At 47.7% G+C, this 50,663-nt stretch overlaps 1 protein-coding gene and 1 long non-coding RNA gene across 3 annotated transcripts; one reads left to right on the top strand and one right to left on the bottom strand.

The window, feature by feature from the left end:
* RPS14 (ribosomal protein S14) lies at nt 16,151–20,102 on the bottom strand. 2 transcript variants are annotated; one of them, XM_005683173.3, is made up of 5 exons: nt 19,642–19,881; nt 18,876–19,026; nt 18,236–18,397; nt 17,185–17,261; nt 16,151–16,273 (listed from the first exon to the last, which is right to left on the bottom strand). In XM_005683173.3, the coding sequence occupies exons 2-5, from the start codon at nt 19,022–19,024 to the stop codon at nt 16,206–16,208; spliced, it is 456 nt and encodes a 151-aa protein (XP_005683230.1). In that variant the 5' UTR covers nt 19,025–19,026; nt 19,642–19,881; the 3' UTR covers nt 16,151–16,205. The 2 variants fall into 2 exon arrangements, with proteins under 2 accessions (XP_005683230.1, XP_005683229.1); XM_005683172.3 differs by having other exon boundaries at nt 16,152–16,273; nt 19,844–20,102.
* LOC108636348 lies at nt 19,954–50,421 on the top strand. Its single transcript, XR_001918290.1, has 4 exons — nt 19,954–20,039; nt 24,201–24,253; nt 48,703–48,869; nt 50,338–50,421. It is a non-coding gene; the product is annotated as an uncharacterized LOC108636348 (long non-coding RNA).

Genomic DNA, 50,663 nt, shown 5'->3' with positions numbered 1-50,663 from the left:
TGCTGATGGGTATGGGCTATCCTTTCAGGGTGATGAAAATATTCTGGAATTAGACAGTGGTGATGGTTGCACAACTTTGTGGATACATAGGAAGACCATTGATCTGTACCATTTTAAAAGCCTGAATATTATGGCATGGGAAATTGATAGTTCAATTTAAAAAAAGATTTCTTGGTAATGATGGTTAGAACACATTATATGTTTGCTTCCTCTTTCACTTGGCTTCTGTCACTAAAATGACAAAAAGTTTCTTTTTTTTTTTTAGTGTAGATCTGTATGGACAGAGAGAAAAGGAGAAAAGAGCAGAATTTTAGAAGCTGGAAAGCAAATGGATTAGGAGTAGTCATTAACAGACCCAAGAAGGTTAATTCGAAACCTGCAGCTAGAAAAGCTGAGAAGCCACCAGTTTATGTGGTAGAACAGGTTCAGAAATTGAGAACTAGACACACTGGGTAGGAGTACAGTTAGATATCCATGTCCTGTCCCTCCCCAACTACTCCTCCCTCCCTGAAAGAGGGCTGGAAGTTTATCCCCAGGCACAGGGCAGGGCATGGGCCCAGCTCTGAAGATGAGTCCCAGCCTTCTCTCCGACCCAGTTTCCAGAATGCCAGAAGCCAGACCTTCTTTTTCTGGGCAATAAATGAGAGAATCCTTCTCTGGAGAGCATGACCACAAGGAATGACCTAAAGATTCTGATACTAGGGTTCAACGATGAAACAACCCAGCCAAATAACCTTACAGGGAAGACCTCAGCCAATAAGCCATTCACATCAGTCACAGCTTCCACTTGATTTTTTTAGACAATCAAGGCTCTTGGGACATCTGAAGAAAACCTCTAACACACAAGAGAGTGAAAAAACAAATAACCCAATCTCAAAAAGGAACCATGGAGGAAACAAATAGATATTAACAGCTTTAGGGAGATAAAGGAGATACTGCACCCATGAACAAGACGAGGATGCTATAAAGATGAATGTACGGTTAGAACAATGACGACAACGGCAAAAATACCTTGAAGATTGAAAGTACAAGGGTAGGTATTAAACAGTCAGTAGGTAAAAGATAGTTTTTTAATCTCCCAGAAAGTAGACCACCAAGATAAAAAGGAATTGGGAGAAAAAATAAGAGAATTAAAGACCAATCCAGGATGCCCAATAGCCAAATATCAGTGTTCCAGAAATAGGGAACAGAGAAAACAAAGGTGAAAAAAAAGCCAGTGAAAAAATTCAGTACAATGTCCAGAACTCAAAGACATAAATTCCCACATTGAAAGGACCTAGTGAATACTAGAGACAAAGCATGAAGATAATTTCACACCAAGGCACATCAAGTGAGGTTATAGAAAAACAAAGACAAATTTCACAGAAAGAAACAAGACAGATACCAAGGACCAGGAATCAGAATGACTTTGGACTTCTTAAGAGCAACCCTGGAAACCAGAAGAAATGGAGCAACACCTTCAAAATTCTATGAGAAAATTATTTCCATCCTAGAATATTTACTGAGCCAAATTATTAAGTAGGTATGAAGGTATCACAAAGATATTTTCAGACATTCATTATCTCAAAAATTTTTCTTTCTCAGAAAGCTTCATGAACGTATGCTTTACCAAAATGAAGGTCTTCACTAAAAATAAAGGAAGACTTGAAATATAGGATCGATCCCTGAGTTGGGAAGATCCCCCGGAGAAGGAAATGGCAACCCACTCCAGTATTCTTGCCTGGAGAATCCCATGGACGGAGGAGCCTGGTGGGCTACAGTCCACGGGGTCGCAAAGAGTCGGACACGACTGAGCAACTTCACTTTCACTTTGGAATATAGGAAGCTGAAATTCAACTCACAAAAGGGAATGGGGATTCCCCAGAACAGTGGCACAGAGAAATCCCAAGAGAAAAGCAATAGATTTGTATTGGATCAAGTCCACAGGCTCTGAAAGACATTTCTTTAAGATGATAAAATTGATAGACAGCTGATAGATCTGAATATACTGAGAGATGATTTAGATCATTTTCTGGAGAGTATGAGGTTAAGTTATGATAAATTTCACAGAAAATTAAGCAAATGAAAAAAAAAACCAAGACAACTATTTTTTGTTGGTGTTGTTTAGTTGCTAAGTTGTATCAAGACAATTATTAATTTTGGGGAAAACAAAAGTTATATAGGAAATGAATAGTCATCACACCATACTACACAGCACAGCTATAAATGGCATTCACTGTCATAATATGGCAAACTTTGAACACTGATCTAACTAAACATACAGTAGAGGCGTTTGGGGAGGATGAGAGGATAGGAAAAGTGACTTAGAAGAGAAGGAAAGAGGACTAAATCTTGGTCTTGTGTCCACAGTGAAAAGCCAACCAGATCATGTTTAAAACTGAAACAATCTGAAAGTAACAGTACCAGAAGTTATTGAGAGACATAGAGGCTAAAAACGTTTTAAAGTGGTGGGAAAAGGAAGGTAAAGGACTTCTGTTTTTTGCAGCCAGCTTTTTAGAAGGATTTGATTATTTAAATATGTGAATTTATAACTTTGATACGAAGTAAAACTCCATTTAACATCAAAGTCAGCTGATTTTGAGCTGACTGTGATAACAAAATGGCAATCTTAAAAAAAGCCTTTTCCTTGTGAAGCAGCTTTCGGTCAAAGTTCAGGGTGACCCCAAAGGTCATCCTGTCCTCGCCCACAAGAGGCTGGAGATTCCAGCTAGAAGAGTGGACAGGATGATGGTTCCCTTCTCTTCCTCTAGTAGGGTAAGAGGTCTCAGGTGTCACACAGGCCCCACTGCCCAGTGGAGGAGTCCTGTCCTACCCATTCTCTCGATGGAGATGGAGACAGAATGACAGGAAGCAGGAAGGCTTGGTGTCTGCCACACCCTGAGAGGGACCCAGGGTTAAGGCAGGATTCGGCTCCCCCACTGTTCATATGGAGAAAGTCTGACTCAGAAAGGGGAAAGGAACAGGCCCAAGGTCATACAGAGCTGGATCTGGTCTAAGCAAAAGAGCTCTGAGGCTAACTTCTTCGAATAACATCCTAGTGCCAAAATGGTCGATCCCAGGGCTGAGGAAGGGAAACAGGTGAGTTGCAGACATCTTTTTTTTTTTTCCCCCCAGAAAGCAAAGAAGTGCTCAAGGACCACTGGTATTTGTCAGAAGGACCCCGAAGCCAACTTGAAGGAGCACCTGCCAGCCAAATATGAGACAATTCCAGCATCAAGGAATAATTTGCCCTGCTTCTTCAAAAGGAACTATATAGTTCAATCCCAGTTGATAAGGAGTTTTTCTTTCTTTTCTTTTCTTCTTTCCAGAAGAATGCAAGCTAACGTAAAAGAGAAGACAGAATTAGAGAACCACCTGTTCGTAATCCCCAGTGTAACAGTTAACCACCAATGGATGCCAAAATCACGAGACAAAGGGCTGGGGGACACAAAATGCCCACCTCCCATGGCGTCTTTCCAGAGTCCTTGCTGGCTGTTTATAGGAAAAGCCACCCTACAATGGTGCAGTCCTGCGGTTGCCACCGCATGATCGGACTTTTAGCATCACCGACCGCAGAGCACTGTGACATTTTGTGTTTCCTAAAGAGGTAAGATGCTCAGCATCAACTGGGAAGTATCTTTGCTAAAAAAATTCATTAAACTGAATCTGCCGTTAGACCTAAATTCTAATTTACCAGACACAGAAGAACAAATTAAATAAAACTATGAATAAACAGAAGAATTCAGACAGTCTCCAAAGAACAACAGTACCCAAGGAAGAGTCAGTGTCATGAAAAAAGATGCCTGTGTGGGTGTGGAGAGGGTTCTGTGTTTTAAAAGATTAAAGAAACATAATAACCAAATGCAATTTGTATATTCTGACAAGATTTTGGTTGGGAAAAAAGCTGTAAGAGATATTTTTGTGAAGCTGGGGAAATTTGAATATAGACTGAACTTTAGCTGATACTTGGGGATTATTATTGCTTTTCTTAGGTACAATAATGCAATTTTAGTCTGCTAGAAAAATATATTTTTAGAGGCTAAAGACTGAATGAAGTACTTGGAGGTGACATGAAATGTGGTTTGCAAGTTATTTTCAAAATAGCTCAGGAAAAAAGATAATAGATAAAATTAACAATAGGTGAATCTAAGTGCAATGTATAAACATCTCTATATGTTTGAAATTTTGAATAATAAATGGTTGGGAAAAAATTAAAAGCAACTGTGTACAAATCCAATCCCCTCCTGTATAAAAACCGTGCTAGCTGCTCAGAAGACACTATATTTCCACCACTGTTCCCTTGACACATTCTTACATTGACAGTGGGCTCTTCCACAGCATAAGCAAAAAATGTAAGTTGTAGTCCTCCTTGAAATTTCTCAGAAATTATCCAAAGTTTTGTATTGACTAGAAAAAAATTCTAAGTATTTCCTTGGTGGTTCAGTCGTTGGCACTCTGTGCTTCCAATGCATGGGGCCTGGATTCGATCCCTGTCAGGAAATTAAATCCCACAGGCCACAGCTAAAGATCCCATGGGCTGCAAGTAAGACTTGTCTTGGCCAAATAAATAAATATTTTTTTAAAATTCCAGTTCCACTACTACAGGATGTCAGGATGTGTCATTCTGAGCAAATGACTTGACTCCTCTGTGCCTCAGTTTCCTCATCTGTAAAATGGGCATACTAACAGAACTTAAACCATTGGCTTTTTGGGATGATTGAATGAATTGATATACATATGCCTGATGTAGAGATTAAGTGTGCAATAAGCATTAAGTAGTTCAGTGATGAATTTTTTTCTGCAAACTTAAAAAAAAAAATTTTATTTATTTTTGGTTGCAGTGGGTCTTCATTGCTGCGTGGACTTTTCTCTAATTGCAGCAAGCGAGAGTAACATTGTAGTCCATTGCAGTAACTTCTCTGGCTGCAGAGTGCTGGCATTAGGGCTTCAGCAGTTGCAGCACGTGGGCTCGCAGCTGTAGCTCCCGGGCTCTTGAGCACGGAATCAGTAGTTGCAGTACATGAGCTTAGCTGCTTCACAGCATGTGGGATATCCCCATGTCTCCTGCATTGGCAGGTGGATTGTTTACCCCTGAACCACCAGGGAAGCCCCTCTGCAAACTTGCTGAATCTGAATCTGGGACTGTGCCCAGAGATCTGGAGCTGTACAACAAAGCCAGAGGGGCCCTTATCCCCACCCCCGGATCATAGGAGACTCCTATGGTGTCCCTGTTGAGCTGGTCTAGGTTGAGATGCCTGTTCTCCCTTGGTCTGGGCACTCCATTCCCCAGAGGTGTGAGTTCCTGCCAGTTCACTTGGGTGAGCCAGGAGGTGGAATGCCCCAGGACCTCTAACAATCTTGTGTTCCTTCTTGGTCCCCAAGTCCTGGGAGAGGAAAGAGCCACCCTAGGTGGTAGGCAGGCAGTGTAGGCCCAGCCCTGTCCACCACCCTACATGGCCAGGCCATCCTTTCTGTGTTGGGGCCCCTTGGATCCTAGCACATCTTGGCCAGAAAAGGTCCTCTCTATGGGGAAGGATCAGGCCCACACTACAGTCCTGTACCTGTCACGCCTGGCCTGGGCAAGCCCCTTACTTCACTCCTCTCACTTGCTCATTTACACATTTGACAATTATTTATTGCCCACCTACTCCGTGCCAGGTCCTTGGGCTACGTCAATGAATGAAGCAGACAGTATCCTTGCCCTTACGGAGTTTGCTTTCCAGTTGGAAACAAACAAGTACACTTGTTTGTTAAAGAGTAATGGCAGAGATGGGGAAACAAAAGGTATTACTACACTGCAGGGTGGGGCAAGTGGTAGTACTTTATAGGGGGCTGGGCTCAGCCTCACTGACAGGGCGAGGTTTGGGCACAGGCTTGAAGATGAGGTGGTTAACCTAGGCCATGTCTGAGGGAGGAATTCCCTGGACAGAAGGAACGGCCAGAACAAGATCCCAGTGTGGGGTGCACCTGGCTGAGGAGCAGCAAGGAGGCCAGAGTGGCTGGAGTGGAGCCACTGAGGTGGGGCGTGACAGGACGCGCAGTGAACAAGGTCTTGAGCCAGACCTTGTGGCCATGGTCACAACCTTGGCTTTCACTCTGAGTAAAATCAAGAGCTTTGGGAAGGCTTTGGGACTTACCTGGTGGTCTAGTGGTTAAGACTGTGCTTCCACCGAAGGGAGCGTGGGTTTGATCCCTGGATGGGGAACTAAGATCCTACATGCCAAAAAAAAAAAAAAAAAAAAGGAAAGAAAGAAAAAAGCACCATGGGAAGGCTTTGAGCAAAAGGTGTCATTATTCAAACTGCAGTTTAAAAGGGTGGTTCAGGCTGTGCTGAAAGTCAGTACAGCAGGGGCAGATAATCCCCACTACCTCTTGGGATTGCTGTGAAGGTCCAAGAAGGAGAGTGAGGAAACATTTTGTAACAAACGGCCTTGAATCCGCCTGAAATGTGGGAGACCTGGGTTTGATCCCTGGGTTGGGAAGATGCCTGGAGAACAGAATTGCTACCCACTCCAGTATTCTGGCCTGGAGAATTCCACAGACTGTAGAGTCCATGGGGTCGCAAAGAACCGGACACGACTGAGCGACTTTCACTTCACTTCTGATCACTTCACAGTGTTTCTGGGAGAAAGAGACTAGTTGCTCTGCTCCTTCCCATCGTACTGAAGGGACAATTGAGTGAGGAGAGGATTTGATTTGCCCTAGGTCAGATGTCCTACAACCAATTTAGGATCTGGGACTCCCCGACTCTTCTCCCAGCTGCTGTCTGGCAAGTAAGTTAATAGTATGGCCCTTGGACATGTGATCTCAGCTAGTACAACTGAGCAAGACTGATCAAGCCCTCTCCTAGGATTCATTCATCCAGCAAATATGTATCAAGCACCAGTTCTGCACCAGTCACCAGGACACGGAGCAAACAGAGACACCTGGCGACGAATGATCCTGGGCTACAGTGGCTGAGGCTGGGATTAGGGGTCAGGTCACAGCTGAGGCTGGAGGCAGGGAGATCAGTCAGGAGGCTGCGGTGAAAAGTCAAGCTGGAGAGGCAGGCCTGTTGGGGGCCACGGCTGGGAGCACTGCAGGAAAAGTACCAAAGAATAAAAATGTCAGGGGGAAAATCCACAGGACTCAGACCAAACTGAATATGGATAGAGGGGTGAGACCAAGATGTTGCTGAGCTTTTTGGCTTCGGTGACGGAGATGATGTCTTTTCCAGAAACAAGAAGTCCTTGGCACATTTGAGGAACAGAAAGAAGTGCGGTGCGTCTGAGCCTAGTGAGTGAGGGGGAGGGTGGTTTCGGATGCTGTTGAAGGGACAGGCTGGGCTGCAGCTTAGGTATTATTCCAAGGAAATGGGAAGCTGGTGGGGAGTGTCAAGCAGGGATGGGCTGGGGCTGGTTTATGTTTTTTAATGACGTATGGCATACAGATTTCCCAGGGGCAGGAGTGGGAGTGTGGAGATCAGTTAGGGGTAAAATCGTTTAAGTGAGAGACAGTGTGGAGACAAGGAGAAGCAGATGGGTTCGATAGCTGTTTTGAAAAGTAGAAATGTCAGGACTTGCTGTGGGAGTGAAGTCAAAGATGGTGTCCGGGTTTAGAGCTATGCAATGGATGGTGGCATTCACTGGGATGTAGGAGATGGGAGAACACATTCTGGGATAGGAAGACCCGAGAGGTTTGTTGTGGCTATAGTCTGTGTGACACCCATGTGGAGACATCATCGATGACTGACGGTGCCAGACTGAAACTTGAAGAGTGAGTATACATGTTTGTAAATGATCGGCTTGCAGGCAGTTTTTACCGGGGGACGAAGGTTGAGCTCTAGAGACCCTTGATGTGTAGAGATCGGATGAGGAGCAGCTCTGAGCAGTGCAGAGGAGTGGTCAGCGAGCAGAAGGGAAACAGGGAGAGGGTGTGATCACAGATCCCAAGAGAGGAGTGAAGGAGTGTCAGCTGCGTCAAACACTGCTGAGGGAAAGGCCCACTGGCCTGGGCCACCCGGAAGGCATGGGAGATCTTGACAAAGGCAGGTCTGAGAATTGGGTTGGGAGGTGACTGGGAGGGAAGAAGTGAAACCAGCACGGGAGGCGGAGCAGAGAGGTGAGGGTAGCCTCTGGAAGAGGATGCAGGTCCTGGCGTCTGAACCTGCTGTCCAGAAGGGAGCGCCGCGGGAGGGTGGCGGAGGGACCGGTGATGCTGCAGAGCAGGGGTTCTGCTGGGCTCCCGCACGGCGGGCCACCGGCACTGCCACGGGGGCTCCCGCACGGCACTGTCACTCGGCTGACCAGCCTCCCCCCCGAGGCGGGAGTGGTCCTGGAGTGTTTCTCCTCCTAGGCACCAATTCCCTGCCGCCTCTCTTTTCCTGCTCTCCTCTCAGACCTGCCTCCTCAGCCTGGCAGCTCATTTTGCAAATGCTGCCACCATCAGTCCAGTCCACTGGGTTTGAGGGGAAAGTGAAGCTTTCTGAATTACACCAAGGCCTTGGCTCCTGACTGTCCTGCCTTGGCAGAGCTCGTCTCATCTCTGAGCATAAACTATTCTGTGTGTTTCCTCATTTTACTGTCACAATAGCCCTGTGAGTCTCAGGAAGATGAGATGAGATGTGCAAATACCAGCTAAGTGCAGCAAGTGGGAAACCCAGGATGTGAACCCAGGTTTAAGCTATCAACAGAGACCATTCTCTTAACTGCTCTGCCATGCTGCTTCCCACAGACCCCTTACTCGCTGTGACCAATCTTAGTGACGGTCATGCCTCCTGTAGCCCCTGTTACCAAGGTGATGGATTAGAAAGGCAGGATTCCTTCCCAATCTCTGTGGGCAATTGTACTACCTCCATTACTCTCCAGACAAGCTTCACTAGCAGTTCACTAGCTCTGTCCTGCTCAGGCGTGATCCTTGTCTTGAGCATTTCCTCACATCTCTGGTGGTCTGTTGAAATGCCTCCAGAGACAGTGGGCTCAGCGCCTCCATGAGCAGCCCATTCTAGGCAGTAGGATGGTGTGGCAGTGCAGAGTGTCGACACTGCTTGGCTGATCTCAACTCTGCTTCCTTCAAGCAGCATGTGCCTCAGTTCCTTCACGTGTAAAACGGTGAAACAGTACCTATCTCCTAGTATGATGAGGGTTAAATAAGATGCTACATTTAAGTTGTTTAGTAAGTGCTTAATAAATTTAGCTACTGACACTGTCATTATTGTTATTTTTTCTGAGGCAGAGTTACAACTTGCTCCCTATAACTTCCACACTTTGGGCCTAGCCCTGTCCCTTGAAATTCTACCCTCTCCCACACTCCCTGCAGGTTATTCCTGCATTTCTCAGTTTTCACTTTCTCCTGACACCAGATTTTTTTCGGGAGGGCAAGCTCAGTTATTCATTACACTGACATGCTCTTCCTAAGATCATGATTTCCTCTTGACAGAGTCACTGGCTGTTAGCTGGGCAAGCTCAACGCTGCCAAACACATAACTCAGGGTGGGAGAACGGCAGCTTCAAGGCCTCTCATCTACTGCCCTCACAGGCCTTCTCCCGGGCTTTTGCACTCCCTGGATTTGGTATCCCAGTCAGTGGGTCCCATTGACTGCATATCCTAAACATCTCCTATCAGGACAGGATTATGTCAAGATGAAGAGCCACACTCTGGCACTAGACAGAGCCAAGTTCAAATCCAGACTCTTCTGCTGACCTACTCTGTGATCTTGGCCAAAAAGCCTCCCTGAACCTCAGTTTCATTATCTACAAAATTAGACTGATAATAATCTTGCCTATTTCATAGGGTGTTATGAGGACTGAGCAATGTATATAGACGGTATAGTGCACACCTCAATAAATATTTGTCATTAATATCCTAGGACTATGCTGTCTACCAGGGCAGCCACTAGCCACACATGGCAGGTGAAGCCTTGAAACATGGCTAGTCTCAACTGAGACATTGCTACTGAGTATAAAGTACACACTGGGTTTCAAGGTGTAGCTCAGGAAGAAAACAAACTATCTTGGTAATGACTTTCCATATTGATTATACATTGATATAATCACTAAATATATTGGGTTAAGCAAAATATAATTAATGTCACTTTTTATATTTATTAATAAGCTACTAGGAAATTTGAAATTATGTGACTAAGTTTTGTGGCTTGCATATTTCTTCTGGACAGTGATAGTATAGTGGGGGTTTGCAGCGGTGGAGGGGGTTTGTCGGTGATGGAATTCTGGTTTGGGGGTATTTCTCAGTGTGGGAGAAGAGAAACAGTATATTTGGTTTGGGGGCATTTGACTTCCAGTGGCCACACCTGCCTCTTATAGATGGCATTTGAGCTGCAGGGCTTCCTTAGATATTACAGAGGTCTAAGGTTCTATCTGGGCAGATGGGGAAACCACAGGCCATGAGAAGTGGGAGCTATCTGGGGTCACGGAAGCTCAGGGCAGCAGAACGCAGACCCCCATCCCGTATGCATGCCACTGCCACCTGGTGGCCACCAGTGCACAGCGCCTGAGGACGCGGCAGCCGCCGGCTCCTTCAGGAGCGGCCCGCTGCCTTCCACTCCCAATCTTATGCAAGGACAGGCAGGGCCCTCCTCTTCCTCGCCCTCAACCAGACTGCACTGAGCTGGAGCCCACCAAGGGTGTGCCAGCACAGTAATTGAGGAGGGCACACTCGGTGGTTTCAGACAAGCATAGGTTCGAATCTCTGCTCTGAACTTTTCTAGCTACGTGCCCCTGGACAACTCAATTTCTCTGACACTCAGGCTCTCTGCAGCTAAAATGTGGATAACAGTACTTGACTTAAATTCATTTGAATGCGACATCTGCAAAATGAGTCCACAAACATGTAGAAAACACCACAACTTAACGTACTGCTCCTGGTGCTGGGACACAGCAGTGACCTAAACAGACACGTCCACTGGTTCTCCAAGTGTGCTCTCCAGACCACTGACGTCAGCACTGCTTGGGGACTTGTTAGAAATACATGTCCTCAGGCCTCCATCCCAGATCTACTGAGTGTGATGCACACTCAAGGTTGAGAACCACAGGACTCAAGAGGCACAGACTCCACACTACGGTTAAGTGCTATGAATGTGGCAGGTAAACAGCTTGAGAGTGATGGCTAGAGGTGGGATGGGGGAAGAAACATTAATTGATCTGTGATGATCAAGGAAGGACTGTTTGATAAGGTGACAAGTTCCAGCAAAGATCTGAAAGCAAGTATCTAGACATTATTTAAGACATTTTCTTATAAGACCTGGGGCTGTAATACACAGCCTGGTGACTATAGTTAGGAAAAGTGATTTCTATTCTGATCAACCATGCATCCAGCTAAACACTGGGGCTGCTACTGTTCATAACAGAAGATGAAGGAGCACTAGGACACAACTGTCTCTGCCACATTGATTCTGGTTCGCTAGCCTTTGGGGGCCTGGCTCATGCTTGTATGCCTCCAATGATTAGGAAGCAGTTTTATTTCCTCTTAGCAGCTCTCTTTTAGAAAATGCTCCTTTAACTGATGCTTAAATCTCTCTACAACTCCTACCTACCCACTGGCCAAGTTCCACCACCTTAGGACTACATGCAACAAGACAGAACTTAACTTATTTGAAGTCCCTTATACATCTTCTCTTTGGACCACTTAAGGTCAGCAATGCTCCCCCTGAGGCCATGTTTTGCAAAACGTTTCCCAGGTCTTTCATTAAGAGACTGAGAATTGCCTTGGTAGTATTCTCCTGGGCAAAAGGGAGCCATGACACCATTACCCAGGTCAATGGAGTTAACTGGAAGAAAAACCACTGTCAAGACCTCAGTTGTAGGTGGCTTCCCTGGTGGCTCAGAGAGTAAAGAATATGCCTGCCATGTTGGAGACCTGGGTTCGATCCCTGGGTCGGGAAGATCCCCTGGAGAAAGGAATGGCAACCTGCTCCAGTATCTTGCCTGGAGAATCCCATGGACAGAGGAGGCTGGCGGGTGGCGCCACAAGAGTCAGACACGACAGTGACCAACACTTTCACTTTCTCCAAAGAGGACTTGCTCTTCTACAAAGAGCCCAAAGACACTCCCACCTGTGACCACATCAGCTCTGCTCTGAAATCTGAGGGTTACTGGGTTAATATGAAAGTCAAGTTCAGTTCCCTCACCTCGGGGCTGTGGTTGGGGCTGAGAGCAGAGCCCTTGGGGGATTAAGCTCACTTAACCTCCTGGCACTAACTCCAATATTTGCCCCAAGTGTTACCCCAGCTTTCTTTCCTATAGCTCTCAGCTCCCTAAAGCATTTTACCTTGATGTCCTTTTCTTTCCCATTTCTTCAATGCTCCTGGGAATTTCCTTCACTTTCTTAGAACCCAAGAATGCATGTTTGTTTCAACGTATCTAGAATCTATTAGAAAAGTCCTTCAACTGACTAAACTACAGAAGGTGAAGCCAATTCTTTCAATGATTCATCGAACAAGTCTTTATAGAGCCCCTATTTTTGCAGACTGGGAGCTGGGCTGGCAGACACTGTGTAAGACACTCTCTGCCCTCTCAGAGCTAGATTAGCAGGGCAATATGCTATTAGAATAGAGGGAGACTACTGGTACCACGAGGGGAGGAAGAGTGATGGGGGAACTGAGTGGAGAAGCACCTTGAGGGACATCCCAGAAGATAACTTTGAGAGTGATGAAAAACTGATTCTAACAAGTGAGTGGTAGGTAGTGAGGCCAAGTTGGGGAGAGAAGATACTGAAGGAGTCAGACTAAAGGCATGCAGAATCGGCAAAGAGAAAGGAACTAGGTTTGGTTTGGGCAGAGAGGGTGAAGGGTATGGCAGAGTTAGATAAAATACTGGAGATTCATGGAGACTGGATTCTAGACTGAAGATAAGAGTGAGGCATGGATAAAATAGCAGGCGTATGTGTGACAGGATCCAATTAATTTGAGATCACACAGCTGTAGTGTGGTCTGGGCATAGGCATGGGCCAGAGGGAAGACAGGGCTTCCTTGGTGGCTCAGTGGTAAGGAATCCATCTGCCCATGCAGGAGATGTGGGTTTGATCCCTGGGTTGAGAAGAGTCCCTAGAGAAGAAAATGGCAGCCCACTCCAGTATTCCTGCCTGGGAAATTCCATGGACAGAGGAGCCTGGCAGGCCCCGGTCTATGGGGTCACAAAGAACTGGACATGACTTCAGTTCAGTTCAGTCGCTCAGTCGTGTCCAACTCTTTGTGACCCCATGAACCACAGCACACCAGCCCTCCCTGTCCATCACCAACTCCCAGAGTCCACCCAAACTTATGTCCATTAAGTCAGTAATGCCATCCAACCATCTCATCCTCTGTCATTCCCTTCTCCTCCTGCCCTCAATCTTTCTCAGCATCAGGGTCTTTTCAAATGAGTCAGCTCTTCGCATCAGGTGGCCAAAGTATTGGAGCTTCAGCTTTAACATCAATCCTTCCAGTGAACACTCAGGACTCATCTCCTTTAGGATGGACTGGTTGGATCTCCTTGCAGTCCAAGGGATTCTCAAGAGTCTTCTCCAACACCACAGTTCAAAAGCATCAATTCTTTGGCACTCAGCTTTCTTTATAGTGCAACTCTCACATCCAGACATGACTACTGGAAAAACCATAGCCTTGACTAGACGGACTTTTGTTGACAAAGTAGTCTCTGCTTCACTTACGACTAAACAAAGAACAGAGGGAAGACAAGAAGATCTGTTAGGAGAAAGACTGTTACAGGAGCTCAGGTAAGGGAAAGGAGTGAGAAGTAGGGACCATCTCTATGGCCCTGACTGAGGCTGCACTTAAGTCAGTGGTTAGGCTTCCACCATCTGCAGTCTCAGGTGGGCAACAGGCCAAGCCCAACAGGCCACTTACATTCCAACCTGGACTGCACCAACTAGCTCTTTGCAACTTGCAAACAAAATCTAGGAATGAACTGCTTTCAAAAATTCCTGATTACATCCCTGGTTACCAGGAAACAGCAGGACAAGTTGCAAAGTCCCATCACAGGAAATAAAAAGAACGCTTCAGTGAGCGCCAGCATCTTCCCACCAGGATTCCAGCCAGCTGTCATTCATGATGCCTGGCAGAACTGAACAGGCATTAAGAATAGGAGCAGTTTCTTCAGTGCCAGATTGAATGCTTTAATCTTTCTTGTGATGAACTATGAGGCTGCCATTATCACAGGAATTTTCACTAAAGGGCTGAGCGGTTATGTAACTTGCCCAAGGTTGAGTCCAAATCTGGGGAACTGGGATTTCCACCCTGGAATACCTGCCTCTTGCTGGTCTGTGTACCATGCCCTGCCTTTGAAACCAGAATGACAGTAGAAAAGCAGCCTCACTTCCCCCAACCCCTGCAATGTTTATTTAGGGATACTTTTAGATTTACCAAAAAGTTGCAAGATACATTTCTGTATATGACTCATTTGGTTTCCTCTAATGCTAGTATCTTACATTTTTAACAATTCACTTGTCAAAACTAAGGAGCACAGGTACATTACTACTAACTGGACTCCAGATTCACATTTTTTTTTTTGGCTGCACTGGCCTTCACTGTGGTGTGCAGGCTCTTCATTGCAGGGTGTTTGGCTTTCCTGTTGCAGAGCATGGGCTCTGGAGCACATGGGGTTTGTTGCCCTGTAGCATGCAGGATCTTAGTTCCCTGAACCAGGATCAAATCTGCCTCCTCTGTTAAGAAGGCAGATTCTTAACCACTGGACCACAAGGGAAGTCCCTAGGTTAATATTTTATTAGTTTTTACACTAATGCCCTTTCAGGTCCAGCATCCAATGCCTTGTTATTCCACCTCCTTCAGCTCCTCCTTGTTTAACTTTTTACAATTTAAACGTTGATATGTTGTAGAATGCCCTCTAACTAGATTATGGGTTTCCAGAAATTGAAAATTCAGTTGAAGTATTCATCATCTTGTCAAGTCAGAGTACTAGTCAGATAAACATGATTTATCCAAGTGTTCAGCAACCTTAACAGTTCAGCCAGTTCAAACTTAATAGTTCATCTCCCCAAAGCTAACATCTTCCATGTTCTATTCTTTGGAAATTGAGTCACTAAGCCTAGCCCACAGGTAAGTTCACTTACTGGAAGCGGGATCAACTATTTTTAGTTTTTGTAAGATTTATGCCTTCATCTTAAGATCGCCTGTATCAGCATGGACTCATTTTATACTTTGTGTTGTAATTACTCATTTTAAAGATGATAAACATCGACTCATTTATGGCTAATCAATCACACACAGAAGTTGGTAGGAGCCATGGCAAGACTCACCTCTTCAAGGCTCTTCCAAGTGGGATGGGAGTCGTTAAGTAGATGCCTACCTGGGAAACGGATGCTAAACAGCAATAAAACGGAATGAAGTACTGAAACATGTCTGCTGGGATGAACCCTGAAAGCATCATGTCATTGTCTTGCCTCGGAGTAGAAGTCACCATCACAGGGCCCTGGGCTAATCCTCTGCAGAACACTCAGGACCGTCTGGTGCCAATGGGTACTTGGAGTTGGATGCAGGCTTCCGGAAAGCACAAACTTTTTTATCACTGATGAAAATAGGGCTTGGTGTGTATTGGTGGGTGACTGAATCTTTATGTACTTTATGTACTGATGTAGAACAACCTCCTAGATCTGCCAAGTGAGAAAAGAAAGATACAAGACAGTGTACTCCCTTTTTTGCACAGAAGGTGTGGGGGGCGAGTACCCACCCACACGTGTTTATATATGGCTGTCTGGAAGGCTCTTCTGTTCAGGCTACACTGGGCTCAACAGTTTCCACTCCATTCCCGCTCTTTAAGAACTGGTCCATTTTTGCAATCAACATCTCCACTTTCAAAACAAGGTCTCCAAGACCTTGGTCTCTTTAGATGACTGAGGCAACTAATGCCACAACCAGTAGTGTTGAGAAGACCCAACCGTAGCACCATAACTTCACCTCTCCTTCAGCTCCTCCTCAGGAAACCAGTTCAGAGAACACAGGCTCTCCCTGTCCCAGGGCAGGGGCTGGATCAACACCTAGTGTTCCTCTCTGACAGGTTATACCTATTCTCTGAAGTAATCTATCTATTAATGGCTGCTGGTTTATCAATGCATCCGTGACCTGAAGACAGCCCCATACCCTGGTTAAATACAGACAGAAAGAAGGAATCAATTACCCTCAACCAGTGGCCCCTACATAAAGGAGAGACGACTGGAGTCAAAAACAGCTTACATCAAAGCAATTTATTAACAGAAAGCAATAATTTGAGGAGTCCTGTTCACAGGCGGCGACCACGGCGACCCCCCTTCCTGCGGGTGCTGTCGGAGGGGATGGGGGTGACATCCTCTGTGGGGAGGAAGAGAACACATCATTGTCTGGAGCTGGGTGGGAAGGGGAGCAGGCCGCCCAAGGCCCGTGGTCAAGCAGATCAGCAGTGGATCCTACTGCTTCACAAGGAAGTCCTCAGTATGTAGCAGATGGGTGTGGAGATGCCTCCTCAAAACTCCTCACGTAGTTTGAACTCAACTTCCGTGAAGGGGAAACTGAGGCTCAGACAGAGCAGGCAACTTGAATAGGATGTCAGAGGCAGGTGGCAAATCCAGGTCTCTGATACCTAGCCCACTGACTCTAGTGGAAAAGTCCTCTCAAACTGAAGAATAGCTCCATTTTAATTAGGTAAAAGAAGAGTGAAAATGTTTTGGAAAAAACCTCTAGAGAGATGGACCATCAGGTGGAGGGATCAGTACACACTGCCACAGAAATAGCAGGGAAGGGCTAACATTTTCTTCCTAAGAGCTATAAATGGTCAGATCACAGACACAAGGGTATAAACACTATGCAAGTATAGAGATCTGCTGTGATTCTCAACCATGGGAGCCACTGCCTCCCCCACATATTTTTGTCACAATGACTGGCCAGCTCTACCAATACGCAGTAGTCAGCCCCCCCAAATATTGAACACAACTCCCTTGAAAACACTAGAAAGGACAATTCATCTCCCATTAGTTCCACCAGCCACCATCAGGCACAGAAGTACAGAAATGACACGGTGCTGTTCCAACGCAGGACATTCAGGTCAAGGTGGCGTGAGTGCTCAGGTAGAGAGTTTATATCACTGGGTACCTCTTGCACATCCCATTAACAAATCTAACTGCTAAGAGTTAGCAGACCAGGGCCTATATCCACTGCACAGACCGCATGCTTTCTGGGGTCACACTTGAAAGGAAACTAAGCATCAGCCAAGGAGGGGTACTCACCAATCCGCCCAATCTTCATCCCTGAGCGGGCGAGGGCTCTGAGCGCTGACTGGGCCCCTGGTCCAGGAGTCTTGGTCCTAGAAAATGAATACCGAAATTAAGAAAAGCCTTTGGCCAAGTCATTATTTGCTGCATACCTCCCCCGCACCATGGGCCACAGTTTGTGCTCCCTTTCGCCACATGCTGCGATTCTAAGTCTTTTTGGTGATCTGTCCTTTCCCACCCTCCCAAGATCAATGGATCACTTAACAACTTCCTATTTGGTCTCTTCCCAACATAGCGGCCATCTTTAACAGACAAACCAACCTCAACCTCAAACCATTACTATTAAAAAGTTTTCATGCCCAGAGATTTGCCAAGCTCACTTCCATTCCAAGACCATTGTCCCTGGCTGTAATACTCTCGTCTGTCCTTCCTTCACTGGACCAGTTCCTAATATCACAACATTAGGTCTTCATTTAAACTTTATTATCAACCCAGCCCTGACACATTTTTGCTTCCCAACATTTACTGCAAAAAGGAACCATACGCTCCCCTTCTCTATTTTATTTAAAGCCTGACTCTGCCAGCCTGAGAGCCACAGAGGATGGAAACAATACCTGTTTTCCCCCATCACTCTTTTCTAGTACTTAGAACATAGCACTTCACATGCTGTGTATGCTCAGTTAACACAGTCAGTTGGGGCCGGGGTGCGTGCAGAAACCAAATACAGGCACACCTCACATAATTGTGCCTCACAAATCATGCCTTAAAAAAAAAGTCCCTGTTACATTTTCTTTAAAGCAATCAAATATTTTTAAATTAAGGTATGCTGCATTTTTAAAAAAAGACAGGATGCTACTGCACACACAATAGGCTACAGTATAGTGTAAACGTAACTGTAATACACACTGAGAAAACAGCGCTGCTCATTTTTACTGAGATATTGGTTTTACTGCAGTGGTGTCTGGAACCAAACCCACAGTATCTCTGAGGTATGCCCATATTAATCACATAGGTACCTATGATGCCTTGCCCAAGCTCAGGGACCTCCTTCTCCCCCGAGTCTTACCTATTCCCTCCTGTGGCCCGGAGTTTGATGTGGAGGGCAGTGATCCCCAGCTCCTTGCATCTCTGGGCTACATCCTGGGCAGCCAACATGGCAGCGTATGGAGAGGACTCGTCTCGGTCAGCCTTCACCTTCATCCCACCAGTGACACGGCAGATGGTTTCCCTGGGAACAAAAGCACAGGATCCTCTCTTTCTTACCCATCGAGGATTCAGAGTGCATTATCACACCCTAAAGATAGAGAGCAGTACTGCCCAGGAAGGGCAGAGGATGAAGGTCAATCTGAACATCATCCTGATCCCACAAGACTGCCCTAGGCTCGGCAGTGAAGGTGTTCATAGATCCCAGATTAACACTGCATCAACATTTTACTCTTAGCTTTAATCTTATTACTCGAGTAATAGGAGTAATTCCTCCTCATTTGACATAAGAAGTCCCCAGGCTGTAAAGGCACAAAGTGTACCTCCTTTTCTCTTAGAACTCCAGCATCTAGATTACAGTATCTGTGCACTAATCAACCAAGCACTTATCCTTAATGAAAATATTTCCAGGGATCCCCTTAAAGTGCTACTCAGTTCCCCAGTCATTTCTAATCCCAGCCCTTGCTAACTGGGTCCTGTGCCTCCCCACGGGGGTAACTCACTTGCCAGAAAGATCGGTGACGTGCACAAAAGTGTCGTTGAAGGATGCAAAGATGTGGCACACACCAAATACATTCTCTCCTTCAGCCACCTGAGGGCCGAGGCTGATGACCTGTTCTTCCTTCTTTTCCTTCCCCTTGCGAGGTGCCATCTCTTAAGGAGAAAAAAAAAACAAATTCCAACGTTAAGGACAAAACCCCAAATGTTTACAACTCTGGGAGTACTTCCTTCCCGAGAAAGGTGAGCAGGACACTGAAGAGCTCTGGCTCTCCCGCTCCAGGCCGGCGGGAGCAGAAATCAGGGTTCCCAGGGGACTCCCAACCCACCCTGCCAAGACCAGAGTGCCCCTCATCTCTGGCTTCAGGGGCAGCAGGCGCGTGATAGGTGTTCAGCAAACAACGATGTGCAATCCCTACCCTCAATTTCTGGCTCTGAGAGACCTGCACAGAAATTGCAATGTGCCCGACTTAGCAGTCACTCGGACTCAGGAAGCACCTAAGGAAAGGCCGTTTCCTCTGCATTCCCTTCTTGAATCCTCACTACATCCCCACGGGATTCACGAGACGATTATTCCTACTTTCCAGATTCGACAACTCCAGAGATCAGAGGCCCGGGATGAGACTGCCCAGGAAAAAACCGGTTAAGGTGGGAACTCCATTAGACCAACTTATTTATTACCCAATCCTTCCCAACCACGGTGTGCTGCCGGTTAAGGTAGTGGTGGTCTTGGCGCCGGGCCTACGCCTTCAAGGCTAGATCCGAACTCACCCACACTTAACAGCTTTTTCCTAAACCAAGGCGGCCGCCTCCCGAGACAGGGCGCGAAACAGAGTCTGGGTCAGCCCGCCGTGCTCCTCTCGCCCGGCACGAGGTTTGTTTCCCGCAGAAAGACCTCAGCCCCAAGCCCTTGGCCCCGATGAGTCCCCGTGCTGCAGGATGCCAGCCGATTTTCCTTGTCCAGGGTTCCTACCTGCGCGTCTTCCCCAGACTCCGCCACCGGAAAGAGAGGGTGGAAGAGGGCGGGGCGACGGGTCACGCTCTTGTCCCGGAAGTGCACGTCTGGGGTCACGGGGCGAGGACAGCTCCCGGAAGACGCCGATTTTAGCGTTTCCAAGGAGATTAAAATGCCTGGAGAACACGGCTTACTGAAGGGAGCGCCTAAGGAGGTAAGGGCCTGGGTATCTTGACGAGCGGTCTGCTTCTAAGACTGAAAGAAGTAGCCACACCCCGTGGGTGTGGAAGGCCTGCGTTCTAAGATGGCGGTGACCGCGGCTAGACGAACTTCCACCACCCTGAGCCCGGAGCCTGCCTAGCCTGAGGGCGGCAGCTCCCCTCGCGGTGCGGAGGTAAATGACAACAGTATTTGTTTTTCGTCTCTGACTCTGCAATCCCTTCGACTGTAGCCCTCCAGGTTTCTCTGTCCATTCCCTCCTCCAGGCACGGATACTGGAGTGAGTTGCCTGCCATTCTCTTCTCTAGGGGATCTTCCAGGGTTCGAACCCCTGTCTCCTGCATTGCAGGCAGATTCTTTACAGTCTGAGCCACCAGGGAAGGCCTTTTAACTACTGAGTACTTGGCAAAATAAGAATAAATTATTCAATATTTGTTATTTTATACCAGCCTATATTCATATGCATTGCTTCATTTGATCGTCACCACGTTAACAGATAGATACTATTAAATAGATACTGTTTGACTTTTCTTTTAAAGAAAGAGATTTTCAAAAACATTTTATTGGAGTATAGATTTTGGGGTTTGGGGGGATATAGTTTATTTACAGTGTTGTGTTAGTTTCAGGTGTCCAGCAAAGTCATTCAGTTATACATATATTCATTCTTTTCCAAATTCTTTTCCTCATATCGGTTATCAGAATACTTAGTAGAGTTCCCTTTTCTATTCAGTAGGTCATTGTTTGTTTTTTACTTATATATAGTAGGGCCTGCAAGCTCTGTCAGTTCAGTGGTGCCCAACTCTTTTTCAGCCCCACTGCTCGTAGCTCACCAGGTTTCTCTGTCCATGTGATTTTCCCCTCAAGATTACTTGAGTGGGTTGCTATGCCGTCCTCCTATGTATTATTGTGTGTACCTTAATCGCAAACCTCACTTATCTACCCCCCACCCCCAACCACGTTTTCCCTTTGGTGACCATAAGTTTGTTTTTTAAAAATAATCTTACTTATTTATTACTTAATTTTTGGCCACACTGGGTCTTCCTTGTTGTATGAGGGCTATCTCTAGTTTCTGAAAGTGAGGGCCGCAGTTCCCTGCAGAGTGTGGGCTTCTCATTGCAGTGGTTGCTCTTCTTGAGGAGCACAGGCCCTAGAACTGGGGCTCAGTAGCTGTGGTGCACTGGCTTAGTTGCCTCTAGGAATGTGGAATCTTCCCGGATCAGGGATGGAACCTGCATCCCCTGCTTTAGCAAGCAGGTGGATTCCTATACCAGGAAGTCCCTATAAGTTTGTTTTTGATATCTGTAAGTCTGTTTCTGTTTTGTAAATAAGTTCATTTGTATCATTTCTTTAAAAAAATTAGGAACTTTCCCCAGTGGTTCAGTGGTTAAGAATCTGCCTTTCAATGCAAGGGATTCAAGTTCCATCCCTTGTGGGGGAACTAAGATTCCACATGCTGCAGGGAAATGAAGTCCGAATGCCACAACTCCAGAGCTTCCCACAACTGGAGAGCCCATGTGGCCCATGACCCAGCCTGCATACTGCTACTAAGACCTGACACAGCCAAATAAATAAATGTTTTTAAATAAAAGGAGTCTTAGCACCTTAAAAAAATTAGATTCCACATATGAATAATATCATATGATATTTGTCTTTGATTTACTTCAGTTCAGTCACTCAGTCATGTCCAACTCTTTACGACCCCATGAACCGCAACACGCCAGGCCTCCCTGTCCATCACCATCTCCTGGAGTCCACCCAAACCCATGTCTATTGAGTTGGTGATGCCATCCAACCATCTCATCCTTTGTCATCCTCTTCTCCTCCTGCCCTCAATCTTTCCCAGCATCAGGGTCTTTTCCAATGAGTCAGCTCTTTGCATCAGGTGGCCAAAGTATTGAAATTTCAGCTTCAGCATCAGTCCTTCCAATGAACACCCAGGACTGATCTCCTTTAGGATGGACTGGTTGGATCTCCTTGCAGTCCAAGGGACTCTCAAGAGTCTTCTCCAACACCACAATTCAAAAGCATCAATTCTTTGGTGCTCAGCCTTCTTTATGATCCAACTCTCATATCCATACATGACCACTGGAAAAACCATAGCCTTGACTAAATGGACCTTTGTTGGCAAAGTAATGTCTCTGCTTTTGAATATGCTGTCTAAGTTGGTCATAACTTTCCTTCCAAGGAGTAAGCGTCTTTTAATTTCATGGCTGTAGTCACCATCTGCAGTGATTTTGGAACCCAGAAAATTAAAGTCAGCTACTGTTTCCACTGTTTCCCCATCTATTTCCCATGAAGTGATGGGACCAGATGCCATGATCTTAGTTTTCTGAATGTTGAGCTTTAGGCCAACTTTTTCACTCTCCACTTTCACTTTCATCAAGAGGCCCTTTAGTTCTTCTTCACTTTGTTCCATAAGGGTAATGTCATCTGCATATCTGAAATTATTGATATTTCTCCCAGAAATCTTGGTTCCAGCTTGTGCTTCCTCCAGCCCAGCTTTTCTCGTGATATACTTTGCATATAAGTTAAATAAGCAGGGTGACAATATACAGCCTTGACGTACTCCTTTTCCTATTTGGAACCAGTCTGTTGTTCCATGTCCAGTTCTAACTGTTGCCTCCAGACCTGCATACAGGTTTCTCAAGAGACAGATGAGGTGGTCTGGTATTCCCATCTCTTTCAGAATTTTCCACAGTTTATTGTGATCCACACAGTCAGAGGCTTTGGCATAGTCAATAAAGCAGAAATAGATGTTTTTCTGGAACTCTCTTGCTTTTTCCATGATGCAGCGGATGTTGGCAATTTGACCTCTGGTTCCTCTGCCTTTTCTAAAACCAGCTTGAAGTCTGGAAGTTCATGGTTCACTTAGTATGATGATTTTCAGGTCATCCACGCAATCCATGCAGATGGCATTATTTCATTCTTTTTCATGGTTGGGTAATACTCCATTGTATGTATTTACCACTTTTTCTTAAGATTATCATTTTAAAATAATTTTTACGTATGTATTTGTGGCTGTGCTGGGTCTTTGTGGCGGTGCAGGCTTTTCTCTAGTTGTGTTGAGCGGGGGCTACTCTCTAGCTTCGGTGCTCGGGTTTCTCACTGTGGTGGCTTCTCTTGCTGTGGCGCGCAGGCTCTAGGGCGCATGAGCCTCAGTAGACGCAGCTCCTGGGCTCTGGAGCACAGGCGAAATAGTCGAGGCACATGGGCTTAGTTGCTTCACGGCACATGGGCTCTTCCCGAATCAGGGATCCTATCAGTGTCTCCTGCATTGGCAGGCGGATTCTTTACCGCTGAGCCTCCAGGGAAGCCCTACCACTTCTTTATTCATTCCCCTGTCAATGGATGTTTAAGAGGCTTCCGCATCTTGGCTGTTGTAAACAGTGCTGCAGTGAACATTGAGCTGCGTGCATCCTTTTGAATTCTAGCTTTCTCCAGATACATGCACAGGAGTGGAACTGCTGGGTCATATGATAGCTCTGGTTTTAGTTTTTTCATGAACCTCCATACTGTTCTCATAGTGGCTATACCAATATTACCACCAACAGTGTAGGATGGTTCCCTTTTCTCCACACCCTCTCCAGCATTTATTGTTTGCAGACTTTTTGATGATGGCCATTCTGACCAGTGTGAAGTCATACGTCATTATCACTGATTTGCATTTCTCTGATAACTGATTTGCATTTCTCTGATAGTTAGTGATGTTGAGCATCTTTTTATGTGCTTTTTGGCCTTCTATATGGCTTCTTTGGGGAAATGTCTATTTAGATCTTCTGCCCATTTTTTGATTGGGTTGTGTGTTTTTTGACACAATTCCTTGTTGGTTACTTCATTTGCAAGTGTTTTCTCCCATTGTGTCAGCTGTCTTTTCATTTTTTGAATGGTTTCTTTTGCTATGCAGAAGACTGAATTTAAGGAGTTGCCATTTTTTAATTTTTGTTTTTATTTTCATTATTCTAGGAGACAGATCCAAAAAGTATTGCTGTGATTTATGTCAGTGTTCTGCCGGTGTTTTCCTCTAAGAGCTTATAGTGTCCAGCCTTACATTTAAAGAAAGCAATTTTAACTGAAATTACACAGTTGTGGGCAATTTGGAATTCTGACTTCAAAGTCTGTGTTTAATAACTACTTCCATATATCCCTCTAATAACAGGATTGAAGGACCTTGAAGGATTGGAATGTATAGACATGAAGAAGGGACAAAAAGTAGGTCGTGTGTGTGTATGTGTGTGTGTGTATGCAGAGGTGTGTGTATATTAATATATCAATACATACATGTACATATAAAGCCTACATAGTGAAATATATATATATGATTTTTCTAACAGAATGAGCAATTATGTAACACAGCATGTAGCTCTTTGTGTACTGTAATTGATGCCATTGAACAACTTGGGCTTGATTTCAGGAGGAGCTTTTTTAAAATTCATCTATTTGTTTTTGGCTGCACTGGGTTTCCGTCGCTGCACGTGGGCTCTCTCTAGTTGCAGTGAGCGGGGGCTGCTCTGTAGTTTTGGTGTGCGGGCTTCTCATTGCGGTGGCTTCTCTTCCTGAGGAGCGCAGGCCCTAGGGTGCTCGGCCTTCAGGAGTGGCGGTATACCAGCTGAGTTGCTCTGCTGCATGTGGGGTCTTCCTGCACCAGGGATCAAACCCGTATCCCCCGTATTGGCAGTTGTACTCTCAGCCACTGGAGGAAAACCCAGGGAAGAACGTCTTTTTAAAAATGTAATGCCCTCTTTCCCCTTTATGAAAAGTAATTAATTAAAGAAAACCCATAGAATAGAAATATTCAGAGTGGAGAACAAGAAGAAAAAAGAAACGCGTCTTACCCACCACTATTAATACCTTGGTGTGTGTTCTTTCCAAACACCATCTCTGCACACAGGTTGGCCAAAACATTAGTTCAGGTTTTTCAGCAAGATGTGGAAAAACCTGAACAAATGTTTTGGCCAATCCAAAGCATACAGAAGAGGCACATTTTTTTATTTTTTAATTGGGGTATAATTGATTAACACAATGTTGTGTTAGCTTCAGGTGTACAGCAAACTGAATCTGTTATACAAATACAGATATCCACTCTTTTTTAGATTCTTTTCCCATATAGCCCATTGCAGAGTATTGAGTAGACTCCACTGTGCCAGACAGTAGGTCCTTATTAGTTATCTATTTTATATATAGTAGTGTGTATGAAGGCACTTCTTTTTTAAAAGAAAATAACTTTACAACATTTTCCCCTGATGGTATTAAAAAAGTATGCTCATTATAAACAATCCTCACACTACAGAAAATAAATAGCAAAAAGTAAAAATCATCTCTAAATTCTTTCTTCTTGAGATACCACTATTATCAGATTGGAGCATCATTCCAGAAATAATTTTGTTTACTTGTATGTATACCTATAATATTCAGTCTATGTAAATGAAATTGTGTTCTGTATGCCACGTGGTGACTTTTTTTTCTCACTCAACATTGTGGACATCCTCCCAAAACAACTAATAGAGATCTACAACATTTTTTCACAGGTATTTAATATTTCATTTATTATTTTGAATATTAAGTGCATTTACACAAATTTAAAAATTAAACATACCAGAGCTCTTCCCCTGGCATTGCCCTCTCCACTCTGTCCTAGGGCCCGGGGTGCTAAGTTGTCCTGAAAACCTCAGACTATGTCCCTGCCCTCTGGTTCTGGTTAGAACTCAGAAGAGACTGGAATGGAGATGCAGAGGGCAGACTTATGTCCCTGGTCTCTGTCAGCAAGCTGTCTGGGTCCCGTGACTTGGGCTTCTGTGGGATGCCCCTTCTCTGTCTTCAGGTCTAGAAATACTCCCTCCATTCTCGGGAGGTGACATTATCTGCTGTTAATGTCCCAGGGGCCTGTGGTTTCCCTGCATTCACGCTGCTACAACTTTATACCTAATTTGAATATTAAACTCTTCTCCCTTTGCTTAAAAAAAAAACCCCCACTTCTCTCCTGTCCTCAGAAACCCAGTTCTCTTCTTTGCAAGCAACCAGGAATTGCTGTAGGTCTTCTCTGTAGCTCAGTTGGTAAAGAACCGGCCTGCAATGCAGGAGACCCTGGTTTGATTCCTGGGTCAGGAAGATCCCCTGGAGAAGGGATAGGTTTCCCACTCCAGTATTCTTGGGCTTCCCTCGTGGCTCAGCTGGTAAACAATCCACCTGCAATGAGGGCGACCTTAGGAAGATCTCCTGGAGAAGGGAAAGGCTATCCACTCCAGTATTCTGGCCTGGAGAATTCCATGGACTGTATAGTTAATGAGGTCGCAAAGAGTCAGATACGACTGAGCGACTTTCACTTTCAGGAATCCCTGTATCGCATTATTTTTTTTTACTACTATATGGTATTCCTCTCTATAGCTGTCTCACTGTTTATCTAACCAGTTCTGTATTGTAGGACATTTATTTCCAGAATTTTGAAATATAAACAGAAGTGTCACAAACACAGTTGTGATATTCTTTTGTTGGGGTAAATTGCCAGCAGTCAAAGGCAATATATACTTTAAGTTTTGATATTTGTGGCTAAACTGCCCTCCAGAAAGTTGTTATCAATTTTCAGTTCTGTTAAACTGAGACTCTAAATCTACCTCCTTTCTGTATTGTATTTCTTCTGTAATTAATAAAGTCAGACACGTCTTTATGGATTGTTTTTCACATTTGCATCTCTTTTGTGATTTGTCTGTTTATATTCTTGGAAAGAAAGAACCATTTTGTTCTGTGGTATTGAGTTCCCCAGTGGAGAAGGTATGTTAGCAGAGACTGGAGCATTATGGAGTAAGTTTCTGCTTTGGATAGAGTTGTCTTAAGGATGTCCCTGGTGGTCCAGTGGCTAAGAATTTGCCTTACAATGCAGGGGACATGGGTTCAATCACTGGTCAGGCAACTAAGATCCCATACGCCAGGGATCAACTAAACCTGTGCAGCACAGCTACTGAGCTTTTGTGCCACAACTAGAAAGCTTGTGCCCTGCGACGCAAGATCCTGCACGCTGCAACTAAGACACGATGCAGCCAAATAGACAAATAGAAGAGTTGTACTGAACACACAGATCTCTAAACCTCAGTGAGGGAAGGCTTGATGGAGGGAGCACAGCTTCATCTTGTGGCTGGAGGCAGCCCACAGTCACCTCGGGACAAATCTTTCCATAGGAAAGTGCCAGAAGTCTTCAAAGTCACTGTTTTCAGATTCCACTGTTATTTTTTCTTTTTTTTTTTTTGAAGTCACTCAGTCATGTCCAACTGTTTGCAACCCTGTGGACTGTATAGCCCACAAGGCTCCTCAGTCCATGGGATTCTCCAGGAAAGACTACTGGAGTGGGTTGCCATTTCCTTCTCCAGGGGATCTTCCCGACCCAGGGATCGAACCCAGGTCTCCCACATTGCAGTCAGACGCTTTAACCTCTGAGCCACGAAGGAAGCCCTCCACTGTCATTGTCTAATCAACATGTTTATTATTTCAACAGAGAGTTATTGGTTGTGGGTCCTTGGGCAAAAACTGGAACCTCTCTGGGCTTCAGCTTTGTCATCTGTGGAGTGGGATAATTTTAAAGAAATGTATACTGAGAGTTATATTTTTACAGGGGGCTTAGTGCCAGGCTCTGGGACAAAGCAACAGTGGCTCGAGGGTAAGACTTGAGGGCAGTGCAGGAATTCCCTAAGCGAAGGCAGGAAGAATGGCCTGAGCATGGGCCCCAGGGTATGAAAAGGTCCCGGGCCAGGAAGGCGTTTGGAGGGCTAAAGGAATTAAAACCAGCTGGGCTGTTGTGTGTGAGGGCGGAGGGACGGGATGTCAGGCTGGAGGAATGGCCGGAGCCACCGTCTGCGGGCTCTCACCTCCCTTCTGCTGTGTCTGTTTTCCCCATCCCAGCCCACCCCACGTGCCATCAATACTGTGAGCACAGGGGCTATGTCTGCCAGCACCTCCCTTGATGATTCATGCCTTCGATGAATGCTTATTGATCACCTAGTATGTGTCTGGTCCTGCTCTAGATAATGATCCATTCTATCTTGGAGTTCCCCTTCTGGCAGGAAAGGCAGACACACTATTTAAGGTAATTTTCTGTTGTGTTAGAAGATAACCAGCACTATGAAAAAAGAAGTCCAGCAAGGGAAAGTGTGGCGAGGTGTCTGAGGAAAGGGGACGGGACAGGTAGGAAAGGGGATGGGGCATTTGCAGAATTAAATAGAGAGGCACTGACTTCCCAGGTGGTCCAGTGGCTAAATACTCCAGGCTCCCAACGCAGGGGCCCTGGGTTCAATCCCTGGTCAGGGAACTAGATCCCACATGCTGTGACTAAGACCTGGCACAGCTGAATAAGTAAATTAATTTTTAAAATATTTTTTTAAAAATGAGAGAGCAGAGTAGCCTCGTTGAGAGATTTGAGCAGAGGCATGAAGGAGGACAGGGGGCAAGCCTTCCCTTTATCGTCAGTGAACTAAGGGAAGACCATTACTGGCAGAGGGAAGAGCGTGTACAAAGGCCCAGAGGTAGAAGCCTCAGTGACATATGGAAGGACGAGCAGGGCCAGCGTGGCTGGATTTGGAGTGAGTGAGTGAGGGGATGTGGAGATGTAACAATGTAATGATGAGAAAAAAAATGGTGGAGGGACATCCCAGGTGGTCCAGTAGGTAAGAATCTGCCTGCCAATGCAGGGGACATTGGTCCCCTGGTCTGGGAAGATTTCACATGCCATGGGGTGACAAAACCCACGCGCCACAACTAGTAAGTCCGCACGCCGCAACTACGGAAGCCCTCGCACCTGGAACCCGTGCTCTTGCAACAAGAGAAGTCACTCAGTGAGCAGCCTCCACACCTCAACAAAGAGTAACCCCTCACTCACCACAACTAGAGAAAGCCCTTGCACAGCTACGAAGACCCAGCACAGCCAAAAAAAAAAAAAAAAAATTTAGAAAAAGAAAAGAGAGTGTGTGCCAAGGGCAGATTGTATAGGCCTTTAGGTCATTGTAAGGATTTTGGCTTTTGCTCTGAGTAAAAGCATTGGAGGGTTTTGGGCAGAGAAGTGACGGAGTGTGACTCAGGTTTAATAGGATCAGCACGGATGCTCTGTGGAGGCTAGTCTCCCAGTGGGGGTGGTGTGAGGGACTACAGTGGGAGCAGGGGTCGCGGTGAAGAGATGAAAGATGATTGGTCAGTCGGACCAAGGTGGCATTAGTTGAGATAGAAGGAAGTACTCAAAATTTGGTTATATTTTGAAAGGAAATCCAACAGGATTCCCTGGTAGATGAAACCCGCATCTACCAGCATTTAAGGCTGGAGGAACTGGAAACTCCAGCATTTAAGGCTGGAGGAACTGGAAGGACAGTCGCCATCGGCTGGGATAGAGAGGCTGCATGCACACAAGCTCCGTGGCTCAGTTGTGTCCGACTCTCTGTGACCCCGTAGAATGTAGCCCGCCAGACTCCTCCGTCCATGGGATTTTCCAGGCAAGAACACTGGATCCTTCTCCAGCGGATCTTCCTGACCCAGGGATGAAATCCACACCTCTTGCATCTCCTGCGTTGGCAGGTGGATTCTTTACCACTGCGCCACCTGGGAAGTCCCGGGGAGGCTGAGGGGGGAGTAAATTCTGGGAGGAAGATTAGGTGTTCAGTCTTAGGCCTGAGTTTGAGATGTTTGCTACATATCTTAAGTGGAGATGTCAGGAAAGTTTTGGGGGTAGATGAGTCTGGAATTGAGGCAAAGCTTTCAGCTGGAGGTGTACATTTGGGAGTCTCCTGCATCCTGATGAAATTTGAAATTTTGAGATTGCTTATGACCTCTCAGGAGCTGAGTGTAGATAGAGAAGAGATCCAGGAACTGAGCTTCAAAGCGTGGGGATGAGGGAAAGAGACAGCCAAGGAAGAAGCAGCAGGGAGCAGTGAGATGGGAGGAAAACCCAGCCAGGGGATGCCCAGGAAGCCAGGAGCAGGAAGGGAGGCCAGGAGGAGGGAGCGGGGGCTGTGTCCACGTGAAGAGAGGTCGAGGGAGACGTGGACCGAGAGTGACCACTGGTGTAGCAGCTCGGAGGCCACTGGGGACCTTGGCGAGAGGTCAGGGTGTGTGTGGCAGGGGCACGGGAGGGGAGTGCAAAAGCTTGAATGGAGTCGACTGAAGAAAGAAAGAGACGGAGGTACAGACGGTGCTTAAGCTTTACTGCGAAGGTGTGCCGAAGGGCAGGATGAACAGGCAGGATCAAGAGGTTCTTTTTCTTCTTCCTACTTTAATAAAACAGGAAAATATCAGTAACAGATATTTGGATGCCAGTGGGAATGGTCTAGTAGAAAGTGGAAAAAGCTGATGGAGCTGTGTCCCTGAGTAGGAAGAGGTGACCGACTCTAGTGCACAGATGGAGGTAGCAGCTTTAGAGAGGAGTGTGGATAGGCGATCTGTGCAAATGGGGAGAAGGGCGGGGCTGGAGGGTGAGCGCGTGGGAGTGGAGCTTGAGAACGTTCTAGTCAGGGAAGTGGGGTGAGAACAGCTGTGAGGCTGGGGGTGGGCGAATATTGAAGTTTGGAGGTGAGAGAAGGTTTGAAACTTCACCAAGAGCTAGAGGGAAGAGAGGGTGATTCCGGGCTGTGCTAAGGGTCCACTCAACGTTTTCTCAGCCATGTTCAGCTGCATGGATGTAGGCATAGGGTCAGCAGAGTGTTGGATTTCACTGGGGTTGCAGTTTTGCCAAGAAAAGACAACTTGAGAGAGGAAGGGGGGATTGGAAGGTGAATGTATCAGAACGTGATTGCCACTGAGCAGGTGCTAAAACTGGGGTGACTGGAGTAGAGAGTGCTTCGGGGTGAGGGACAGCAGAACGATGGTGGGGATGATAGGTCTGAGGGCCCACCGGGGCGAGGGAGGGCTGAAGGCCAGGCACCAGCTGGTACTTTGCGATGAAGGTCAAGGATGGGGGTGCGGGGGGCATGAGATTGAGATAACGGCTTGGGGTGGAGTTTCAGACCTTGGTAGTGAGTGGTTGACACTGGGGTGGAGGGGACAAGATCCTCAGGGACAGGTCGAGGGACTGGAGGCCGGGGTGATGGGAGCAGTATCCCTGTGAATATCGGAATAACCAGGAACTACAACAGGAACAAACCAGTTGAGAGTGATACCGCGGCCAGGGGCAAGCCCTCAGAGATGGGAGGCTGTGGCCCAGAGGGTGGAAGACGTCTGCGCCAAAGTGGAGGCCTGGGTGCTGCAGTGCGGAGACAAGATTCAAAACGGGCGTCCTTGAGGCAGGAGGGACAGAGAAAGCTTGAAAAGGACAATGAAGAGCAGGGAGAACAGCCTGTGGTTTCTCCCTCCCCTCTTCCCTTTTTTCTCCTATCCCCGGGCTGTGGAAGAAAAGGCCACTGGGAGGCCTGCAGGGGAACACAGCGTCCTCAGAGGAGAGCAGATTCTGCTGCAGGAGTTCTGTTGACTGGAGGTGGGGCGGGGGGGAGGTGCCGCTGAGGGGCTGCCCAGGGCCCATAGGGACTAGAGTGCTGGGCCAAGGGAGGCCCTGGGTGCCAGGTGGAGGAGAGAGGCAGTGTGAGATCAGCGACCCAGCACTGCAGTTGTTCCATGAATAACGGTGCCACCAAGCCCTTCCATCAAAAATGCACTACAGTCAGACCCCGGTGACTTGCATGTATATTCTCATTGAATCCCCTCAATAGCTCTGTGAAGCAGCAATGTTTATTCCCTCATTTTACAGCTAAGGAAATGAGTTAGCAGCCAACAGCCATCAACAGTGGTGCAGGGATTGGAGCCTAGACAGTCTGACCCCAGAGCCCCAATACTTTTAATCTCAGATCCAGGCTTTTTTTTTTTTTTAACGTATTTGTTGAGTGGATGAAAGAGGAACTGAGAATTAACCTTGAGAAATCCAAACCCATTCCTGCACCCTGAAGCACAACCTGGAAGGCCCCCATGCTTCCCTTCCTTAGCAACAGAGCATATTTTAATTTGCCCGTGGGCTTCATTCTCTGCAGGGAAGTTCTGCTGGAGGGAGCAAGGGGGATAGTGGAGAGAGGAAGCTGTGGCCCAGAGAGGGAGCGTTGGCTCACCAGAGAAACGCTGCCAGACGTCAGAGAGGAACTGCAGCTCAGTGGGAGCTGAGGCTCCAAGATGGGGCCCAGCCGGAAGTAGCACCCTGAATCCTTCCTGGAAACCCTCGGTTTCCATCTTCCATCGGTTGTGACCCACCTGCTTTGGATTTTTATAGAACTCACCCACAGGCTGAGCTTATGGGCCTGAACTCTCTCAGTACTTAGCATACAGAGTGGAGAGTTACAGGGTCTGCTATCATTGTCTTTTGTCTAGGACTTCCCAGGTGGTTCATTGGTTACGACTCTGTGATTCCACTGCAGGGGGCACGGGTTCGATCCCTAGTAGGAGAATTAAGATTCCCGCAGCACAGAAAAGAAATTGTACAAAACAAAATGCTAAAAAAAAAACACAAAAAGGTCTGTCTAAGGAGGGATATGGATGTGAGAGCTGGACCATAAAGAAGGCTGAGCTCCGAAGAACTGATGCTTTTGAACTGTGGTGTTGGAAAAGACTCTTGAGAGTCCTTTAGACAGCAAGGAGATCAAACCAGTTCATCCTAAAGGAAATCAATCCTGAATATTCATTGGCAGGACTGATGCTGAAGCTGAAACTCCAATACTGTGGCCACCTCATATGAAGAACTAACTCACTTGAAAAGACCATGATGCTGGGAAAAATTGAGGGCTGGAGGAGAAGGGGGCAACAGAGGATGAGATGGCTGGATGGCATCACTGACTCGATGGACATGAGTTTGACTGAGCTCCGGGAGTTGGTGATGGACGGGGGGCCTGGCGTGCTGCAGTCCATGGGGTTGAAGGGTCGGTCACGACTGAGCAACTGAACAGTAACAACAAAGGGTGAATACGGGCAAGAAACAACGGTGTGTGGGTCAGGCTTAGCAACAGGCGGTGAGGGGGCCTGTGGGGTCCCTGGGGGCAGCTCCGGCTTGGTCACGGGCCTCCAGGCAGGTACCTAGAGTAGGGGTGCAGAGTAGGAGCAAGGGTCAGCCAAGACAGGGAGAAGAGGGTGGGGAGAGCTCCCAGGCTGAAGTAACAGCCTGTGGGAAGCTTGAAGTGTGGGGAGGCGGGCCCTCAGGGTTTCAGGGTTAGGCCTCTGTGCTGCTGGGGAGAGGCTAAGGGCCTTGATGGGCAATGAGCAGATCCTCCACTCCTAGGCCTAGCCATTTCTTCTGGGTGAGGATGGTCCCAAAGAAAGGCAATGCCAAAGAATGCTCAGACTACCGCACAATTGTACTCATCTCACACACTAGTAAAGTAATGCTCAAAATTCTCCAAGCCAGGCTTCAGCAATACGTGAACTGTGAACTTCCAGATGTTCAAGCTGGTTTTAGAAAAGGCAGAGGAACCAGAGGTCAAATTGCCAACATCCGCTGGATCATGGAAAAAGCAAGAGTTCCAGAAAAACATCTATTTCTGCTTTATTGACTATGCCAAAGCCTTTGACTGTGTGGATCACAATAAACTGTGGAAAATTCTGAGAGAGATGGGAATACCAGACCACCTGATCTGCCTCTTGAGAAATCTGTATGCAGGTCAGGAAGCAACAGTTAGAACTGGACATGGAACAACAGACTGGTTCCAAATAGGAAAAGGAGTACGTCAAGGCTGTGTATTGTCACCCTGCTTATTTAACTTACATGCAGAGTACATTATGAGAAACGTTGGGCTGGAAGAAGCACTAGCTGGAATCAAGATTGCCAGGAGAAATATCAATAACCTCAGATATGCAGATGACACCACCCTTATGGCAGAAAGTGAAGAGGAGCTAAAAAGCCTCTTGATGAAAGTGAAAGAGGAGAGTGAAAAAGTTGGCTTAAAGCTCAACATTCAGAAAACAAAAATCATGGCATCTGGTCCCATCACTTCATGGGAAATAGATGGGGAAACAGTGGAAACAGTGTCAGACTTTATTTTTGGGGGCTCTAAAATCACTGCAGATGGTGATTGCAGCCGTGAAATTAAAAGACACTTACTCCTTGGAAGGAAAGTTATGACCAACCTAGATAGCATATTCGAAAGCAGAGACATTGCTTTGTCAACAAAGGTCCGTCTAGTCAAGGCTATGGTTTTTCCAGTAGTCATGTATGGATGTGAGGGTTGGACTGTGAAGAAGGCTGAGTGCCAAAGAATTGATGCTTTTGAATTGTGGTGTTGGAGAAGACTCTTGAGAGTCTCTTGGACTGCAAGGAGATCCAACCAGTCAATTCTAAAGGAGATCAGTCCTGGGTGTTCTTTGGAAGGAATGATGCTAAAGCTGAAACTCCAGTACTTTGGCCACCTCATGCGAAGAGTTGACTCACTGGAAAAGACTCTGATAGTGGGAGGGATTCGGGGCAGGAGGAGAAGGGGACGACAGAGGATGAGATGGCTGGATGGCATCACCGACTCGATGGACATGAGTTTGAGTGAACTCTGGGAGTTGGTGATGGACAGGGAGGCCTGGCGTGCTTTGATTCATGGGGTCACAAAGAGTTGGACACGACTGAGCGACTGAACTGAGCTGAACTGAGGATGGTCAGGGTAGGGTCCCAGGGAGCTGCCCCGCCCACCCCGCGGACTGCAGAAGGCTGGAATGCTGTCTTTCTCCTAGTTGTCCACTAGATGGCGCCCGATCACCAGGCCTCTGGGGGGACAGACAGGCTTTGGCTGGGGCTGGTACACTGGAGTGAGGATGGGGGCAGCAATAAGCTTTGTAATTTCCGAGCACCGAGGTTGCTTGGGGAGTGTAAACGTAAGTCAGCGTGTGTGTCGTCTACTTGGGACATGGCTGTGATTTGGCTTTGGTGTACATTCTCCCTTAGGGCCTCGTCACACCCCAGGAGCTCAGACTATTAGTTTTCCAAAGTGGAACGCTGAGACAGGAGAAGGTTGGTGCCGTGCCCAAGGTGACTTGGCTGGTTCAAAGTGAAGTAAATAGTGATCACCACCAGGCGTCTTAGGACAGATCCCAGCCACGTGGCAGGACCCACTCGTGAAGGACTTGCTGAAGTCCTCTGAATGGAAGAACAGAGCCCAGTGGGTTGGCAGTACTGGGATATGAATCCTGGGCATTTATCCATTTAGCATGTTTGTTGAGCACCTACTACTATGTGCCAGGCACCGTGCTAGGCATTGGTGAACGATAAAGCAACTGGTAACAGACATGCCCATGGACTGTACCCTACCAGGCTCCTCTGTCCATGGGATTTTCCAGGCAATAGTACTGGAATGGATTGCCATTTCCTCCTCCAGGGGATCTTCCCAAACCAGGGATTGAACCCTGGTCTTCCTCATTGTAGGCAGACATTTTACCGTCTGAGCCACCAAGGAAGTCCCTGAAGGCTGTCAGGGAGACAGCCAGAGTTAGCCAGCTGACAAGCAGACCCAAGAAGATTAGGGGGTTGGTGAGGGAGCCTCAGTCTTAGAATGGCAGCGACAGGACTCCGTGAGAAGGTGCAGCCGTGAGGCGGGCAGGAGAAACAGCGCTGAAGTAGAGGCTACAGCTCATGCAGAAACTGCCAAGGCGGGAAAGTGTTGAGGGGCTGCATAGGGATGGGGGGCTGGGGGGAGAGGGGAGGGAGGGGAGGTCATCCCTGGGGCGGAGTTGGTGGGGGAGAGGGTGTCTGACGGACGCTGGTGAGGGGTGTGTATTGCCATCTACATACCGTAAGAAGGGGGAGGAGCTGTAGGCAGGGCTCGCACAGTGTGATTTGCATTTCAAAGTCCACTCTGGCTTTGTGAAGATGACCACACAGGTGAGAGACGATGGTGGCTCACAGCATGCTGGCAGCTGCGAAGGTGGAGGACAGTGTCTAGGTTTGAGAGGTACTTTGGAAGTAGAATCAGCAGGATTTTCAGATGGATTGCATATAGGGGTGAGGATGATTCCAGGTTCCAAGCATGAGCAACGGTGGACAGTGGGGCCATTTCCCAAGGTGGGAGAGCCTGGGGAGGGTGTGAGCTGGGTGGAAGATGGGAAACAAGGTCAGGCTCTGTTATTTTGAAGCCACCCCTGTGAAATCCTAGTAGAAAGATGGGGCAGGAGTTGGGGCTCCTTGGAAAGGTAGAGACCGCTGAAATAATCTCCAGAGCCTCTGTTGTTCATTGTTCAGTCGCTAAACAGCGTCCAGCTCTTTGTGATCGCATGGACTGCAGCACACCAGGCTTCCCCATCCTTCAGTATCTCCAGGAGTTTGCTCAAAGCCATGTTCCTTGGATTAGTGATGCCATTCAACCATCTCATCCTGTCACCCCCTTCTCCTCCTCCTGCCTTCAATCTTTCCCGGCATCAGGGTCTTTTCCAGTGAATCAGTCAGGAGTCTGTAGATTGTACTTATTAGTCTTTAAATATTTAGTATTTATTTAGCTGCACCAAGACTTAGTTGCAGCGCTTGGGACCTTCTCTCTTTGTTGTAGCACGCACACTCTTAGTTGCAGCATGTGGGATCTAGCTCCCTGACCAGGAGCTGACCCTGGATCCCCTGCTTTGGGAGCATGGAGTCTTACACACTGGGGCACCAGGGAAGTCCCTAGGTTGAACTTAATGTCAAGGGCCTGGATGCGCTCACTCAGCCCAAAGGCCAGGCAGCTCAATAATGGGAGACTGTGAGGAGGGCCCCATGGCTGCAGGTGTGACGGGGAGCCTGCTGGAGGTGTCGATGACTGGTGGAGAGGGGCGGCCTCTGTGAGGGCGGTGCAAGGAAACAGCCCCTGAGGATGTGAAAGACCAGGACTCAGGTGGCCCTGGGGTCGCGTGGAGGAGCCGGACTTGCTGACTCTGCCTCTTTGTCTGCTGAGACCTTCCTTCGCAGGAGTGCTTCCCCCACCACCATCTGGCAGATGGCCCCAGGGACACAGACCCTGGTCCGGAGCTAGGGGGGAGGGCGGCCTCTGGCATGGGGCTGTAATTTCAGTTGGGGGCTGGGCTCCTGGGTTTCGGTGCCACCTGGTGTGAGGTTCCTCTTTCTGGCACCTCCCCCACGGCTGTCTCTGCTGACCGCCCCACCCCCCTGCTGCAGTTAGTGAGCCTCCCGCAAAGGAGGGGAGGCGGGCCAGGCCCAGGGAGTGCTCCCACCTGGAAGGGGCTGCCAAGTTTAATTAGTGCTTGTGAAGCCCTGGGACCTGCCTCTGAGAGCACCACCCCCCTCTCCCCGGACTTTCATCTTTGAAAATTCCCCACCAGCCTGGATGAAAAGGCCAGGGAGGGGCCAGGTATTAATAGTAATTATTAGTTTCACAAATAAAGAGGAGAAACAGGATTATCCCCAAGCCCAACCAACTCGTTCGCCCCTCTTTGTGTGCCTCCTTTCTCCTTCCTCTGGCTCCATTTCCTTTCTCTTTCCACTTTTCCTCCTCTTCCCCTCTCCTCCCTGCCTCCGGGGCTTGCCTCTTCTGTCTATCCCCATCTCAAGGCCTCAGGATCCGCCTGCCACCCCTCGGTCTCTCAGCTCTCTGTGTTGGGATATCCGGAGCACCAGGACATTGAGGGAGCACCCCTGTGCTTCTCTGGGGCGCAGAGGCAGAGTGAGCAGGCAGAGGGGGTGGAAGGGTGTCTGTGTCCATTCATTTATTCACTCACTGTTTTCCAAACAGCTATTGAACATCTGCCATGGCCCAAGCACTGGACTGGGCCCTTAGGACTCAGTGTTGGACAGGACAGACACAGCCCTGCCCTGGGGATCTCCCGGGGAGGCTAGGTAGTAAACAGTAAGCTGACAGGTTACACTTGAGGGCACAAATAGATGTCTGCTCAGTTCAGTTCAGTTCAGTTCAGTCGCTCAGTTGTGTCCAACTCTTTGCGACCCCATGAATCACAGCACGCCAGGCCTCCCTGTCCATCACCAACTCCCGGAGTTCACTCAGATTCACGTCCATCGAGTCAGTGATGCCATCCAGCCATCTCATCCTCAGTCGTCCCCTTCTCCTCCTGCCCCCAATCCCTCCCAGCATCAGAGTCTTTTCCAATGAGTCAATTCTTCACATGAGGTGGCCAAAATACTGGAGTTTCAGCTTTAGCATCATTCCTTCCAAAGAAATCTCAGGGCTGATCTCCTTCAGAATGGACTGGTTGGATCTCCTTGCAGTCCAAGGGACTCTCAAGAGTCTTCTGCAACACCACAATTCAAAAGCATCAATTCTTCGGCGCTCAGCCTTCTTCACAGTCCAACTCTCACATCCATACTTGACTACTGGAAAAACCATAGCCTTGACTAGACGGACCTTTGTTGGCAAAGTAATATCTCTGCTTTTGAATATACTATCTAGGTTGATCATAACTTTTCTCCCAAGGAGTAAACAGCAGCTGTGATGCAGAGCTAAGGGTGGGGCCCCCGTGAGGCTTGGGGATGAGGGAGGCATCCCCCCGAGGAGGTGACGTTCCAGCTGAGAGCTGAACAATGAGAAGGACCTCAGGAGAGAATTGTTGAGAAGTGTTCAGGGCAGGGAGAACAGCCTTTGCAAAAGCCTGAGGTCAGGACTGTGGACCTTGTGAGAATGTGAGAGGAGGATGAGGTGGCAAGAGGTGGGGTCCAGAGAGCGAGGCCAAGGTGCGCTGGGGCCGGTGGGCCAGCAGCCGGGCCCCGGTGCACTCACCGGGGCCCTGTACCTCACTGAATGTCCTGCTGCCCCTGTGTTGGAATTCTTATTTATTTATTTGGCTTCATCAGGTCTTAACTGTAGCATGTGGAATCTTTCATGCTGGCTCATGAGCTCCGGAGTGCTCAGAGGCTCAGCAGTTGTGGCACAGGGACCTAGTTGCCCTGCAGCGTGTGGGACCTTAGGCCCCCGACAAGGGATCGAACCTGTGTCCCTTGCATTGGAAGACAGATTCTTAACCACTGGACCACCAGGGAAGTCCCATTGGAGTTCTTCATTTTTAAGCAAGGGGTTCTTCTGCGTTTGCATTTTGTACTGGGTCTCATCAGTTATGTAGCTGTTCCCTGCTTGGGGATGGAGAAGGAGATGGCACCCCACTCCAGTACTCTTGCTGGGAAAATCCCATGGATGGAGGAGCCTGGTAGGCTGCAGTCCATGGGGTCGCGAAGAGTTGGACATGACTGAACAACTTCACTTTCACTTTTCACTTTCATGCATTGGAGAAGGAAATGGCAACCCACTCCAGTGTTCTTGCCTGGAGAATCCCAGGGACGGGGGAGCCTGGTGGGCTGCCGTCCATGGGGTTGCACAGAGTCAGACATGACTGAAGTGACTTAGCAGCAGCAGCAGCAGCTGCTTGGGGAGGTCAGCAAAAGAAGTGACTTAAAAAAGAAAGTAAATATATATAGAAATATGAAGGCTGGTGGGTTGGTGTTTGGTGAATGAAGGAAGGAATGGAGGAATTTGGGTGCACACATGTGTGAGCTCACCTATGAGGCTGTCACTGGGCCACGTAGGCCTGGCCAGGAATGCTACTCACACACAGACGTGGCCCTGATGTGCTCCTGAGTCCTGCAGCGCCTGCTACATTTCTCAGGGCCGTCGCCAGAGAGGCTCCAGGGGATATGTGCGCCAAGCCCAAAGCAGCACCGTAAACAGGGGTGGTGTGGCCAGGCTTCTTTCAGGCCCCGTTTGGGGAAATAAGGTGACTCCTCTACCCCAGCTGGAGGCAGCCCTGTCTTCCCTGTGAGACCCGAGACTTTGGAGCCAGAAATATTTGAGCTCAAACTACCTTCACATCCTCACAAGTGGATATGTGGATGCAGATAACTGGACTTCGGGCAGGTGATTTGCTTCTTCAGTCCTCAGTTTCCTCATCTGTAAAATGGGGATCACTACTTAGAATTTCTGAGATGATTCAATGTGGGAATGAAAGGGAAGATTTTGGCAGAGTCAGAGCTTGGTAAATATTTGTAATAATAATAATAATAGTTTTTATACCCATACAGTCTCTGGAGACTTGGGTAAAGATTTGCTTCTGCCCCCAAATGTCTCATAATCATGAACAAGTCTCTGAATCCTCCTGGTCCTCAGCTTCCTCTTGTGTTAAAATTGGGGTGATAACAAGCTAACTCGTCTCTAAGCAGGGTGATCAGGACAATCCCACACATTCACTGTGGAGCTTGTTTGAGAACTGATGTGCCCATATGACTTGTTGGCATGTTCCTGACCCCCACCTCCCCCATCTCGGGGCAGATTTTCTCCAAATATGCCCGTTCCTCGGAGAGAAAAGTGTCCCCCCGCCTCCCCACACCTCACCCAGTTCTTGGCAGTGCATGGAACCCAGTCCCTGGATTCCCAGCCCCGAGGGTGGTTGTCCTCAAGCTAGAAAGTCTGCCCGGGAGTGACCCTTAAGGTCAGGGTCTGAAGTTGGGCAAGGAAGAGGAAGGTCCACAGCTGGGGCAGCGTTGGCGCGGGGGAGGGGGGCGGGGGGTGAACTAAAGGCAAACAAAGGAGCTGGAGCCCCAGTCCCGGCGGTCTGGCTTCCTGCCTCCCTCTGGGCAGGAAGCAGCCAGAAAGCTGTGAGAATCAGTCTCTGACTAAGGGCCCAGGCGACAGTCTTGGAGTGGGTAGAGCCCCGACTTCATCTCCCACGTTCACCACCAAAAGCTGATTTTGGGAGCCTCCAGAACCCATGGGAAGCCCTGAGCAGCACCCAACACCAGCCTGGGAAGGGGAGCCCCTCCTGATAGGTGCCCTGGCCAGAGGAGACAGGAAGGGAGAGCTACAGGGTCCTCGGCCACCCGCGAGTGGAGACCCGGTGGGCGGGGAGGCTGGGTCTGTGTCCAGAGGCTGCGGTGAGCCAGCAGTGTGACCACCGGTCACTGAGCCTCTCTGTGCCTCAGGCCCCTCGTTGGGAACGAGGGGGTAATAGTCACGCCTTCTCAGAGTGTTACTGGGAGAACTAAGTGCCCTAAGATTCTTAACAAAGCCTGACACATAGTGAGTGCTTTGGAGAGGCTAGTTATTATTATGGGCTTTAAAAAAATGAGGCCATGCCGTGAGCCACAGCAGAGTCTGTCAGATCTCTGGATGGACGAGTTTGGCGCCCTCCCCGTTTTGATGTTTATTTTTTGGATGTGCGAGGTCTTCCTTGTTGTGCACGGCTTTCTCTAGTTCTCTAGCTGTGAGTGGGGCTACTCTTTGTTCTGTAGGTGGGCGGGCTCCTTGTCGCAGTGGCTTCTCTTGGAGCACAGGCTGTGGGTGCCCAGACTCCAGAGCGCATGGTCTTCACGGCCGCTAGAGTTGTGGCGCGTGGACTTAGTTTCCTCGAGGCATGTGGAATCTCCCCCGACCAGGGATCAAACCCATGTCCCCTGCATTGGCAGGTGGATTCTTAACCACTGAACCAAGCAGGAAGTCCAGCCTTCCTCCATATTTTGCTCTATGCTTGGCTGGCAACAGTCATTCATTCGTTTATTCAAGAAGTATTTATGGAGCATTTTTGTGGCAGCAAAGTGGTGGGGGATCCCAAAATGGATCGGTTCTTGGACGGGGCATTTGGGCTAGAACGAACTGTGGGCTTTGTTTCTGTATACTCAGATACCCACTGCCCTGGAGCTGTGTGTCAGCCAGTTCACAGAGCAGGGAGCCCAGGGGAAGTCACGGACACATGATCACACAGCTACTGACTAGCAGTAATGGAACCGAACCCTGGCCCACATCAGTCCAAAGCCAATGCCTTTCCAAATCAAGGTTCCAGGGCTGCCTCCCTGCGGCACCCTTTGACCGCCGCATCTGCACCCCCACTTTGGCAAAGCCAGAGGCGACCCCGACTCCCTGGAGGCCAAAGGTTGGGCTGTTTTCTGCAGCCCTCTCCAGCAGGATTTTTGTCATTTCCTCCCTGGTTCTCCTGACCATGCAGAACAACCTTGGGGCTTTCCCCAGAGGGGAAACCCAGCCTGGAAGCAGCCCAGCCTGGAAAATGTGGCTGTGGGTAACTCCTGATCTCCTTAGTTGCAGAGCATCTGAGTGCCCGGGAGTGGAGCAGGACCAGGAGTGGGGTCGCGGTGGGAGGGAGGGGTACTCCCTGAATGGGTGCTGAGCCAGTGATTCCCCTCTGGCTCTGTAGCCTGAGATAGGTCACAGCCCCTCTCTGGGCCTCAGTTTCCCCACCTGTGAAAAGTGGAACAGTAACAAAGCTACAGCACCGGGCCATCTGCATGGCCTTTGTGCTGGGAGTTGACAGGCTGATGGCAAGTTCTCCCGCCCATCTTTCCTCTTGGGCTTTTGTGAGGATAAAGGAGACTGTGGCTACAAAAGGACTTTGAGACAGAGGACAGAACTGGATACCAACTGATGCAGAAGTTGATGGCTGTTGATGGAGACCCTCCCCACCAGGTCCAGCTTCTGCCTCACCCAGACTCTGTCTATGCCCAAGCTCCCATTCCCCAGATCCCCTGTAGAATCTGGGGCAGGAGGAGCCTAGGCAGAGCCTGGTTGGAACCAGGAAATCCTGGACCTGGCACAGCATCCCCAAGCTACGGGATCACTCATTTGGCTGCAACCCCCCGGTGGACCTTCCAGCAGCCTCACTGACACCCTGCCATGCCAACTTTGCACCTTGACTTTCCCACAGGTAGAGGTGGGGCAGGGAGAGCAGGAAGAGGAGGCCTGTGGCTAAGCAGGAGGCCACCTTCTGGCAGATCACCACACTCACCTTATGCCTGGGTGGGCCACAGTTTCCCCATCTGCATTGTTCAAACATATATCACAGGACCTCACAGAGCCTTCTGAGGTACAGTGGGTGGGTCTCCAACTTCTTGCCATCCTCAGACCTCCAGGCCCTAGCCTCGAACAGATGGAGACCAATTCCACCCTTGGCCTTCCATCTGGGATCTGAACCACAATCCCCAGCCCCATCTGCTTGCAGCAGCCTCCCAAATGCTCTCCAGAATGGCCGGAAACCAAGGGTGAGGAGGTAGGGGCACGCCCCCTCCCCAGGAGGACTCAGAGGCAGGAGTCTTACTGCCAGGCTTGTGCGCACGGATGGAGAGGTGACGAGCCGGAGGGATGGTGGGAGAGGCAGCGCCATGTGGAGAGGCCAGTGCCCTGGGCAAACAGACCCACCCACCCCCGTTTCCTCCAGCTGGGCCAGATGGTACGGGCGGCGAGGAGAGGGATCCTCGCTCCTCTCTTCCCCCACCCAGGGGCTCTGCAGGGGCCTGGATTTCTTTCCACACGAAAGACATGTGGGGAGGAGCCTTACCCACACGCAGATTTGGGGCAATACGTTAATCCGGTGGAATCACATTTGAAGTGTTACAGAACCTGAGTATGCTGGAGAATTCTAGAATCTCAGAGGCACAGCATCTCAGAATTTTAGCAAAGTGAGTCATAGATTGTAGGTTTCTAAACTGTGCTGTGTCAACACTGTAGCCACTGGCCATGTGTGGTTATTGAGTCCTTGAAATGTAACTAGTCTGAATTGAGATGAGCTGTACATTTAAAATACATAGCAGATTTTGAAGATTTGGTACAAAAGAAAGACTTTCAAACATCTCATTAATAACATATTAATTACATGTCAAAATGATAATATTTTGGATATAGTGGGTAAAATACAATGTATTTCTAAAATGAATCTCACTTTTTTTCTTTTTTGCTTTTAAAACATGACTGCTAGAACATTTTAAATTTCATGTGTTTCATTTCAGAATTTTAAAGAGATGGAATTTCAGAACCCAGGTTTCCAGATTTTTATATCACTAGCTGACTTTGAGCCTTAGATATTAACTTCCAGAGCCTGGGAGAATCTGAGAAGAATCTTGGTCCTCTCCCAGCGCAGGGATCCTCTAGCCCACCCTGACCAACACTGACCAGCCTTTGCCTACCCATTCCCTCCTCCAGTGGAGAACTCAACTGCCACCATGGCTGCCAGGCTTTTAGAATGGCTAGAGTTTCCGGGTGTCGGCTCGCATCTACTCCCCACAGCTTTTTCCACCCTCGTGGTTGGCTTCCAGAGCCTCTTCCAGGGTCTTCCAGGACAGGCCTGCATGCATCCTTCTTCTCCGTGAAAGGTGTGGAATTTGAGTTCTGACCGCCCCCCCTCCCCCCGCCCCCCGCCGCCCCTGCCCCAGGCCGCTGTCCTGCAGGCTGCAGGGTCTACCTCGACCCTTGTTCCCCTACAGGTGAGCTTCAGGGAGTCTCAGCTCCTGATGCCTCTGTCTCTTAGCAGAACCTGGGACCCCAGTGATCAGGTGAGGGTCTTCCAGCCTCTCCCAGTCTATAGACTATCCTGTCTGTCTGTCTGGGGAACTGCCTGCCCTGTGCAGTCTCCAGGCCCTGCCCTGTTCCCAGCTCCAGAGGATGTATGACAGTGACTGCTGGTGCTGGGATGTGGGGGTGACACAGGAATCGGGGAATGGATTCAGGGTGCCTCAGATCCGCCTGGAAAATGCTTTTTCCGATTTTAAGAGATGGTGGGGAGGAAGAAGGAAGAGGTTTTCTTACTGACAGACTCAGGAATTCCAATCCAGTACTAATAGGTGACTCACTCAGCACCTGAGCAGTTCTGAGAAGGAAGATCGGAAGTCAGTCAGGGAAGGCGTCCTGGAAGAAGTGGGATTGGAGCTAGGACTTGAAGGAAAGGAGGGGGTGTTAGAGTTGCGAAGAGGTGGAGGTGAGGGCATTCTCCTTGGCAGGAAGAATGCTGGGCACACGTGGCCGGGACCCAGGCCTTGGGGGTCCCAGGTTGCTTGGAGTAGAAGGGTCAGAGGGCAGTAGGGCTGTGAGGATGAGTCAGCTGGCTGAGGGCCTCTGGAGAGGTGTGTGTGTACAATAGAGAAAGGGGGAATCCCAGTTAGCTGTCGGAGTATGTTGGGTAAAATAACAGTAACAACTATAGCAGCTATGCCAGGCATGGTGCTAAGTGGTTTCCTAATATTTCATTTATTCTTATCAATAACCCTATGATGTAAGTACTGTTATTCCCATTCTACAAATAAACAATTGAAGCCATGGTAAGTGACAGTAAGTGTTGACTGACCTTGGATTTCCACACAGGATAGTCTGGCTTCAAAGCTCTTAAGCATTGGATGAAGGGAGGTTGTGGGGAATGGAGATTGGTGTGGTGAGTGGTGTGTGCAGTGGGTAAGTGAATGGGTGTGACCCTGTTGTAAGTAAATAAGGAGGGGTGATCCCCACTGCTTCCCTCCTGCTTCCCTCACCCAGCCCCAGCTCTGTCTCAGGATAGACTCAGCCCAGACAGGTCTGTGTGAAGATGGGGCCTTGGAATGATAAGAATTTCCATGCCTGTTGGAACAGATAGCCCCAGACAAGAGTCTGGTCACCATGGCAGTTTTAGAGCCAATTTCCCACTGGGGTCAACACTGCCCTTCCCTCCCTTCCTTATATGCTGGCACAAGTCCGGGACCCAGGAATGGTGTCTAGACTTGACCCTGGGTGCCACCTCCTTCTCAGCTCCTGATGCACACACAGCTGGGCAAGTGGGAGAGTTGCAGGCAGGCGCCTCCTCCGGGTGTCCTGGCTTGGCTGCATCGCCGGTGATGGAGGCAGGCCCCTGTTCCTCTCTGGGCCTCAGTTTCTTCGTTTCCGTAAGCAAGCAGAGTGAATTAGTTCAGGAATCATTAACTAAGGTGATAAGGTGGCCCAGGAGGAGAATGCAAACGAATGAGGTGAGGTGGGTAGGGGTGTGTATGTGTGTGGTAGGGGTTGAGGGGCCAGGAGGACTGGAGGCAACCTCCTGACCAGGTGACTCGGCCTGTCCTCCCTGCTTCATTTGGTGGAGCCCCTGGGACCCTGAGACAGTTTCTTTAACTGGGAGTTGTGGTGCCTACCCCATGGGAGTGGTGAGAATGAACTGATGAGAATAATTGATAGGAATCTTGAGGAGAAATGCCCCCCAGCCTTTGATGAATATAATCTTTTTATCTGAATCATATTAAAAGTATTTATGTCTAAGCTCATATAGCTCAATATCAAAAAACAATCTGACTAAAAGATGGGCAAAATACCTAAATAGACATTTCTTTCTCCAAAGATGATATACACATGACTGATAGGCACATGAAAAGATGCTCAGTGTCAGTAATTTTTAGAGAAATGGAAATCAAAACCACAATGAGGTATCAGCTAACAATGGTCAGAATGGCCATCATCAAAAAGTCTATAAGTAATAAATTCTGGAGAGGGTGTGGAGAAAAGGGAACCTTCCTACACTCTTGTTGGGAATGTAAATTGGTGAAACCACTATGGAAAACTTCTCAGGGGGCTAAGATGGTAAAGAATCTTTTCTCAGTGCGGCAGATCCAGGTTCGATCCCTGGGTCAGGAAGATCTCCTGGAGAAGGAAATGGCTACCCACTCCAGTATTTTTGCGTGGACAGAGGAGCCTGGTGGACTACAGTCCATAGGGTCAAAAAGAATCAGATACGACAGAGCAGCTAATACACACACAACATGGAAAACAGTATAGATGTTCCTTAAAAAACTAAAAATAAAGTTACCATATGATCCAGTGATCTCACTCCTAGGTGTACATCTGGAAAAAAATGAAAACTAAACTGAAAAAGGACATGCACACCAATGTTCATAGCAGCACTATTTACAATAGCTAAGCCATGGAAGCAGCATGTGTCCATCAACAGATGCCTGGATAAAGAAAATGTGGTATATATGAACTGTTGAATATTACTCAGCCATAAAAAAAGAATGAAATAATGCTATTTGCAGCAACATGGATGGACCTAGAGAGTGTCAGAAAGAGAAAGACAAATGCCATGTTATCATTTATATTGGAAATCTAAAAAAAAAATACAAATCTAAATAAAAAAACAGAAATAGACTCACAGATATAGAAAACAAATTTATGGTTACCAAAGAGTAAGGTGGGGGAGGAATAAATTAGGAGTATGGGATTAACAGATATTCGCTACTATACATAAAAATATATGTTGTTGTTCAGTTACTCAGTCGTGTCCGACTCTGTGACCCCATGAACTGCAGCACGCCAGGCTTCCCTGTCCTTCACCATCTCCTGGAGCTTGCTCAAACTCATGTCCATTGAGTCAGTGATGCCATCCAATTATCTCATCCTCTGTCATCCCCTTCTCCTCTGGCCTTCAGTCTTTCCCAGCATCCTGGTCTTTTTTAAGGAGTCAGCTCTTCTCATAGGTGGCCAAAGTATTTAAGCTTCAGCTTCAGCATCTGTCCTTCCAGTGGATATTCAGGCCTGACTTCCTTTAGGGTTGACTGGTTTGATCTTGCAGTCCAGGGGGCTCTCCAGAGTCTTCTCCAACACGACAGTTCAAAAGCATCAATTCTTTGGTGCTCAGCCTTCTTTATGATCCAGCTCTCACATCCATACATGACTAGTGGAAAAACCATAACTTTGACTAGACCTTTGTCGGCAAAGTAATGTCTCTGCTTTTTAATATGCTGTCTAGGTTTGGCCTAACTTTTCTTCCAAGGAGCAAATGTCTTTTAATTTCGTGGCTGCAGTCACCATCTGCAGTGATTTTAGAGCCCCCCAAAATAAAATCTGTCACCGTTTCCATTCTTTACCCATCTATTTGCCATGAAGAGATGGGACCGGATGCCATAATCTTCGTTTTTTGAATGTTGAGTTTTCAGCCAGCTTTTTCACTCTCCTCTTTTACTTTCATCAAGAGACTCTTTAGTTCTTCGCTTTCTGCCATAAGGGTGGTGTCATCTACATATCTGAGGTTATTGATATTTTTCTCCTGACAGTCTTGATTCCAGCTGTGCTTCATCCAGCTCGGCGTTTTGCATGATGTACTTTGAATATAAGTTAAATAAGCAGGGTGACAATATACAGCCTTGACGTACTCCTTTCCCACTTTGGAACCAGTCTGTTGTTCCATGTCCAGTTCTAACTGTTGCTTCTTGACCTGTATACAGGTTTCTTAGGAGGCAGGTAAGGTGGTCTGGTATTCCCATCTCTTGAAGAGTTTTCCACAGTTTGTTGTGATCCACGCAGTCAAAGGCTTTAGTATAGTCAATGAAGCAGAAGTAGAAGTTTTCCTGGAATTCTCTTGCTTTTTCTATGATCCAACAGATGTTGACAATTTGATCTCTGGTTCCTCTACCTTTTCTAAATCCAGTTTGAACATCTGGAAGTTCTCAGTTCACATATTGTTGAAGTCTGGCTTGGAGAATTTTGAAAAAATTTGAAAAATATATGTAGCAATAACAGTTTACAGCTCAGGGAATCATATTCAATATCTTACAATAACCTACAATGGAATATAATCTGAGGAAATATATATAACAATCACTTTCTATACATCTGAAACTAACACAATATTGTAAATCAACTTTACTTCAATTAAAAAAATGTATTTAGCACCTGGGGATCAAATGAAGAGAACTGAAGAATGTGGAAGCCAGATAGAGGAGGAATGGATGAGAAATGGCCTGGGGGTGAAGGCAAGACCAGTGCAGAGCCCCTCTGGAGAGGTTGGCCAAAGAGCAGATTGCTTGCGACCCTTGGCTTCTGTCCCCAGATTGGCAGGCTGTAACTGGGCCCTGCCTCACCCTCAGAGGACTTTGAGCCTATTGCAGTTACCAATTTATTTACCAATTTATTGCAGTTTAGAGACCACAAGTGCTTGTGAATGTTTTTCTTTTGCCAGGTTGTAATTGGTGCATCACAATGAACACAGTGAAAAAGGGAAATTAACCAATTTACATTTGTTTGCAGAAGCCATTATCTTCTCTGTGTGAAGATTCTGAAGATCTTTCACCCTCCATCCCTGTTCTCTTGGTCAAGTTGAACCCTGTAAGGATTTGGAAGACTGCAGTCCAGTGGCCTGAAATCCCGTTCAGCTGCAGCTCAGCTCTTTGAACAGCCGAGGGGATCTCCCACAGGTTGGCCAAACCTCCGTTTTCTCCTCTTTAAAATAGGGTGAAAAATCCTTCACTGTGAAAAACTCTCAGGACTACTGTGGGGTCACCAGAAACTGCTTTACAGAGTGGGGAAATGCTTTAGAAAACACGGGGAAAGTGCTGCACCTGCAGAGGATTGTGCTAGCCGAGTCCTCGGCCCAGGCTGCTCCTGGGAGTGAAGGATGCGCTGAGGAAAGCGGGACACACATCCGTGGGTGGGCTGTGCCTGAAACAGGAAGCCTGGCCCCAGGGTCAGGACTGCTTTGGAAACCAGCTACAGATGCTCTTCAGCAGCAGCAGCGTAGATGAAAGTGGAGGTGCAACAGGGAAGGGTTGGGAAAACCCTATGGAAGTGAGGAAGTAGGGCACGGAATCCAGGTGGTCCTGCACAGTTTGGGGACTCATTGTCCCTGGGCACTGAGGGGTGGGGTAAATGGTAAGAATGTAGCCTTTGAGTTGGGTGGACCTGGATTTGAAAACTCCTCTGCCACTCCTGTCGGGGAGACCATAGGGCAGTTTTTTTACCTCTTTGAGCTACAGCTCTCTGGGTGCTCAATAACAAATGGAAAGCAGGTAGCATGCAGCAGAGTAAATGATTCAGTGCTGTTAATTGCTCCCGTCTCCCACCTCTGACCATCTTTTGTTGCATTCCAGGACAGTTTATATCCATTTTCCATCTGATAACCCGCCCATTTCACAGATTTTTTTCCTTCATTTGTTTAACAGAAAGCAAATGGTCCCCGTATTTGAAGAAGTGTGTGACTGTGTGTAGGAGAGAGAGAGAGAGAGACAGGAAACTCTTACAGCATGTGGTCAGTGCTGTAATTACGGTGACCATGTTCTCCAAACCACAAATCAGGTCACATGGTCAGACAGAGGCTATTTTCTGCCTCCACTGAAGTCCAAACATGAAATCACACGTAGTTCCACATTCATTGAATTACCTTTTACTCTTTTAGAGAAGCAAATGACATGAAATTTGGATTCTCTGTGACAAATCCCATCATTGTCCCAGAAAATCACTAGAGCTGTGACTAAGTCCCATACAGAGAGCCCTGGCAGGAGCAGGAAGACTTCTTGTAGGAGGTGCTGCGTAAGTGGGGCCTTGATGTTTGAATAGGAGGTCTCCAGGCAGAGAAAGATGGGGTGACCTTAGTGCCCTTGGGACAGGACCTACCCTTTCTGTTCTACAGAAAACCTTGTTAGAAACTGGGGGTGGAGGTAAGTAGGCAACAGTGTCTGTTTTTAGTTACTTTTCGCTTTCATGTTCCAAAGATCTCCTGGGAAATAGAGTTGTTACAGGCCAGTACAGCACAGTTAGAGCGCGAGCGCGGCATAGCTTGTGACTCATTTACATGCTTGTCTCTGCAGTGGACTGTACATTCCTTGAGGACACGGGCCACATCTGTCTTGTTCATCTCTGTGTCCCTCTACTTCCTCTTCCCCACAGGATGGTGTGAGGAAAACTCTAGGAGAGGTGCTGCTGCTGCTGCTAAGTCGACTCTGTGCGACCCCATAGACGGCAGCCCACCAGGCTCCCCCGTCCATGGGATTTTCTAGGCAAGAGTACTGGAGTGGGGTGACATTGCCTTCTCCGAGGAGAGGTACTAATCGATGTCAAATGAAAAAAAAAATGTACAAAATGCTATAAATGGGCATTTTGTAGGCAGATATTGTTCTTTGTTTTGTGATGAATCTGTTGACTTTTATTTTGTTTAGTTAGCAAATATGTGACAGTTGCCGACCTGCCCTGTGCCTAGCACTGTGTGTGGGGGT

This window comes from Capra hircus, chromosome 7 (assembly GCF_001704415.2).
Source record: "Capra hircus breed San Clemente chromosome 7, ASM170441v1, whole genome shotgun sequence".
In the NCBI taxonomy this organism is placed as follows: Eukaryota; Metazoa; Chordata; class Mammalia; order Artiodactyla; family Bovidae; genus Capra; species Capra hircus.
Note: the sequence above shows the minus strand (reverse complement) of the source record. Positions and strands in the feature narration are given on the sequence as shown.

Coding starts and splice junctions, on each gene's coding strand:
- RPS14 (XM_005683172.3), bottom strand. CDS start 19,024: ATGGCACCTCGCAAGGGGAAGGAAAAGAAGGAAGAACAGGTCATCAGC. Junction 18,398..18,875: donor GTCACCGATCTTTCTGGCAA/GTGAGTTACCCC, acceptor TTTTGTTCCCAG/GGAAACCATCTGCCGTGTCA. Junction 17,262..18,235: donor CGGGCCACAGGAGGGAATAG/GTAAGACTCGGG, acceptor TTCATTTTCTAG/GACCAAGACTCCTGGACCAG.